This window comes from Elaeis guineensis, chromosome 3 (genome assembly GCF_000442705.2).
Source record: "Elaeis guineensis isolate ETL-2024a chromosome 3, EG11, whole genome shotgun sequence".
Taxonomy (NCBI): domain Eukaryota; kingdom Viridiplantae; phylum Streptophyta; class Magnoliopsida; order Arecales; family Arecaceae; genus Elaeis; species Elaeis guineensis.
In genome coordinates this window covers 89,117,396-89,189,484 of record NC_025995.2, presented here as the reverse complement: position 1 = coordinate 89,189,484, position 72,089 = coordinate 89,117,396, and the positions used below count along the sequence as shown (strand labels likewise).

The 72,089-nt window shown below is 39.4% G+C and overlaps 3 protein-coding genes across 5 annotated transcripts; all 3 read left to right on the top strand.

The window, feature by feature from the left end:
• Positions 1–32,865: 32,865 nt before the first annotated feature.
• Positions 32,866–41,522, top strand: LOC105041851 (UMP-CMP kinase 3). Of its 2 annotated transcripts, none has more exons than XM_010918901.3 (10): positions 32,866–33,065; positions 35,489–35,560; positions 36,165–36,219; positions 38,268–38,385; positions 38,661–38,817; positions 39,009–39,089; positions 39,210–39,317; positions 39,911–39,982; positions 40,301–40,349; positions 41,228–41,522. In XM_010918901.3, exons 2-9 carry the CDS (start codon positions 35,516–35,518, stop codon positions 40,307–40,309), a joined length of 645 nt encoding a protein of 214 aa, XP_010917203.2. In that variant the 5' UTR covers positions 32,866–33,065; positions 35,489–35,515; the 3' UTR covers positions 40,310–40,349; positions 41,228–41,522. The 2 variants fall into 2 exon arrangements, with proteins under 2 accessions (XP_010917203.2, XP_010917205.2); XM_010918903.3 differs by having other exon boundaries at positions 41,217–41,438.
• A 5,619-nt stretch (positions 41,523–47,141) lies between these two features.
• Positions 47,142–56,222, top strand: LOC105041850 (pre-rRNA-processing protein esf1). Its single transcript, XM_010918900.4, is given in 8 exon segments — positions 47,142–47,387; positions 47,390–47,955; positions 48,517–48,633; positions 49,511–49,725; positions 50,924–51,086; positions 52,969–53,097; positions 54,939–55,699; positions 55,822–56,222. Coding segments are annotated over 8 exon segments (2,352 nt in total). The 5' UTR covers positions 47,142–47,230; the 3' UTR covers positions 56,066–56,222.
• Positions 56,223–58,615: 2,393 nt separating this feature from the next.
• Positions 58,616–70,371, top strand: LOC105041849 (fatty-acid-binding protein 2). Of its 2 annotated transcripts, none has more exons than XM_010918898.4 (11): positions 58,616–58,951; positions 60,742–61,332; positions 61,445–61,658; positions 64,354–64,429; positions 64,603–64,705; positions 67,694–67,762; positions 69,177–69,213; positions 69,298–69,372; positions 69,443–69,494; positions 69,574–69,618; positions 69,889–70,371. In XM_010918898.4, the coding sequence occupies exons 2-11, from the start codon at positions 60,809–60,811 to the stop codon at positions 69,984–69,986; spliced, it is 1,293 nt and encodes a 430-aa protein (XP_010917200.1). In that variant the 5' UTR covers positions 58,616–58,951; positions 60,742–60,808; the 3' UTR covers positions 69,987–70,371. The 2 variants fall into 2 exon arrangements, with proteins under 2 accessions (XP_010917200.1, XP_010917201.1); XM_010918899.3 differs by having other exon boundaries at positions 58,618–58,951; positions 61,448–61,658.
• Positions 70,372–72,089: the final 1,718 nt, after the last annotated feature.

Sequence of the window (72,089 nt, the reverse complement as noted above, 5' to 3'; positions counted from 1 at the left end):
GGATTAGTCAGTAATTAGATCGTTGATTAGCTCAATTTAATTGAATATTAAAATCTAGATTAAGTCTAATTGAATTAGATTCAATTAGATCAAATACGATTAGGTTATAGGATGATCTAATCGCTTAGGGAGATTAAGCTCAGATTTGATTAGGACTTGAATCTAATTAATTCTTAATTAAGTTAGGATCAAATAAGATTGGGTTCAATCACTTCTAATTAGATAGAGTTTAATTAAATCAAATATGGTTTAAATTTGAAATCAACTTGAATTTTGAATTCAAGATTAAATTTAAAAATTTGAATGATTGAAGTCCTTGCACCACCTTCCCTTCTCCATGCCATTTTTCATCACACAAAGCTTGTTTGTGCGTGAGATTTCTCTAGCAAATACTCCACTTTATCACCCACTTGGATAGGATTGTGGTTGGTTTTGATTTGAATTTAAAAAGAATTTTGAATTTGATTAAAACCTCATCCTAATCTTTCCACCCACTGGCCACTTTTGATGAGTTCTTTTTATACGACAAAAAGAAGAAGCTCCCGATGTTTTTTCATGCCCATCATATCATGTTCGACACTTCTTTGATTAGAGGATGGATGGGGATAAGGCCTGTTTGGTTTGAGTTTAAATAAGATTTAAATTCAAATTTGAATGGGCACTTATCCTATCCTATCATCCTTTATCGACAACCTTAAAAGGAGCTAATTTTTGTGCGTTGGCTATGAGGTTTTTTCCACCATGAGACATCTAAAGAAGAGAGGGGCTGAACCAAGGGTCTTGGGCATAAGGATATGGGGTGGGCGAATTTGCTTTTGGCATGTGATTAGAAGAGAACTATCTCTTCTTTAGTAAGTGTTCCGCCTTGGTGCTGAGTTATTTTGGAGAGAAAGATCTAGATTAGATCTAAGTAATTGCCTACTATTTTTCCATCTTCCAGCGACCTCCATTGATCCATCTTCATCCTCAAAAGGGTTCGAGGTGATTGGGCAAGAAGATCAAATCAAATCAGCCACCACGAGCAGTTTTCACAAGCTAGTACTTCTGGAAACAGTAAATCGATACGAGAACTTCATGTGGGCGATTCGTAGAGGTCGGACATACTGTGTGGCTGCAAGCAACCAGCGAGGACCTCCAAATCTATATTCACGATCGTGGTGTTTGACTACCCATGTTCAGGTATTGAGTTCAGATCCCTGAAAGTAGTAGATTAGATCTATTGCTTTACTAGTTTTCATGTACATCATGCAGATTTTGTAGTTCAAATTTTTTACATGCACATATATATGCTGTAGATCCATATGTAGGATGTTTTATAATCAGATCATATGCTTATATTATAGATTAAAAAATTTAATCTAAATTCATTTCACTGTAAAATTTTTGAAATGCATGCATGAAATTCCTACAGTTTTCTAACATTCATTCCCTAATGAGCACTCACATTCTTATATTAGTATCCCATACAAATGACTTGTGAAATCAGCCACCCTCTCTATCGAGCATGCATAGAATGTGTCGGTCTAACCAGAACATTGATCGCCAACTCAATGTTCCTACAATCGAGAAGGTTTTAGATTAGGATTTAAGGATTTTAAGTTTCACAGGCATGAACTCTTCATGGCTCTAAAATCATTGCCCTAATCTATGGAATTTATCATCATCTTAAACATAATAAGATGCAGGTATAATGATGAATCAATGTCTTACTTATTTTATAAATAAATAATATAATTTTATGAGTTAAAAAATTATAAAGAAAAATTACATCGCATCACTCATGAGATTGACTTGTAGGACATTATTCTTTCAATCTCCCACTTATACTAAAGCCAATCATCTTTATATCTCAATCATATACAATCGAGATGGTGATCAAATAGCTACTGTGGTATGACCTTAGTGAAATAGGTCTACTATATTATTCTTAGTATCAACTCATTCTATTACTACATCTTGTCTTGCAATAATTTTTTGAATGAGGTGAAAGCATCTGAGGATGTGCTTGAGCTTATGATAAGACCTAAGTTCATTTGCTTGAGCAATAGCCTCAGTGTTATCATAATAAACTAGCACTGACCGTTTTATCTCAGGAACCACATCCAATTTTGTGATGAATTTCTTCATCCAGATAGCTTCCTTGATGGCTTCACTAACAGCAATGTATTCTACTTCTATGGTTGAGATAGTTACAGTTTGCTATTTGAAATTTTTCTAACTCACTGCTCCTCCATTCAGGATAAATACATATCCTGAAATAGACTTACTATCATCTGGGTCAGATTGAAAATTAGTTGATAGTCAAGTCTTGATTGATCGTAACATTGAGATATTATTCTTAATGAGTAGTGTTGGGTATAAAATACCCACAGCCGGAACCCACGGCGGAACCGCCATCAGCAAGTGCAGCTCCGCCCGGACTCCTACGGGAGCCGGGCTCCGACGACATCAGCAAATGCAGCTCCGCCCGGACTCCTACGGGAGCCGGGCTCCGACGACAACAGCAAGTGCAGCTCCGCCCGGACTCCTACGGGAGCCGGGCTCCGACGACATCAGCAAGTGCAGCTCCGCCCGGACTCCTACGGGAGCCGGGCTCCACCGCCATCAGCAAGTGCAGCTCCGCCCGGACTCCTACGGGAGCCGGGCTCCGACGACATCAGCAAATGCAGCTCCGCCCGGACTCCTACGGGAGCCGGGCTCCGACGACATCAGCAAGTGCAGCTCCGCCCGGACTCCTACGGGAGCCGGGCTCCGACGACATCAGCAAGTGCAGCTCCGCCCGGACTCCTACGGGAGCCGGGCTCTGACGACATCAGCAAATGCAGCTCCGCCCGGACTCCTACGGGAGCCGGGCTCCGACGACATCAGCAAGTGCAGCTCCGCCCGGACTCCTACGGGAGCCGGGCTCCACCGCCATCAGCAAGCGCTGCTCCGCCCGGACTCCTACGGGAGCCGGGCTCCGCCGCCGACATCAAAGCAGCTCCGCCCGGACTCCTACGGGAGCCGGGCTCCGCTCTCAATATCAATTGCTGGTAAGCTCAGTCCGGACTCTTACGAGAGCCGGACTTCACCCTTGACTTGTTTGCAGCGCAGCTCCGCCCGGACTCCTACGGGAGCCGGGCTCCACCGACGACATCAGCAAGTGCGGCTCCGCCCGGACTCCTACGGGAGCCGGGCTCCACCGGCATCAGCAAGTGCAGCTCCGCCCGGACTCCTACGGGAGCCGGGCTCCGACGACATCAGCAAGTGCAGCTCCGCCCGGACTCCTACGGGAGCCGGGCTCCACCGCCGTCAGCAAGCGCTGCTCCGCCCGGACTCCTACGGGAGCCGGGCTCCGCCGCCGACATCAAAGCAGCTCCGCCCGGACTCCTACGGGAGCCGGGCTCCGCTCTCAATATCAATTGCTGGTAAGCTCAGTCCGGACTCCTACGAGAGCCGGACTTCACCCTTGACTTTGTTTGCAGCGCAGCTCCGCCCGGACTCCTACGGGAGCCGGGCTCCACCGCCATCAGTAAGCGCTGCTTCGCCCGGACTCCTACGGGAGCCGGACTCCACCGCCGTCAGCAAGCGCTGCTCCGCCCGGACTCCTACGGGAGCCGGGCTCCGCCGCCGACATCAAAGCAGCTCCGCCCGGACTCCTACGGGAGCCGGGCTCCGCTCTCAATATCAATTGCTGGTAAGCTCAGTCCGGACTCCTACGAGAGCCGGACTTCACCCTTGACTTTGTTTGCAGCGCAGCTCCGCCCGGACTCCTACGGGAGCCGGGCTCCACCGCCATCAGTAAGCGCTGCTTCACCCGGACTCCTACGGGAGCCGGACTCCACCGCCGTCAGCAAGCGCTGCTCCGCCCGGACTCCTACGGGAGCCGGACTCCACCGCCGACATCAGAACAGCTCCGCCCGGACTCCTACGGGAGCCGGGCTCCGCTCACGATGGCTCCGACCATTGCCGAGCTTCAATCGACAGATCCACGCCCCCTGACAGGCCCTCAAAACGGCCGCGACCCTGCTCCACCTCCTGTGGCGGACTCCGCACAGCTCCATTATCCCCTTGGCAGGCCACAGTAACGGCCACGAACCTGCTCCACCTCCTGCGACGGATACCATGCGATTCTCCTGACAACGGACGCTGCTCCACCCTTCATAACGGATTCCACGTGGCAAGTCGAGGTGATACCCACGTGTCCGCTCCATTATCTTTCGCAATCAATTCCCCTGACCATGGGCGGCCCACTAACAGGCAGTTATACACGTCGCCATCAGTCCGTTGCCTCCCCCGCCTATAAAAGGGGGGACTCAGATACGTTATTTTTTAAGCTCATTTTTCTTATCTCAAAACTCTGCTAAATTCTCCGTTCGAGCACTCCATTCTTGTTGAGGCAGAGAACTGACTTGAGCGTCGGAGGGTCTTGCCGGAGCAACCCCACCTCCGGTTTAGACTTCCCTTGTAGGTCCCGGCGGCGACCGCGGCCTCCTCAACTCCAGCTTCTCCGGCGCAGGCGGATTTTTGCACCAACAGGATTGGCGCTAGAGGAAGGGGTTTGTATCTTCGCAGCACCCTTGTTCTTGAAGGAGCGCTCAACGGAGCCACCTCCGGCCATCTCTCCGTCATTTACCCCTAATCCTCCCCCGCGAGACCGGCACCCGATGCCTCCGCGCAGGGCGTCCACCCGGCAGTCCACGACCTCCGCGGCAAGATCTCAGGCTCCGGCCTCCCCTCCCGTTTCTCAGCCAGCTCCTCCTCCCCCTCCGACGACGGTGGTCGGCGCGGAGCAGTTTGACTTGCTGGCGCAGCAGGTCAAGGGCCTCGTCGAGGCCGTACAGGCGATGCAGCAGTAGCCGCCGCAGGCGTCAGCGCATCCGGAAGGGGCATCTCCGGAATGCCAGAACCCGGCGGTGGGGCGGGCCACCTGGGCTAGCCGCCCCGTCCTTCCCGAGAAGGCGAATCCAAGGGTGGAGAGCCCTCAGTCGGACCACGACTCCACCCCTGGGAGATCCCTGCCCCCGTTCTGCCAAAGGACCCTCGAGACTCGAAGTCGAGAGGATTTCCTGGACCGGAGGCTCCAGGAGATGAACTGGCGGATCGAAGAACTCCGCCATGCGCCTCCCGCTTACGGTGAGGATATCTGCACTGACCCTCCCTTCTCCCAAATGATTATGCAGGAACCGATCCCGCCGAATTTCAAGCTCCCCCAGTTTGAAAGCTACGACGGGACGTCGGACCCGGTGGACCACCTGGAGGCCTTCCGGACAATGATGCTGCTTCATGGTGCCCCCGACGCCATCTTATGCCGGGCTTTCCCTTCTACTTTGAAGGGAGCGGCAAGAAACTGGTACTCGGCACTGAAGCCGGGTACCATCTTCTCCTTCGACCAAATGAGCCACCAATTCGTGGCCCATTTTGTCAGCAGCCGACGTCCCCGGAAAGGTTCGGAGTCCCTCATCAACATCAAGCAGAGGGAAGGGGAGTCCATACGGGCCTACATCAACCGCTTCAACATCGCGGCGTTGGAGGTCCGGAACTTGGACCAGTCGGTTGCCATGGCCGCCCTGAAAGGTGGCCTTCAGAAGAATGACCTCTTGTACTCTCTGGAGAAGAAGTACCCCAGGGATTTTGCTGATCTGCTGGCTCGGGCTGAAGGATACGCCCGAGCGGAAGAGGCCTTCAAAATGAAGGATGAAGAGACTGCGAGGGAGCGCCAGGTGGGAGATTCTGGCAAGCCCGCAGTTGAGAAGAGGCCAAGGGAAGCCCGGCCTCGCTCCCGATCCCCTCCTGGGCACAAGCGCGCCCATACTCCACCCCGGGCACGCAGGCAGAGAAGGCCGGACAGCAGGTTTCGGTGGGGTTCCCCTCCAGGGAAGTTCCGCAGCTACGCCCCCCTCAACGCCTCGAAGGCCCAAGTACTGATGGAGGTCAGGGAGCTGATCCCTAGGCCGGAGAGGATGCGCACGCACCCCGGGAAGCGCAACCCCAACAAGTTCTGCCTCTACCACCGCGACCACGGCCACGACACCGAAGAGTGCATCCAGCTCCAGGATGAGATCGAGGAGCTCATCCGGCGAGGTCGGCTCGACAGATTCATCCGCCGCAGGCCTGAGGGTAGAGGAGACCGGCCAAGAGCCCTCCCACCGCCCGAACCACAGAAGAGGGAGGAGCAGCCCGGAGACCGGCCTCCTATCGGGACCATCGACTCCATCGCCGGAGGGCCTCAAGGAGGAGCGGGAGAACTGTAAATGTATTGCTTACTGTTTCGTTTTGAATCTACTTTTCTTTCTAGCTAACGCACCCCTCCTGCTTAACGCGGATGTATTATGACTGTATATGACCTCTCCAAAAAACAACGGCCGTGTCAGGAACAGGAGGAGAACCCGTCCTGACATGAGCAAAGTCAAAGGCCCGGTTCTTTTAGACCGGATGGGGGGAGAGGCCTTACAACGCCCTAATGTGCCCCACAGCCCTGTTAGGACAGGAGAAAAACCTCGCCCTAATTTGAGCAAAGTCAAAGGCCCGGTTCTTTTAGACCGGATGGGGGGAGAGGCCTTACAACGCCCTAATGTGCCCCCACAGCCCTGTTAGGGACAGGAAAAAATCTCGCCCTAACTTGAGCAATGTCGAAGGCCCGGTTCTTTTAGACCGGATGGGGGGAGAGGCCTTACAACACCCTAATGTGCCCCCACAGCCCTGTTAGGGACAGGAGGAAAACCTCGTCCTAACTTGAGCAATGTCGAAGGCCCGGTTCTTTTAGACCGGACGGGGGGAGAGGCCTTGCAACGCCCTAATGTGCCCCCATAGCCATGTCAGGAACAGGAGGAGAACCTCGTCCTGACATGAGCAAAGTTGAAGGCCCGGTTCTTTTAGACCGGAGGGGGGAGAGGCCTTACAGCGCCCTAATGCGCCCCCACAAGCCAGGCTGATGACGAGAACCTCGCCACCGGCCCAAGCAAAATGGAAGACCCGGACTCCTACGGGAGCCGGGTTCCGCCGCAAAGGTAGGCTCCACCCGGACTCCTACGGGAGCCGGGTTCCACCGCCAAGGTAGCTTCACCCGGACTCCTACGGGAGCCGGGTTCCGCCGCAAAGGTAGGCTCCACCCGGACTCCTACGGGAGCCGGGTTCCACCGCCAAGGTAAACTTCACCCGGACTCCTACGGGAGCCGGGTCCGCCGCAAAGACTTCACCCGGACTCCTACGGGAGCCGGGTTCCGCCGCCAAGCAAACTTCACCCGGACTCCTACGGGAGCCGGTGCCGCCGCCAAGCAAGACTTCACCCGGACTCCTACGGGAGCCGGGTTCCGCCGCCAAGCAAGACTTCACCCGGACTCCTACGGGAGCCGGGTTCCGCCGCCAAGCAAGACTTCACCCGGACTCCTACGGGAGCCGGGTTCCGCCGCCAAGCAAGACTTCACCCGGACTCCTACGGGAGCCGGGTTCCGCCGCCAAGCAGACTTCACCCGGACTCCTACGGGAGCCGGGTTCCGCCGCCAAGCCAGGCTTCACCCGGACTCCTACGGGAGCCGGGTTCCGTCGCCCGGTAAGACTTCGCCCGGACTCCCACGGGAGCCGGGCTCTCATCGCCACTTCTACGACAGGGGTCAATGATGGTAGCAAGACTCGGCCGCGCAACAAGATCGGATGGAAGGAAGGAGCTCCCCCCCCCATGGCGACATCTACATCAAACAAGCCAAACGACAAGAAAGGTCCAACAATCGACATTATCAGTACTACACGTGAAAAAGGTAACACAAAGCGCTCCTTTTTTCATTTTCAATATATACACTAGAAAGCCAGAGCGGTCAGAAAAAGAAAAACAAAACGACAAAAAGAAAATAGCTACATAAAGACAAAGGGGCTCTAAGGGGGCCCTGCCTCCTCCGACCTTGAGTCGCCACCTGCATCCCTCAACCAGAACGGCCTCAGGCTCTCCGTCGTTTCTTCTAGTTCTTCCTTCTTTCGCAGCATGTCCTGGAGCGCCTAACGAAGTCGCCGGACCTCAGCCTCTGCTTCCCGATGCCACTTCCGCAACACTTCAGACTCCGCCTCTGCGTCCGCGACGGCCTTCCGCTCAAGCCCCAATTGAATTTTTACTTGTTGTAGCTCAGCTGTCTTCTCCCCAAGGGAGACAGAAATCCCTTCGACAGAGCCTCTCAGGGCTTGGAGCTCTTCGTTATCTTGGGCGTTAGCAAGCTGCGCCCTAGTAACCAACTGCCTCTGGAGACGGACTACCTCGTCCGCCGCTCGATGGAATCTCCCCTTGTACTCCTCTACCTGTCGGCGCCAGCTGGCCCGCTGCACATCGTGGCTCATCTCAGCATCTTGAAGCTGCTTCTGGAGGTCGGAAACTTTTTGTGACCATATCTGCTCATCCCGCGCTGTGAGTCGGGGTGAGTTCCCTTCCAGCTGGCCGATCCTCCTCTTGGCAGCCGACAGCTCCACTTTAAGGGCGCTGATCCTGGCCTCTTAAGCCCAAGTTCGGTCACTGGCGCTCTTCTTACATTCCTCAAGCTCTTTTGTGAAGCTCGCCTTCCTCCGACTGTAGTCCATGATCGCCCTCACTTGGATACTCCTGAAGTGGGCGGCCTCGGCAGCGGCCTCGGAGTAGCATTTTTTCGCCTGGCGGAGCTCGCCCTCCGACTTTTTCAACTTCTTCGTCAAGTGGAGGACCTCCTTTTTGAGCCGCTGGATGGTCGACTTCAGCGGGACCCCCAGGGGCAGGGGGAGTGCTTCGGCGGGGCGCTGCCATTGGAAGAGGCAAGCGTCAAAGACCGATTCGTTACAAGAAGAAAGGCCGGAAAGAAGGAGCAGAGGGAGGAAAAAATCATCCACAAAAAGAAATTCGGCTTTATTAATTGATCTTGAAGACAAATGAAAAGGAAGCATGATAACAAAAGAAAGATACAAGGTCGGAGGTCTCAGACCTCGGGAGCGGGGGGTGGAGAGTTTGGCGCGGGGGGTGCAACTGCTGTGGCGACGGGCGAAGGGCCGGCCTCGTCGTCGGACTCCTCCAAGAATTCGAGGCCAAGATCGGGATATCTGCTGGCCACCTTCTCCCGTAAAGCTCAAACCCTTTGGTAAATGCCTCCAGGCCGAACTGGACGTTCAGCTCCCTCATCTCCGCGGAGGCCTTGAACTCCTCCACCGCAAGGGTCCTGGCCTCCGAGACCAGAACCGGAGTTTGCTCGGCCAGCTGGGCGACCTCGGCCTCCGCCTTCCTCACCGACTCCTCCAGGCTCCGTCTCTCCGCCTCCCGGGCTTGTCTCTCCTCCTCCCGGGCTTGTCTTTCCTCTTCCCGGTCCTGTCTCTCTCTCTCCAGGGCCTCCCGGAGGGCGGCCACCTCGGCCGTCTTCGCTTGAAGACGAACAACCTCGTCTTGGCAGCGCTCCTCCGCCCGGAGGAGATCCCTTCTCATGCGGCCCGACGCCTCGACATAGGCGAAGAGCTGGTGCCCGATCTGCAAAGACAGATGGAGAATTACAACAAAGACCGAGGCAACTGTGCAAATAAAAATCCGCTTACCTCAAGAAAGGACCCCAAGGTGTCCCAAGCCCGCTGCTCGGGATCGGTGCGGTCGATCCTCTCCACGACATCGGACAGGATGCAACCATCGAGCAGCCGACGGATTAGAGCCTTGTCGTTGAAGGGATTCTTCGATCCCCCTCGGAGCAGACGGACTCGTCTGCAGCGGCTCGGTGGCTGCTCGGCCTGCGGGCCACCGATTTTCTCCTCCTCCCCGCGGCAGGCGCCTCCGCGGGGCGAACCTCTGGAATTGGGATCCCAGTCGGTGGGCTCCCTGGGGGAGCCCGGGGGGCCGCTGGCTCGGCATCCGAAGGAATGTCGATCGTCGGGGTCGCCTGGACGGGCGCGGCCAGGCTCGTCTCCTCCACCCTGGCCCTCTTCGCCGAGCCGGAAGTCGTCGCGCCCTTCCTTTTCTGGGCTCTCATGGCCTTGGCAAGCATCCGTGTGGCTTCGGCGTCCATTGCTAAAAAAAAAAAAAAAAAAAAAAAAAAGGGGGGGAAGAAAAGAAGAAGGAAAAAGCAGCACCAGTCAGTCCAAAAAAAAAAAAAAAAAAAAAAAAAAAAAAGAGAAAAGAAGAAAGAGGAAAAAGGAGAGAGAAAGGAAGAGAGGGAAGAAGAAGACAAGAAAAGGAAAGATGTATACTTGCTGGATCTTGAGGGCTCAGGCCGATGTTGAAGAGAAGCGGCTCCCTCAGTAGGTTTGGAAGGGAAGGAGCGGGATAGCTCAGGAGCTTCTGGGCGGCCTGAAGGTCGTCCTCTCCTAGGCCAGGAGCCCGACGGACGGAATCCCTCAGAGACCCCCAAGGGGGTAGGCCCAATTCCAGGGTCGGACAGTAAACAAAGAGGAATTTCCCCTTCCAGTTGTGAATCGAAGAAGGGGCGCCCTTCAGCAACCCCTTCTTGCCGAACTGAGGGGAGAAGTACCACCAGTCCTTCGCTGAAGGATGGCGTTTGAAGGTATAGAAATGTCTGAATAAGGAGAGGGATGGCTGGACCTCGGCTATGTGGCAGAGAGAGAGAAACCCTATTAAAAACCTAAAGGAATTCGGGGCAACAGAAGCAAGTGAAATATCTAAAAAGCGAAAGAAGGCGGCGACGAAGTTTGGGAGCGAAAGCCGAAGTCCGGCACGAAAGACCTCCTGATACAGACAAAAGCGGCCGGGAGGGGGAGCACTGGCCCTATCAGAGGGGCCAGGAAGCTCCAGGTCGTACTCCGCAGGGACCCCGTATCGAGCCCTTATCAGGAGAAGTTCGTCCGGAATCGACGAACACGAAATGGCGCCCGGCGCGAAAACTGGGCGAGACCCTGCCCCGAGCGCGGGTTCATCCGCAGAAACGAGGGCCTGGGGGTTCGAAGCAGAAGAACTCCCAGAACTTACGGGGACAGAAGATTCAGAAGACATTTTTTCTCGGGGAAGAACCTAAAGGGCCCTAGAAAGGCAAATTGAGAGGGGAACGAAGCACCAAAGGTCAACCCGGAGGAAGACACGAAGAGAATGAAAAGACGAAAGATCCCTAGGCGGTGAAAAGAAGGTGGGCACTAACCTATCTTGCTCTGAGGACCCGGGGGGCGAGAGACGGAAGGCGCCTACGGCTCGAAAGGGCGTTCGCGAGAGCAGACTCTCGGGGAGATGACGGACGCCAGCAAAAATCAAAAATGGAGTAGGACGCCTGAAGGGGGGAGGACGGGTTTAAATAGACCCTGGGATCCGACGCCATAATGATCTCGAATCCCCCCAGGCCAGTCCGCGCTCGACACGCGTCCCACTCCCCGTGGCAGAAGGCTGAAGGCGGCTGGCGGTTAGCAGGGCCATAATTGCGCCGTACCAAGCCAGCGCACCTGCGGGGTCTTCGAAGCGTCCCCTCGTTCCGCCCCAATTCGAAAAGACTCCGGCACGCGCTCATTTAATGCCAAAATATCTGGGAGCGGCAGGGCGCGGGATTCGAAGGGACGGTTCCGGCTGTACTTCTGTGTACTTCTTTCATTTGAAATTCAAAACTCGGATGTAGGGAGACTGGTGTTGGGTATAAAATACCCACAGCCGGAACCCACGGCGGAACCGCCATCAGCAAGTGCAGCTCCGCCCGGACTCCTACGGGAGCCGGGCTCCGACGACATCAGCAAGTGCAGCTCCGCCCGGACTCCTACGGGAGCCGGGCTCCGACGACATCAGCAAGTGCAGCTCCGCCCGGACTCCTACGGGAGCCGGGCTCCACCGCCATCAGCAAGTGCAGCTCCGCCCGGACTCCTACGGGAGCCGGGCTCCGACGACATCAGCAAATGCAGCTCCGCCCGGACTCCTACGGGAGCCGGGCTCCGACGACATCAGCAAGTGCAGCTCCGCCCGAACTCCTACGGGAGCCGGGCTCCGACGACATCAGCAAGTGCAGCTCCGCCCGGACTCCTACGGGAGCCGGGCTCCACCGCCATCAGCAAGTGCAGCTCCACCCGGACTCCTACGGGAGCCGGGCTCCGACGACATCAGCAAATGCAGCTCCGCCCGGACTCCTACGGGAGCCGGGCTCCGACGATATCAGCAAGTGCAGCTCCGCCCGGACTCCTACGGGAGCCGGGCTCCGACGACATCAGCAAGTGCAGCTCCGCCCGGACTCCTACGGGAGCCGGGCTCCACTGCCATCAGCAAGCGCTGCTCCGCCCGGACTCCTACGGGAGCCGGGCTCCGCCGCCGACATCAAAGCAGCTCCGCCCGGACTCCTACGGGAGCCGGGCTCCGCTCTCAATATCAATTGCTGGTAAGCGAAGTCCGAACTCTTACGAGAGCCGGACTTCACCCTTGACTTGTTTGCAGCGCAGCTCCGCCCGGACTCCTACGGGAGCCGGGCTCCACAGACGACATCAGCAAGTGCGGCTCCGCCCGGACTCCTACGGGAGCCGGGCTCCACCGGCATCAGCAAGTGCAGCTCCGCCCGGACTCCTACGGGAGCCGGGCTCCGACGACATCAGCAAGTGCAGCTCCGCCCGGACTCCTACGGGAGCCGGGCTCCACCGCCGTCAGCAAGCGCTGCTCCGCCCGGACTCCTACGGGAGCCGGGCTCCACCGCCGACATCAAAGCAGCTCCGCCCGGACTCCTTCGGGAGCCGGGCTCCGCTCTCAATATCAATTGCTGGTAAGCTCAGTCCGGACTCCTACGAGAGCCGGACTTCACCCTTGACTTTGTTTGCAGCGCAGCTCCGCCCGGACTCCTACGGGAGCCGGGCTCCACCGCCATCAGTAAGCGCTGCTTCGCCCGGACTCCTACGGGAGCCGGACTCCACCGCCGTCAGCAAGCGCTGCTCCGCCCGGACTCCTACGGGAGCCGGACTCCGCCGCCGACATCAGAACAGCTCCGCCCGGACTCCTACGGGAGCCGGGCTCCGCTCACGACGGCTCCGACCATTGCCGAGCTTCAATCGACAGATCCACGCCCCCTGACAGGCCCTCAAAATGGCTGCGACCCTGCTCCACCTCCTGTGGCGGACTCCGCATAGCTCCATTATCCCCCTGGCAGGCCACAGTAACGGCCACGAACCTGCTCCACCTCCTGCGACGGATACCATGCGATTCCCCTGACGACGGACGCTGCTCCACCCTTCATAACGGATTCCACGTGGCAAGTCGAGGTGATACCCACGTGTCCGCTCCATTATCTTTCGCAATCAATTCTCCTGACCATGGGCGGCCCACTAACAGGCAGTTACACACGTCGCCATCAGTCCGTTGCCTCCCCCGCCTATAAAAGGGGGGACTCAGATACGTTATTTTTTAAGCTCATTTTTCTTATATCAAAACTCTGCTAAATTCTCCGTTCGAGCACTCCATTCTTGTTGAGGCAGAGAACTGACTTGAGCGTCGGAGGGTCTTGTCGGAGCAACCCCACCTCCGGTTTAGACTTCCCTTGCAGGTCCCGGCGGCGACCGCGGCCTCCTCAACTCCAGCTTCTCCGGCGCAGGCGAATTTTTGCACCAACAAGTAGTATATTATCGACATACAGAACTAAGAAGATAATAGCACTCCCACTTATCTTCTTATACACACACAGTTCATCCTTATTTTTGATGAAACTAAACTCTTTAACTATCATATCAAAATAGATATTCTAACTCCTTGAAGCTTGCTTCAATCTATAGATTGATTTCTTCAGTCTGCATACTTGATTTGCTCTTCCACTAGAGATAAACCTCTTTGACTGAGTTAGATAAACCTCTTCTTTTAAATTACTATTGAGAAAAGCAGTTTTGACATCCATCTATCAGATCTCGTAGTCGTAATATGTAGCTATAGCAATCAGAATCTGAATGGACTTGAGTATAGCCATTGGTGAGAAGGTTTCATCATAGTTAATTTTTTGTCTTTGCCTGAAATTCTTTGCCACCAACCTAGCCTTATAGGTTTTAACTTGGCTATCTACTCCAATCTTTCTTCTTAAAGATCTACTTACACCCTATTGGGGTTACACCCTCAGGCACATAAATCAAAGTCTATACTTGATTGATATACATAAAGTCCATCTCAAATTTCATGTCGTCTAGCCATCTGTTAAAATCTCTACTCATAACAGCTTCCAAATAAGTCGATGGACCATCATCCTGAATGATGCTGATCTCATTATCATTCCAATGACAAAACCATATCTTAGAGATGCCTTTCGTACTTTATCTGACCTTCAAAGAGGAGATTTGTATAGTTTGTTGGGAACTTCCCCTCTTAGGTGGTGATCTTGGAACTAGCAATAAGGAGTCATAGAGGTCTTTGATGGCCAACAAATCTCTAAATCAAAACCAGCTTTCAGGATTTTAGCAACTTGCAGAAGATTATTGACAGGATTTCTTCTCTCTTTCAAACCATTTCTCTTCTCGATCTGAAACTCTCCTTTTCAAATCTGAAAGCTTCCTTGATGAAGCCTCTAACTAATAGAGAAAAGGAGAATGAAGATCCCTCTTGAATGTGGAGGCATTGAAACCCAAGGGAGTTGCTACAGAAAATTTTGGATAGCAGCCTTCTTATAGATCCCTTTGATCTTCTTCTCAATCCTTTTAGGATTGCTTAGGGACGCCTATCTCAACTTCTAGAGAAGCAAGGAGATCAGGAGCGGCAATTATTTTGATGGTTTGGGCATCCCAAAGTCTTAGAACAATGAGGGAATCAGGTTGTGGATGATAAGGACCTTCTCCTACTCGAACTACGAGAAGTATAATGGGGCGGCTAGGCTTGGGCTTCCTCCTTCAACCCTAGCTAGATGGCGGCTAGGATTTTTCCACACTAGAAAGGTCAGCAACTAAAGAGAGAGAGAGAGATCGGCAACCATATGCCAGCGCACACCCGATAGACCCAGAGAGGGGTTACCAGCTAGTGGGTAGCTGATGATAGCCGAGGGATGGCTAATAATATGGCAACAAGTCTTGTGGATTGGTAGGGATTAAATGAGACTGACCATCCAGCCTGCCGTATGAGGATGATCTGACTTAATATGCATCAACTCAAGGATGAGGGGTTCTTTGCGGTTAATAAAGACTAACAAACCCCACCTTCCCTTAGATGATTATCTTTTGAAAAGTTGGTTAGGGGCTAAGGTCTAACAACTGGTATCAGAGTGAGGTTGTAGATTCAAAATCCGACAGGCTCCTCGGATGTCGTTGAGAGAGAAGATTGTTGGCCATATATCAGTGCACACCCGATGGGATCCAAGGAGGGATTGCCAGGCTGATGATAGCTGGGAGGTGGCTGATGATGTGGCAATAAGTCTTATAGGTTGGTAGGATTAAATGGGACTGACCATCCAGCCTGCCGCATGAGGTTGATCTGGCTTGATGCGGATCAACGCAGGGATGCGGGGTTCTGTATGGTTAATAAGACAAATAAACCCCATTTTTCTTAAGGCAATTATCTTTTGGGAAGTTGGTTACGGGCTAAGGTCTAACATAACATAGTTGATGTACCTTATCTTTGGATACTTCTGATTGAGGATCTCCTTGTGGTCCAACCATAAATATTTCTGAAATAATTTGTAGATCTTGAACTTCTCCGAGTTCAACATTTCTCCCATTACCTCCTTCTTGGATAATTTTTTTTTTTAAAAAAATGGTATATCTACTAACAAACATCTTTTATTCAGTAGGATGGTAGAAGTAGTATCTTTTAATTTTTTTAAGATATCCTATAAATCTATATTTGTCTGATCTAGAACTTAGCTTATACTCAAAATTATTTTTGATATAAGCAGGACAGCTTCAGATCTTAAGATATTTAAGATTAGGCTTTCTTCCTCTTCATATCTCATATGGAGTGCTAACAACAGACTTTGAAGGTACTTTGTTCAATATATATGTAGCAGTTTCTAAGACATATCCCCAAAAAGATATTGAAAGATTCATGAAGCACATCATAGACCGCACCATATCCAATAGAGTGCGATTCTTCTATTCTGCTACATCATTTAACTGTGATGTATAAGGGGTATCCATTTAGAGAGAATATCTTTATCCTTGAGATGATCGAGAAATTCTCTAGATAAATATTCTTCTCCACGATCAGATCGAAGAATCTTAATATTTTTTTTAATTTATTTTTTGATCATACTCTGATACTCCTTAAACTTAACAAAGATTTTGGATTTATATTTTATCAAGAACATATATCCAAACCTCGATAGATCATCCGTGAAGGTGATAAAGTAGGAGTATCCTCTTCTGACCTGAGTTGTTATCGGCCCATATATATTTAAATATACTAGGGCTAATAGCTCTCTTACCCTCTCTTCATGTCCAGTGAATGGAGTCTTGGTCATTTTATCGATGAGACAAGATTCACAAGTTTTCAATGATTCATAATTATAGGGGTCAAAGAACTCTTTTTTGTACAACTTGTTTGTCCTTGACTCACTAATACGATCAAGACGGTAATACCAAAGATATGTGATATTTACATCTTCTCTTTTTTTTTCATATTTCTATGAATATGAAAAATATTTTTATTGAGTACAAGAATTAGAAGATTATCTACTATATAACCACTACCATAGAATTCATTAGAATGATACATGAAGCAACTAATACCCATTACCTTTATTTCAAAATCTTATTTCAGCAATAAAGATATAGAAATAATATTTCTAATGACCTTAGACATATAGTAGCATTCTTCTAATTTTAGAATCTTGTCTGATAGTAAATTCAACAGGTAAGTTCCTACAACCTCTGCTTAAATGGACTCTCTACTCACGTCGAAAAGCTCAAAGTCATTTCTCTTCAGCCCTTTGATTCTCTGTAGTCCTTGCAACGAATTGTAGATGTGAAAACCACAGACGGTATCCAATATCCAAAAATCATTGGCCGAAGCACTCAATAAAAAGGTAGTATATATCATATACATATTTTTCTATGCAACACTTGCACCTTCAAGCTTGCAAGATAACTTTTACAGTTCTTCTTCCAATGTTCTATCTTGCCACAGTAATAATAGGTGATATGCATAGAGACATCCTTTGCCTTCTTCTTTTTGAAGATGCTATCTTTTCGGCTCTCTTCTCCATATAACTCCTTGAGATTAAAGAGTATGGAGTAAGGATCTATATTATCATGTTGTCTCTATAACTCTTTACTCATTGAGGCTAACATAATACAATGGACAATTGTGCTGTCAAACTGCCACATCTTAGATGTAACTTGTTCTTCTTCAAAAGCATCTTCATTGACCAAATCTGGGTCAGGAGTATCCAGAATATAAAAAATTTTCTCTTGGATAAAAATTATTCTCAAATTTCTCAACCAGTCCATTTAGTTTGAACCAGTCAATTTATTTGTATCTAGGATGCTACGCAATGAGAGTGAAGATGCCATGATGCAGAGTTTTAATCTATATGAATTAAGAATAATAGTATAGACAAATCACTTATGATGATATGTATAACTAGATGATATGTATAACTATATGTATAGCCCTCACCTATGGTAAGCGAGAAACCTTAATCTGATTTCTTAGTGACATTGAGATCCTAATTTCTCAAAGAAATCTTGTGGATAGCACAACAAATTTCAATAACTTCAAAGATAAGAAACTCTTTTTAATTACATCTTATGTAACTTTCAACAAAACTCTTGCCTCTACAACACTCATAGCCTTGTGGATAGCACAACCAACTATAGTGTTTTAGTTAAGTCAGACCCTTCATTTTCATACGATCATATTTCGATTAATGTTGTCCTTGTGGATAGCACAACAAGCAATACATCCAAAATATGTCGTAAGCATCTCTTATGTATCAAGACAACCCCACATCGATCCTCATAGTAAGTCTTGTGGATAGCATAACAAACCTATTATAGTTCATGATAGAGTATTGGCTTAGCATGAAAGAAGGCTGATGTAGTGATCCTAACACTAATCATCTAAGTTCAGACTAATTAACCCAATTAGCCAAGTAAGTATATGATTGGTGGAAAGCTCTCCGTGCTTTTGTAACAGTCCTAATTAAGTAACCACCACTCAAGAATCACTTACCTTAGACATCAATTGATCAATCAATTCTAAACTTGATCAGCTTTTGGTTTTCTCTACAATGACTTAATATAATTTTTTAGGATGACTTTATGGTTTCATGCGCATCCTACTTTGCACATTTCATAATGAGGTATAATCATACTTAAATCATGATAATCATAATTTGAAGTAATGTATTTAAACATATCTCTAAGATTGACTAGAATTTGAATGTTCAATCGAACTCATCTCATGGTCCGTATGGAACCTAATCAAAAAATCCTCAAATCTTAAATCATGCCAACATACTATCCTTTGATTGTATTAATCAAAGTTGCTTTGATATCATTGTATGGTTCTGATGGCATAGCGAAAAGTTCAGGTGTTTAAAATTTTCATTCAAAATACCTAACATACTGAAATCCTAATGCCTAGAATCCTTTGATAATATCAATCAAAGTATAAATTAAATAAATAAGATTAGAAGAATACCTATAACATTTATTCTAATTTTTACTAGATGTTTAAGTATTCATCCTCCAATGATGATCCACATAGAAATCGATCCAAAAACAATGCTCCTTCTTGAATCTTATTTCAAGTATTCTAGTCTCTAGAACTCGAATAGCCTCACATCAGTCAGGTTTCTTCAAGAACCTGACTTTACTTTCTTGATGATACTTTTTTGGACTTCTAAACCTCTCCTTCAAAACTTTCTTTACCTTGTCTGGACTAGAATAAAGCTTTTCTTAAATTTAGAATGCCTTGTCCTAAGACTAGGGAGAGAAAGGAAAGTCTTATCTTACATTAGGAGGGAACTAGGGAAAGATTTTGGAATGGATTGGAATGAATCTAAAATCCAGTGTCATGTGCTATTTAAAGGAGAGATAATGGCATGTGGGGAAGAGTCACATCTCTTCCTCATGGCCCTTTGGTTAGTTGCATGTAAGAGGAAGAGAGCCTTCAAGTAGAAGGACTCTTCCAAGGAATGCGACTCCTTTTCTCACCCGCATGCATGCTGTATTAAGGGATATTTTTGGCATCCTTCCACTTTCCAGATAAGCCAAAGATTTTGTCATGTTTATCCTTATTTGAATAAGGATTCAAATGGCAGGTAAATTAGGTAGGGACCACCTCCATCTACCCCTTGGCAAAAGGACCTTTCATGTGATGAGTCATGTGACTTCTTCCCTTGCATGCGCACCTTCATTCTAGAATTTCTCCATGCCAAAATAAGTTCAAAAAAAATCTATCTCAATCTTTAAGATGTGTGCCAGAGAGTAGAGGGTAATATGGGCTGCTACGTGGACCTTAATCCCAAGGCAGAAGGATTTTAGCCTTCTCCTCGCACCATAGCATGCGCCCACTCTATCCTTGCATGCCAATAGTACATCCTGGTTAAGACTCTTGGTTATGGTGTCTTATGAGGCTATGTGGCATCATCCAATGGCTGCCACACTCATATCTAAATTCAAATTAGCCTATAACTTAATTTGGTTTGATTAAAAGGCAAGATTCAAATTGAATTCGAATCTAATTCAAAGAGCTTAGGTTTCCACACGTGCTAGCATGCTTATCAAAAATTCGATTGGATCCAAAACTCTAATCAACCATATCAAATGGGTTCTTAATCAATTTTTTTATATGTGTGATCCATTGGATTTCATATTTAGTCGGTAGTAGGTTCAAATGTAAGATGATCTAATTTGATTAGAACCCTTCTAATTGATTAAGGTTCAAACTGTACCAACCTGAGTTCAGCAATTATAACTCTTTCTAATTGGAGATTGAATTAAACATTTTAATTCGATCAAACCTATAAGTTAAGATTGACATCTAACAATATATCATGACTATCCAGAAGATATAAAATTTAATAAAAATATCAAATATATCCTTCAGTGGTAAGTTTTCGTACAATTTAATCCTTCGATCATCCATGCATCCCGAATATATTCATGAGTATGAAATTATATCAAACTCAAATAGATATTCATATCGATTCTTCATCAATCAGTGATAACTCTAATGATGAAGTATTAGAAATCTTTTCGAATTTTCATCCTGCTTTGGCCAAAGACTTCTAAAGTCATCTAGAGATGAGAATGCATAGGATGTCATCTCCTCTTACTAGGAATGATTGATTTTTTGTTGACCGACTCACAATCTTCATATACATTCTACTATATCTAAAATATCCTGTATATATTTTTATATCATATTTGGATATAAATCAAAATATGAATTTATGTGCATAAGATTCTATGATGATCTCAGATCTAAGGATCACTTGTATAACTTTCACTTAAAGAACTATCTTTTGACATGCAAATGAGGCTCCATAAGATGTTCGTTGTCAACGAGTCAATTCAGTGAACTCATTTCCTAATAAGTATCCACATTCTTGTATTAGTATCTCACACAAGTGGCTTGTGAAATTAGCCACCCTCTCTATCGAGCATACATAGAATGTATCGATCTAATCGAAACATTGATCTCTGATTCAATATTTCGATGATCGAAAATATTTTAGATTAGAATTTTAAGATTTTAGTTTTCACAAGCATGAACTCTTTATGGTCCTAAAATCATTATCCTAATCTGTGAGATTCATCATAATCTTAAATACAATAAGATGTAGTTATAATGATAAATCAATATCTCATTTATTTCATAAATAAATAATATTATTACATGAGTTGAAAGATTACAAAGAAAAATTTTATCGCATCACTTATGCGATTGGCTTGTAGGATACTATTCTTTCATATTATTAGTTTGTTAGATTACATTTAATTAAATTCAAGATCTCTTAAATCTATTGATTGATAATTTTTTACATTAAAAATTAATAATTGATAAGTAATGGTACATTGATAATTGATAAATAATAAATTAATAATAAGTAAAATATAATATATCAAAAATTATATCATCTGTAATATAAACAAGTAATCAAGCATCATAGCAAATTGTAACAACAAACCAAATCTAAATTATCTAATCATCCATCCATGCAACCAACAAGTTCTCAATATAGTAAACGACATAAATTTAAATAAGAGTTAGTAATCATTTATCAAGATAGAGAAGATAAGCTTTGCTCTAGATTTGGCATAGTATGATGAATGGATGTCTTGTCTTCAATTTTCAAAGCAAACAATGGTACGATAAGGATCAACTAAATAAAATATATATATATACATTAGTGGCAGGTGTAGATAATTTAATAATTTTTACTCAAAATATAATAATAAATAATAAAAAAAATAGATAATTAAAGTACTAATGAGGTTACCTTTTTTAGGCTATTAATCTAGAAAACATCAATAACAACATCCTCTGTACCAATCTTCTCCAAGTCTATAGTTTTTAAATTAAACGATACAAAGTTAGTATGAGAATAAAAAATAAAAAATAAATATTAATAGAAATAACTAACTAACAAAGAAATCCTATAATTATTGGTTACAAAGAAGCAACATAATACCTTTTTCAAATTTGTCGAGTTCTTCCAAATCTTCTTCAATATTAATTGTGTGTGAGATGGTTCGCATCCAATATTATACACATATGAGAGCTTGCACTATTTTTATTTTATAAAAATAAAAAAATAATTTAAGAATACTAAAAAAGTCTATATAAAATATATGATTTTCTGAGTGAAGATAGAAATAATAAGCAATTATATAAATTTAAAAGTAGTCAAATAAAGCTAGAAAGTAAATTTACTTAGCTAGAAAAATACCTTAGGAGTTAAAGAACTCTTGAATTGGTCAAGAGTACATCCTCTAGTACTAAATGCAGACTTCAAAGTAACTATAGAGATTGATATTGCCAACACATCACGTGCTAAATAAGAGAAGATGGTAAATCTCATACTATTGATCTTCCACCCAAATAATAAATCAAAGTTCGGATCACTATCATCTTCAAGTACTTCATTTAAATACCTCTTAAGGTCATTCTTACTGAATGCACTCTCTCCAGTACTGAAAATCCTTTACTACTTCAACTGCTACGACACCATCATTTTCAGATCAAAATTATTTTCTCCATAAGATGAAGAGTTTGAAGCCACCAGTTCACTCCTACCACTTCCACTACACTGTTCAGTGATTAGAGCATACATTTTTTTATACTCCTCAAACAAACTGAATGCAGCTTCCTTTACCAGATACACCAAGTCATTAGCCTTTTCTTCACCACATATTCTCTAGAGAGTTAATGCCAAACTGATTATTTTACGTCTAGGATCAAGAAGAACTGTAATGTATATCAACTTGTTCATCTTATCAATATTCCTCCAATACTTGTCAAACTCAGCCTTCACCCTTTCAGCCATTAATCTGAACTCAAGGTCACTATCTTTTATCATTTGGTTCAAGCAGATTAGAAGTCCTCCAACCACAAAAAAGAACCTGTTGGTAGTGATATATGATGTGTCTGAAACTTGATTGGTCACTAAATAAAAGCACTCTAAGAAAGTCACCAATCATCTCACAACATTCTAATCCTCTTCAACTGGCATCCTAGGATCAAAACTAAGTTCTAACCTAAAGAATGGATCTTCATTAGCAAATCTCTCAAATGCTCTCTCAAACTTCTGAGCAGTGTTCAACATCAGATATGTGAAATTTCATCTAATGCTCACATCAAGAGATAAAATGGCATTACTCTATCTTCTCCTTCTCAACATATTTTTGAATAATCTTGCTATCCAACAGGAGATTGCCACATATATCTCACTACTCTCTGAATACGCTGAACAGACTATCCCACTTCCTTCAAGCCATCTTACACCACCAGATTAACAATATGAGCAATACATCTCACATGTAGATACTTCCTATCATTTACACATAACTCTTCCTCTAGGTAAGTTTCCTCTTAAGGTATCCACAAGCAACATCATTTAAACTTGCATTATCAACTGTCATTATCTTGAGTATAGGATCTAGACCCCACTCCATCAAGCAAGTCTCAACAGCTTTACCTATATCCTCGCCCTTGTGACTAGAAATTGGACAAAAATTTAAGATTTTCTTTTGCAATTTTCAATCATCATCAACATACTAAGCTGTGAAACATATGTAATTAATTCTCTGAATGGAGATCCAAGTATCAGTGGTGATACAAACTCTCTAACAATGGATACTAAAATAATTTTTTAATCTTTTCTACTCATCCATACAAAGATTGTAGCAGTCTCGCACCACAGTGATTCTTGAAAGAATGCGAAACTTGAGACATACAACTGATATGAATTGCTTGAACTCTGGTTCTCCATAAATCTAAATTGGAGCTCATTTACAATAATCATGGCATGTAAAATTTGTCTAACTTCATCTTGATCAAACCTCCAGTAACCCACACTGCCTTCTCTATCCTTCTTAGTAGGTTGAAGATTTAATTTTGTCTGTACTATTTTGAGCTTGTCTTTCTTATTGTGAGGATTCTTTGGACACTTGGATATATATTTCTTCAAATTAGTGGTACCATTTATGATAAGATTAGCTGCATTCTCTACTGGACAGTACTTACACTTTGCCCTAATCTCTCTTTTATCATTCTTTATTTTTTTAAAGTGATTCCAATAATCTACCCCTAGTGCCAGCTTCCTCTTGGTTTTCTTACTTTCTTGCATAGCGACACTACTAGTCTTGGACTCGATTGTGTACTAGGATCAGATTATGTACGTGATTGGATATCAGCTAGACACTCATCCTCCAACTCATCAACATTAGTGAAAGAGAAAAATTCAATTGATTTGTTTGAAAACTCAGACATCTAACAAAAATTCAAACAAATATAACATATGAGCAGTCATATATTTGACTTTACAAATAATCAAATAATTATTATTTTGAATTGATGTTCACATTATTACCAAAAAAAATTGATATACTCACATTGTAAGAGTTTTCGATCGATATGTCCATGGTTGTAGCTCTTTCTATCTGCAATCAATTTAATTGAACAACTTAAACTCAACAACTCTTCGATCAATTGTCCACACCACTAACAAAAAAAAGTTATAGTCAAATAATTTTATCAAGCCACTGTGAGTAAAAAGGTAGACAAGAATAACACAATTATATCTAGTGATACTTACTGATTTTAAAGCAAGCATCATGGGCTTCTACTTTTCATTTATTTTCTCTTTTTGACAAGAATATTTCTAATATTTTTCATATGGCTAACATGTCAAAGCACATTTTCTCTATACAATTGATAAAACATTATGAAGCAGATATCTAGCCAATAACAACTTAATAGATGCATTATATTCAAAAGAGTATTTCAGTTGTTACAACTCTAAGGCAACCATAAAAGTCATATAAATCACTAAACAACTATTCTTAACTATGTCACTCTTAATTTTCATCCCTCAACCATTCAGGTAGTTGCTTATCAATAGGCAAAAAACACACATAAAAAAGAGAGAGGGTGGGGAGAAGCTAGTATGCATATATACGATGGATGCAAGATAGAAGAATTCATAGCATAACATATAGATAATAAGCATAAAATATGTGGTGGGATCGTTCAAGCACCACATACATGTATAATTCTAATATTTGTATCCAATTTTTCTCTATATTTCAAATGTTAGTATATTTAATCAAGAATGAAAAATTCACAGACAATTAAAGCAAGAATCAGAGAGCAAAAAATTATAGGATAAATCAAAAGTCAAAACTTGACACTATCTTCTCATTTAGAGTGTCTCTTTTCTTAAAGGTCTCGTCAAAAGTGATCTTATCCAGCTCACTACACATAGTAGTCTAAGCAATTCGATCAAATTTCTTTATAAACCTTACTATTGGCCTCTCTAAATCATCATGTTCAGCAACATTGAAGACATAGGCAATAGACCCACAGCACAACCATAGCCCATAGCAATCACTGAGTTTCGACTTTCAAATTAGTTGAGTAGAGACTAGAGGTGGCCTGATGGCAATAATCGATGGGCTGTTGTGTTGGTGTCTTGGTGAGGCATGATATGCAAGTATGTGAGAAGCAGAGGTCAGAGGAGGAAGAGGAGCAACTGAGCAATGTCTGTTCTATTTTAGCATTTTAGGTCAATACCAGTCGAACAAAATTAAATTGACTAAAGGGGGAAGTATAAATGGTGTTGTTTTATAAAGTTGACCAAGGTTCACTTCATTTTTAGATTCAATTTTTGAATTTCTCAATTTTTAACCAAACCGAACCGAAATTCTTAAAAATGAAAACTGAATTGAACTATTTTTGGTTTGGTTTTTTGATTCGGTTCGAGCCAATTTTTGGTCAGAAATTGAATTATGAATAGCCCTAAATGGAAGGCAGAGAGGCAGAGGCAGGAGAGAGAGGAGACCGCCATCAGTGAGAGCTGGATGACAAGATTGTGGGGGCGACGGTTGGGGGAGTAGATCAAGAGGAAGTGGAAAGCGATGGGGATGAAGAGGCCAAGGAGGAAGAAGGATCAGAAGACAACGGCATGGGGGGCATCGGATTGGTTGATGCAGAGCCAGTAGAGGCAGGAGCAGAAGCTCTTGAGCTCATCACCAGCGTGGAAGAGGCAACGAATGTATGACGCCTTCTAGAGAAGAAGGGGCTTTCTTGCCTGATCAAACACTTCTCCTCCTTGGGCCAGGCTTGGGCCAACCAGCTTGTCGAGGAAAAGGTGGTGGAGGCCGTAGCGGTGGTGGAAGGTGGAGAGGTAGAGACAGGAGAGGGAGGAGACTACCCCCAGCTTGGGCCAAGTAATATATCAGGTTGGCCCAAATGGATTCGGGCCAGGCTTGAGCCTAGACTCGGGCCTGAGTGGTCCTAAAATTATTAGGCCAAAGTCTAACCTGAAGCTCAAAAATAATTTTTGGACCAGGTTCGGATAGAGGTAGGGCCCGGTCCAGCTCGACCCAATTCCACCCCTAAGTGAGATGGCTGGTTGGGGATGGTCGGTCAGTAGATTTTCTTCATAATTCTTGGCTTGGTGATCTCACTTTGAGTAGATGGCCTACCTTCATCAGTGTGAAAGCTACGGAGTCCTTGCGAGTCTGCAACATGTTCTGCTCAGATGGTAGGGTTGGGATGTGGATAGGATCTTACAATTCTTTGGCATCCTTTTGGTAAAGAGAGTGTTATCCGTAGCGATTCCCTATCATGGAAGCAATGACATTAGGGTTTGGAGTTCTAGATATAGCTCGAGGGTGAAAGTGGCAGATCTCTATGATAGATACTGGGAGGAGCCAGCTAGGTGCTTGAATAGCACATGGGTTTGGAGATCTGAGGGTGAGATTGTTTCTGTGGAAGGTGGCTTGGGATCGCCTCTCTAACAGAACGATCTTAAGGGGCAAAGGTGTTGATCTTCTGCTTATTTATCTGTGATGCTACTTGGAGGAGGTGATAGTGGGGCATGCATTGTTTTTATGCCCTAGAGTGAGGCAGATATGGCGGATGGCAGGGTTTACTCCAGATGGTCCTAGCTTGAGTCGTCGATGGTGGCCTTCTTTGGTTTTCTGAGACAGAACTAACAATTCAAGGTATTTAGGCAAAGTGAGATCTAGGTTGTTTATACTGTCTATCATTTTTTATTATCCTGAAACAATTTGATATTCAATTTGCGAAGAGATCTAACTAGATTTATTTTGTAAAGAGCTTTGAGTCAGGCTGTAGAGTTTAGCCACCTGACATTGATTGATTTGACCATGGGTTATTGGACATTTGGGGCCCCCTTCTGCTCATATAGCATCCCGATAGATCTTCATCACATATGAGCCCCAACTCCTAACCTACCTTAAGATCAATTTTGATGGCATTATGGTTGGTAGTAGTGGTGGAATTGGGTTTGTTATCCATGAATCCAGATTCTAGACTTCTTGTCGTTGGTGATAGTCATCTCTTGGAGCTCATTATCTTAAGAGTGGAGTTGTGGGCGATCTGAGTTGATATCATCTTTGTGAGGTTGACTTTAGATATCAATTTTCTTGTCATCCAAGATGACTCGGCCATGATCATGAGCTGCTTGCAGGATCATCGGAGGGAGGGCCCTATACACCCATTGCTAGCTAATATTTGGAGACTTCCAAAAGGGGCTGCTTTTATGGATATTTCGCATGTCTATAGGGAGATGAACGATGCTGCAAACTGGGTCGCATCCTTTTATACAAAGTATTTTAGTAATATTTTGTGGACTGGCCAAGAGACTGTTTCTGGATCTTTTCATAATATTTTATTTTATCATCTTTTGGATGTATTCACACTAGATTTGTACTCCATCTTAGAAAAAAAATAGATATTATAATTATAAATAAAAATATTAATTTTATAACAATCATTAATATATCTTTATAGGATCAATAATTTATAAGATATTAAATATATTTTATGAAATAGACTAATAATTAATATATTAATAGATATGTTAATATTTTATGTGATTAATAAATATATTTTATGAAAATATCATTGATAGTTTTGGTATTATATGGCTTGTGATTTTAGATTCTCATGGAGTACCAAATAAGTTACTCATCAATATCTCGAAATCTTTAATCCTCGGATCATGGCCTACTAGATGCTATAATTTTAGACTACTACAGATCAAATTACCTCAGTATTCGAATCATCAATGATCGCATAGTGGTGATCACATTTGGATTATCAAATGTCACCAAAAGATATTAAAAAACCTCCAATACCTCTCCTCCACCTCCTTCACCATCCTATTTGTCCTCCTTGATATATTGACGATCAAAATCCTCTCTAATCCCTTACTTTCATGATCATATACCATTAGTAAAATAGTTTCTCCTTATAAAGTAGCTTAACAAGAACAACATCAAAGATGAACATGTCAGAAGTACACAGGATTCTCGTACTGGAAATCACTTCTAATGCATGTATCTCCTCATTCCCATAATCCACGTCACACAAGTCTTCGACTTTCATGGAGGAGAGGCATTTATGATCTCCCTAGCCTCTACCTTCTCAACATTCACCAAAACCTCCCTAACAAGTTTCATAGTGCTAAAGTGGCAAATCTTAATGTAGAAGATGAGCTTAGTGATGATGATGATGGGGCACTTGATATGATCATGGATAGTGCCATAGGATCATAGGTTCTCCAGTGGTGACTAGTGACTACAAAATGGTTCTAGTAGAATAGTGCTAGATGTCCTCTAGCCCTTAGACCATGTCAGTTGTAAACATGATGTGGGAGTTTTAGGAATGAGAGAAGGGAGAAGCTAGGCTTGTAGGGTTTTTGAGGTAGTCGGTGAGGGTGGTGCTTGAGACATACTTGTGGATAAGATAAAAATAGTTGTCAACAAGATAGGTGTTGAGGAGGTGGGGTGATGACCATGTGATGGCTACAATAGAGAGCATAAAGATTGGTGGGGAAAGTAGTAAGATCGCTATAGAAATGATAAATGACAATAGCTCAATGCCATAGCGAGAGGAGGGCCACGTGATGGAGGAGAAGGAGAGGATAGTAGAGAAGATACAAATATACTTTTAGTGGTGACAAGAGTCTTAAAAAATGAGAGGATGAAAATATTATTTTAGAGAGAGAGATGGAGGTCGGTAAGGGAGGCGAAGAAGGAAGCGATGGAGAAGAGGTGAGGTAAGATCATTGCTAGTGATTTTAGTAGCTGTTGAGGATGAGAGGATAATAAAAGAGGGTCGAGAGATGTGGAGTGAAGGTCTAGGTTGGAGTTTGAGTGGAAGATTAGGAACGAAAGCCAAAGCATCTCTTTTATTCTAATTTATCAGCTTATATGAGATGAGGATAAGAATTAAATTAGCATATCGAAGATTGGATTGTTAGAATGGGGGGTAGAGGGAAGGAAGAGGAGAGGAGACCTGGGATTGGAGATATCTTTGAAATGGAAGGATGTGTTGTAGAAAGATTGGTACTATAAGGATATATGTGAATGCAAAGAATATTCTACTATTGGCAGCTTTCCATCACTGAGCATAAGAGGATTTTTCAACATTTATATTTACATGAGATAAATTTAAGCACTTTGGTGATTTTTTTTTTTTGAAAGAACATTATATTATGGTCTAAATTATGCTTGCTATTACTTATAATGTTTGTCATAGCTGTTTTGGAATATATCCATCAGATCATAGATACTACTAATATTTAAATATTATCTATTTTTTCTTCTTTAGATATTAGCTGGTGGCTTCCATACCAAATGAATGATAACAAAAGAAATTTAGGCTTAAAAGAACTTTAAGTTATTATGTGATGGACACATGACATCACTCTTAAGATCATGTTAATGGAGATGAATATGAGATCACATTGGATCAATTTGCTAACTTCAAGTACCTAATTAAATTTTTTTATACCCAAGAGGTGTGAATGGTACCAGGAAAAAACTATATTTTCTAAATATATTACCAACTATATCCAAAAAAAAAGCTAGAATGAGTGAAAAAAGAAAGTAAAATAATGGGCACCTGCATGAAATTATGTATAACTTATATCTATGATAGGGTATTTAGCTTACATATATATCTGATTTAGCTTACATATAGGGTTCAATAATAGTAATCAAGATTAAGGTCAAATCTATTTAAGAATTTAAAAAGCCATGTCATTTTTACAAAAATAATGAAAAATACTTAGATTTATAAAAAAAATAAATTAAAATCTTTTTGCTATATTTCTTTGCTTTATTTCTTGTCTAATATATAAGAGAATATTTGTTTGATTACTTTATACTCATCACCCTTCCAAGGTGGTCAATTTTCATTTAATTACTAATACAATGCAGTAATACCTTTTTTTGTGGTCTTATGTTATGGGAAGGAGCTTCTTTTTTTTATTTTTTATAAGATGGTTCATTCAAATAATTTTTGTATGATGATAATTAAGAGAATTAAAAAATAAAATATCTCAAAGTTGCCTAGGAATGACCCCGACCTCGATCCAAAAAGCTTCTCCAGTATGCTCAACTATAAAGGCTGCCACTCAGCCGGTTGCAATATTCATCCCTCGAAGGACATCCCTAATTGTCAGTGTAATGCATCCTTCCAACAAAATCGAGACATCACGTAGAAGGGAGTGAGTGGCTCCACTGCAGATACAGCTATGAAGCTAGGATACCATCATGGCTGAGTCACCCTTCATAACAAGTTGACCCACTCCAAATATCCATCTAGCAAATACTATCCCCATCCAAGCCACGTGGAGCTCCATCCCAGAAATCGTGGGCTCTAATAAGTGACTCCCCCCAACCACCTCCTACCTGGAGTTAGGTCCATGGATCACAAAACCAACCCCACCATGCTGTCTCTAATACTCCCATCAAAGTTGACTTTTAGGTACAGTTGTGGATCTATACCTCGACCTCAGTTATTACATCCTCGGCTCCAGCTGAGTTATGGGAGATTGATGCTTATCAAATCTTGAGTATGCAACGGATTGAAGATCGCCAGGCATGACCTACTAAGCTCGCAGCAGTTCCTGCTCCCCGGTCCGATCCTGATTTATCTCATCCTTGGATGACCTACTATAGCTCATACATGGCCAACCAATCTCAAACAATCTAGTGTCAATGCGTGCTCCACGGTCTCTAGAACCTCAGCCCTGTACAATCTATTATAGCTTGTCTGTTGCCGAGCTAAGCTCGTTGCTACCAGATCTGTCTCTCTTTTAAATTGAAAAAGTCCAGATAAAATGGAATTCCTCCACGATTGAGTCTTCCGTAAAAAAAAATATCTCGTCTGAATCAATCTATGTGATAAATTTGGAAAACCATCAAAACTCTGAGATAGATACAACTTCAATTCCTCCCCTATAAATAAAGAGCTCCGAGATCCTCAAAGTAAGCTCTCGACTCCCTACTCTCTCTTCTCATTATTCTCCATCTCTAACTTGAGCATCGGAGGGTCTTCATTGGAGAACACCCCGATGAGACTTCTTGCTAGTATTCGAGTGGAGCTCCAGCAGCAATCTCTTCCTCAGCCATCTCCACCTCGATAGCCGACCTCAGATGGAGAGATCAGGAGCAACAGATACAGTGGATGAGGGGGCTCTCAAAAAATGAACACTTGATGGATTGCTACATGAGTAGAGTGGGAGCTCTAAGTCTCTGAGAGCCTGGACATCATATCGATCATCTCTACTATCATAGCCAAGGCTCTCTCAGTAATAAACCTTGCTGAAGATTATCTGAATTTAAATACCAAACTATTCCTAACCAACCAAATGTGGAGGGCCAGATAGGCCCCATAAATACCCGCCATCCTTGGAACGTCACCTCCGGTGCTGTGCTGCAAGAACTCTAGAAAGACTTGACCTAGCATCTAAGGCTGAAACCAGATCGGATACGGATTGAATACCAACATATCCATATCCATATTTATTTTGTCTAACGAATACAGATACAGATACGGATATTATTCGGATGTAGAATTCATATCCATATTTATTTTAAACGGATATGGATACAATTCAGATACTGAAAGTATGGATATAATTACGGATATCACATAAATAATTAAACTTTATGATTATAGAATCAAAATATTATTAAATAGATCATAAATCAAGTTGATAAAATGCTTATTTAGTTCTATATTTTTTTAAAAATTAATAAGTACTATATAAAATTATATAAGATTATATATAGATTTGGATATGGATACGGATCGGATAATTGTCTATTCATATCCATATCCATATTTCTTTGACGGATATGGATATTAGTTGGATTATCAAATTTCTATCAATATCTGGATTGATTCTAATATAAAATAGATCCAAACAAATAATATCCATACAATTTCATCCCTACTAGCATCCCTGTGCTTGATAACTTTCTCCTATACAGCTGAAGAGGTCAGCCATCACAACCCTCAGAGTGTAGGAATGTCTCCAAACCCTGATGTCTGGATTGCTGAAAATGAGAGTCGCAAGGGATGATACGCACTCCCCAAGCTGCTCCCCAAATAAATAGGACATCACTGTCTGATTCCACCTCCTACCATCAGCACAAAGAACATCAGGAACTCTCATGGACTCCATCATCTCAGAACTAATAAAGGTCGGCCATCGATTTAAGGGTCGGTCTCCAATCCACAGATCATGCGGGAGAACAATAGAGTGCCCATCCCTCACTATCCATCTCATCTAGGGGGAGACATCAGGGGCATGGGCATAAATCTCCCTCTATAGGAAGGAGACACTGCGTGTGGGAAGAATCCCACTACTAGCAGGCCACAGACCATATCTAGCCATCATGATCGAGCTCCAAAAGCATCAGGACTAAGCAAAAGCTGGGCAGTATGCCTTGCAATTAGAGCCTTTCTCCTGATCAATAAAGATGGGATGCTCAAGCCATCGTTCCTGAGAGACTGACAAATCACATTCCAAGCAAGCAAATGGACACCTTCCTCTCCTTCCAGACAAGACCTCCATAGAAAACTCCAAAAGAGCTGCTCTAACTTCACCACCAGAGATCTAAGAAGTATCATATTCCAAAATAAGTAAACAGATATGGAGCTGAGAACAAACCTCATTAGGATGATCAGTCCCATCGTGAATAATGTATGGGCTGCCAATCCTCTAGTCACTCTCGAATCGTCCGCTCGACATCCACGTACTCAGCTCTTCTTAGCCTACACCCGATAATAAAAACTTCTATATACTACAAAGTATGTTTGCTCTACGATCCTAAAAATGTTTCTAATTGTGAGTCACAGTTGGACTAACATCCTTGGATTAAATACGACCACAGGTTCAAAGAGATTGACCTTCGGGTCGGATGCCGTGTAATACTCCCCGATATTCTCCGAAAATCTGCCGCAATCCGGGCTGAAGCCCGGCCCGAAAGAGCTTCTTTGAAGCAACGCAATACGCGCGACGGTTGGCCGACCGACTTGCCTACGTACGAATGGCGAGCCGAAGCCCGCGAGCTCTTTCATTCGTTCCACACCCCCCTCTCCGGCTATATAAACGCGGTTCCCCACTCCAAGAGAACAGATTCCTTGCCACGCCATCGCCTCTCTTCTTCCTTAGATCTCGTTTCCTCCCTTCCTCACGTCGCTTTCCTCGCTTGGCCTCTCGTTTCAGGTATTGATCGTGTGTCGCTCTCTTCTCTCTCTGTTTCTCTGGATCTAACGTGTACTTCATGTTCTTGATCACCTTGGATAGTTCGGACTTCTTTCTTTTCTTTTATTGAATAGTGCATAGTTTTGTTCGTTATTGCGTGGATCTGGCAGAGTTTGGACTCTTTCGTTCTTTCGGTGTGAGATCTGATTGAATTTGGATGAATAATGCATGATCTATTGTTGCCGATGGTAAATCGGGTAGTATTTTGATGCCTCTGACGGTACAATAAAATGGTGATTGAGTTTATATGAGTTTATATGGAATTGGTCCCTCTGGTTGCGGGATCTGTTCATTTGATATGATTTTGATTGATTGACCAGAATTTTGATCTGTTCATTTGATTTCTTTTCATTAGTTAAGCAGTAATTCCAGAATTTGCACTTAATTTCTCTCTTGATTAAAACTAGTTAATGTAGTGGAAGAATGTATCTAGAGAGACAGATCTAATTTGTTTGTGAATACTAGATATTAGATGTGCTGACAGATGGGAGCATGTCAGATCTGATACCAGTTTATTTTAGTTGTGCAATTTTGGGTTCGAAAAAATAGAATGCTATCTGTCAGATGCGGCAATTTGGTGTTGGTTATTTTTAGTTCCTGACATGATTTATTCTGCACCATGTAATGGCTGGAACAAGCATTTTCTACTGATTCATTATTTGTTATCAGAACTGATATTTATTGGACTAGGAAAATATTAATTTATTCATGATGGTGAAGGAAAACTTTGTGTTGGATCGACACGTTGCGTATTCTTTTATGATTTGTATTAGTTCTATGAGAAGACAGGCACATCAGATCTCAGCAAGTAGGCAGAAGAGTTCAAACGTGCTGCTTGTGTGAAACATATGCATCTGACTTTGAGTCTTCAGAATATATGTGATTGCAGAGATGAACTGATATTTGAAGAGGTGTAGATTATCTTGATTGACCTGAATAGCTTTGTTGGAAATCTTTGGTGGAACTACCTAAATTATAGTGGATTACTTTAGGCTCTAACATAACTTGTGCATCTTAAAGAGTTTATTTTATAAAATGCATTTTTTTATTACAATTAGGTTTTACAAACACATCCACAAATGTACACTAAGTGAAACTAATAATCTCTTCTGGACCATATAAAGTAATTCCTCTGGTAATCTAATCTAATCTAGTCTAATCTAATATATATATTATAAAGTAGAAACTAAGAGAAAGTTTCTTAGCATTTGAGATTGTCCAAGTAAGCAATTTTTTCTATGCCATGTGTCTCCTCCTACCTAACAATCCTTCAAGCATTAAATTCAAGCCTTGGATTAATAAAAAACTACATTAACTCCTATTTATATGAATTAAATTATGTTATTAATGTATGATATTATTGCATTCTTACAATTAAAGTATATTTATATAGATAGTTGAGAATATGAAATGACACTGAGAATTTGAATGAATATTATTTTATTATTTATATATAATTTTTTTTAAACATGATCAAAAGTAGAACCCATGAGCAATGCACGGGCTCAAAACGAGTTAATTATGATATAAGTGCGGTTTAAAAATGGGCAAGGGTATAATTTATACACTCTCTACCAAAATTATGAAGTAAGAGCATTACCATTTTAGTTAAACTTTCACAATGCAGGATTCTGCCAAGCAAAGATCATAATTGACACTCCACCTCTAGATTAAGAAAAGGGGTGCTACTCATATATGTGCTGTTTCTAATTAATAGCTTAGAATTTAAGCACAAGATCTTTAACATTAAATTGGAAGGAGCAGCCAAGATAAAATGACTATTGAATGGGCACACATACAAAATCTGAAGACATCCATCAAGTGCAATAAAAAAAGGAGACATCCATCAAGAATTTGAAATAGATTTACTTATGAGTATTCAAAGCTAATTTTGTTGGTAACAGCTAAAGTCGGATTTTATGATTGGATTTTGAAAAGGCTAAAATTAAGGCATTGGTCCTACTGTAGGTGCAAAAGTTTTGGCAACTTATACTTCTGAGATAACCGTCTGAAGATGATTTGCTTGTTTGCAATCACGTGTAGTTTAGTCAAAAGCCCTCATAATGGAAATATGTGATTTGGTGGACAGAAGTCCGCTCTTTTCTAATAACACCAGGACACTTTAGTGACTTTAGATAAATAGTGGTTATGGGCACATGCATTGACAGGAAGTAAAGCTGAATATCAAGACTTTGTAAGGTGTCATTTAGACCTGAAGTTTCTAACTTAATATTTTCACTCGTAGTATTCTCAGGCCTCCTTGGATTACCACCTCATTAAAATTCTTTTTCATATTGTTCCTTGGCAGATTTTGTCTATTACACATGGATTGTTGGTTTAGCAGATAAAAATTTGTTTACACAATGCTTTTTGCTTCCTAACAGATTTTAATTTCTTAAAAAATTTCATCAATGGGAACTGTGGTGGATGCTTCTGCAACAACAAATACAAGCAAGGTACTTCATGATCTCAGTGTTATTTTGCAAAATAAGAGCCAGGCATTTCTATCTTGCTTACCTGTTCTTTTCTAGAATGACAAACAGAATTTTACCCCTTTTTTTTGCAGAAAAATGGTAATTATCAAATTTTCTTTGACCATATTACTTGAATCTAGTTCACAGAAACCACAATATAAAATTTTTGATATTAATTTCACAAGCTAGACATGCCAACTCATCAATGCATCTATATTGCAGCATGTAGTGCAACGTATATACAATGGTCACATAAAGTTGAAATGCAAAACATGTTTCCATGCATACTGAAGTGCAGCATGCATGAATACTTTCTAGCAAATTTAGAAGAGAAGAAAAAATATATCCACTTTTCTCAAATTGCAATATTGATTGAAAGGTCTGTCAGAACTTGCTTTCTGCAAACTCATCATTGTAACACAGCTAAGTTATTTCCTAATTTTATAGCCTTCCTGGAGAATATCTAAATCTTTCCAAGCCTGAAGTTCACATTCTTTTATGCATTAATGCTAACTGTATCAATATTTGACCATTGCTTTTCCCATTTTATCTTGTATCAAGTATAACAAGTGCCACTTGGCTGCAGGATGTTTGTCAGAACCACTTGGGTGACAAGAAAGTCACAGTTGTGTTTGTTTTAGGTGAGATACTTGCTTCAGCTATGGTCATATTGGATTCCTTAAACTGAAGTCACCTAATTTTGGCCTTCCAATATATGTGCACTGTCTTGCATAAATATTATAAGATTTTCTTAGCATCGTACTTCATCAATCATGCATTTTTCCTTTAGCATCTGGGGTGTATCATTGTTGTTTACTTGTTTTTTTTGGTATTATTACTAGTCTTGTTTACTAGTTAACCTTCAGTTATAAGTAAAGTGTAATCCCATGAAGCTTTTCCCTTTTCTGAATACTGATATTGAAAAGACAACAAAGCCTGTTCCTTTCTCAGAGACAACGTTTTCTTCAACGATCTCTTGTAGTCATTTTGGACATTTATGACTTCTGATCAGGTATGCCTTTTTTGTATGCATCTTAACCAAAACATGCCAATTATGGCTGCCTGTTGGAATGGATGAATTCTGCCTTTGATTGGAAGACTGCCAGGTGAAATTTTTTGTAGGATCTCAGGATGAGTGTCAATTTATTCTTAATGATATTATGGTGTCTATATTCCTTAAGGATTGTTAGATTTGGATGCTCTTTTTTTCTTTTTTAATTACTGGCTATCAACCTATGTTAGTTTCCTCGTTGGCTTATTTTGCATTGACATTTTCAGTGGGCAGCAGAGTTTATAGTGATCATGCTTTGGCTAGTTTTTATATGAGCTATGTGCATAGAACTAGCATAAATATGAGACAGACATTAGTTCCTCAAGAAGTAAAGTCTTACGACTTCAAATACAAGTTTCTCTAGGTATTCAATTTTTGAAAAACTTTTCTGTCAGTTTACAGACTTGTAATATTGTTCGTTGTCACCATTTTTTCTTGGGTTCTCTTTTCCAAGTTAAATAATGATTCTGCTGTGTTGAGCATTTTGGAACAACTTTTTGATAGCTTAATTACAAATATATCTTGGCTTTCCTTCATCTTCAAGTCCAATATTGATAGAAACTGAAAGTGCAAAATCATATAAAGACCAAATGCTGATCATGACATGGTCTGCCTTGGAAATAGAAATGACCTTTTTTTTTTCTTTTGTGAAATGAGGCTCAAAATTTTATTTAACTTGCTTAAACTTATGTTTAACTTGCTGGGAATATTTTGCCCTATACATTCTTTTGGGCTGCTTATAAATGCTACAAACTGTAATGAATATGCTCTTTTGTATGCTGTATCAAGTAGTTGGTGAATATGTGCACTACTTGTTTAATTCCCTTAGAGAGAAAAGTGCATTTGGAATCTGCAAATTCATCCCTCAAACTCGTTATTTTATGCTATTAAGTATATATTCCATTGTTAATAAAGAACAAGGTTAAGCAATTATTGCAACATCTGATGTGCATCTCAGGCGAGAAACAAAAGTTGGAAACAGCTGTAATTTATTTCTATAAACTATTTATCTGTAAAGAAGACGGTCGTTTCTCTGTCACTGTTATGGTGCCTGATTTTCTAATTTGATTTTCTCATGTATTGCAAGTTGTCTTTTACCATTCAAGTAAGATGTATGATATGGTTGATATCCATATGGATGATATATTGCAGCATGGACACATCTGACATTGCAAATACCCGAAATCTTTGCATTTGAGTTTTTTTTTTTTTTGGTTAGGATGGGTGGTGGCGGGTGGGAGGAAGGGGGCACATAATATACATGATTATGCATACGTATTTACAAAAAGTATATCTGTAAGCATATACATGCCTTATAGTCTCTCTATAGCCGAAACATTGTAGATGTGTGTATGGCACTTTAACGTGGACATGCAGATCCACCATGATTTAGTGAAAATATATTTTTTTTTCTTGTTGGAACCATAGTGTATACAGTGAATTACTATTTATAATATTTGCAAGCTTGTCAAAGATACAGAATATATGGAATCAATGCACAAAAGAACAGAATTCTTGCCTTTATTTTCATCCTTGCTTTTCTTTCCTTCTCTTGCCCCAACTTCTTATTGTTTTCTATAAATAAAGAGTATTATCAGCATGATGGGAGACATATAAATTTTTACCTAATATTTACAGGCGGTCCTGGCAGTGGCAAGGGTACACAGTGTGCCAACATCGTTGAGCATTTCGGGTTCACTCATCTTAGTGCTGGTGATCTTTTGCGTGCAGAAATTAAATCTGGTTCTGAAAATGGGTATTTTCACTGACCATTGTTTTCATAGAAGTCCATTTATTTAACTGTTTGCATTAAACCAAAAGTTTCATTCTTTTTATTGCAATCTATGAGCATAATTGTATTGATGATATTTGGACTTCAGAATTTCTTATACCGTTTCTCACTTTTATTTATATGACAAAATTACTGAATTCTTTTTTGAAAATGAAAATGTGAATTGCAAGTGAATAATTCCACTCTGTTCTCAGCATTGCTTTGATAAATTTAAGACTTATCCACCTTTGCTTTTACAGCACCATGATTCAGAACATGATAAAGGAGGGAAAGATTGTCCCTTCTGAGGTAACCATTAAGCTTTTACAAAGGGCCATGCTTGAAAGTGAAAACAACAAATTTCTGATTGATGGCTTCCCGCGGAATGAAGAGAACCGTGCTGCATTTGAGGAAGTTGTAAGACTGCATTTTTTTTCCTTATAAATTACTCAAAAATGTTTTCTCGAACCCAGCTTTATATATATATATATATATATATTTTATTTTTTTTTTATATATATATATCAATAATTCTATTTTGTTTTTTTTTTCATGTTAATTTGGGTTTAAGAGTATTTAAGATGCTTAACTTTTTCTTGCTGTCACAGACAAAGATAGTTCCCGAGTTTGTATTGTTTTTTGATTGTTCAGAGGAAGAAATGGAGAAGCGTCTTTTGAATCGTAACCAGGTTGCCAAAACATTTTTTTTTTTCTAAAATAATTTGGTCATATTATACATCATTCTTTTAAAGGTTTGCTGCTTTTATGTTTCCTTATTTCTAACATCTCCTTTTTCTTGGGCATTATAGGGGAGAGAAGATGATAATATTGATACCATAAGGAAACGTTTTAAAGTTTTTGGGGAATCCAGCTTACCTGTAGTTGAGCATTACAATTCAAAGGGCAAGGTTAAGAAGGTAATATTTCTTTTTTAGAAAAATATTACTGAATAAAATTTCAATATCATTCTCAACTCATGCAGATTTACCAAAGCACTGCTATTTTGAGATTGCATCATATAGTTTCTCCTGAGTATAATGATATAATAGCGTTCTGCGTACTCTCTTTCCCCACTTTATGTTGGTTTATCTTTTCTCGTGAGCTGTCAATGTTTCTTTATTCAGTGGTCGATGATAAGTCAATCTCAATATATTGCTGTTTATTCCTTGTCAGTTCTTTTATGTCTCAAATTTACCTATATTACAACCTGGCACACTGGTATCTCACTTGCGAAAATATTTCTTAACATAGGGCTACGTCTTTTCCATTTATTCATGATTGTGTTCTAGCTGGGAGAATGTTACAGAAATGCATCTAATTCTACAATCAACGTGTTTTTGTCAACCAGTCAATGGGGGTTGGGTTTGTTGGTACTCATCTCCTCAGCATGTGCTGGGGAGAGGTTCCAGATTTGAATCTGGCAGATGGCATTCCCACTGTATATTTCTTCAGGGGGGGGGAAGATGCTTTTGTTAACTTTGTGTGCTAACCTCTGTATGTTTATGCGCAGATTGATGCTGGAAAGCCTATTAATGAGGTCTTTGAGGATGTTAAAGGCATTTTCTCCTTGTTGCATGAAAAGGTAAGAAACTTCTCTGCTTCTTACACGAGACATTTGAAGGAAATGTCTTTGTGTACAAGTGCATTTTTGTATTTTTGTTTTCATCAAGTTTAGTCAGATTTGAAAGTATTTAATGGCTCAAACCAATCAACTGGCCTACTGGTGCTGACCTTAGTGAAGGTGATGAATGTTTTCGTGGTGAAAATTCAGACTAGCTCTATATTCAGTGTTTGATCCATTCTGCAATGATGTCTGGACTAAGTATAGCAGTAATATGCTACCATCTGCTGCTGATTCACCTGCACACTGAATCTACCTTACTTGTTTGTGGTTTGACAGGCAACCTAGAGCTGCAGGGAGGATAATAACATCATCAACATAATAAAAGGTAACAGTCTTCTGGTGGATTTGGGTGTGCGTATTCGAGGACATGCTCAGCTTTATGTTCCTCATAATTTGTAATGTTTACTCGTATCCATAAATTTCATCATTTCATATTTCTCCTAGTATAGCAAGAGTGCCAACAAAACTGATATTCCAAACAAATCAGGAATTTTCTCTACTAGATTGCCCGTCAGAGGAAATACAAAAATGTTCTAATAGACCCCCAAAATATGTGGTTTTAGTTTTTTTTTAATGACTTGTACACAAATACTATATTGAAGTTCCCTTGATTTTGTAATTAGAAATATAAATAGATTGTGGTAATAACACAAATATTAGAATTATGTTTATTTCGTTTTTATAGTTCATATATATTTATCAGTTCCCAAGTTTAATACTAAAGTTCAGATAGAACTTAGAAGAAGGTACTAATTACTAAAATTATTCAGTATTATTGTGGGGTCATGCTAGATATCTGCACCACATCGCTAAATTAAAACCATCAAAATTTTGAATTGGATACTAATTTTGTTCAGTATTATTGTGAGCTCGTGCTAGATATCTACACCACATTGCTAAATTAAAACAATCAAACTTTGAATTGGATATGGAATGAAAATGCCCATATGCAATCTCCATCAACTAAACCTGGATGGATAATGTGAGAAGAGGGCAATTCTGATGGGCAGTTCTTGTTATTTTCGTGTGATTATCTGAACCTGTATCCTGTGCTTGCGCAGTTGGATATAGAATTCTTAACATGCACTATGCTGGTCTGAATCACAATTTCACCTTCAAATGTAGAACTGTTTTTATCAAAAAATGTTCATGAATGCAAATGCCTCCTGCTGAATTCATAATGGATTTACAGCTATTTTGCAGGTACCTCTGTAGAGTGCTGCCTAATACAGTTTTAGCACGGATGAGTTCATATAGAAGAAATTCATTGCTCATCTGAATTGTGTCTTTGCATCATCATACAAGCTTTATTTTTTGGGGAGTGCTCAATAATGTCTCAAGGTTGTTTACAGTAGTCCCTAGAAGAGATACTTTATTAATTTTTGCTAAGATCTATGAGACTTATAGTTGGGGATTTCTTTGATGTTGTACCAGATATATTTTTCTTCATCATCCTCCTTCCATTGAATTAATATAAACCCTTTTCCTTATTTTATTATATCTTAGTTACATCTTTTCATCTTATTTGTATGACTGTATCTTTGATATTTGCACTGCTATAATTTATGTTGAAGTTGCATTCAGCTACTTGCTTTGGCTTGCGCAAGTTTGAGGCCTAGCATGTGGATTTGACATTCCTCTTCAGATTTTAGGGAGCCTAGGTGGCGTATTCATGCTAACCTGATCCCCTGTAATACTAACTACTTTCACATGCATGTGGGATGTAATTTGAGGATGCTCGGTGAACCTTGTTCATTTCTTATGTATTTGCAATTTGGTTGTATGGTGTACCTGGAAAGCACTTCATAATATTCAGTGAACAGAGGCATCAAATTTCTGAGAATTGATTACTGTTTCCATTCACTTTGGAATGTCAAATAATTTCAGCAAGAGGGAAACAACTGATACTTTCTAATATTCAAACTTTTCTGTTTTACCAAGATAGGTTGGCACAAGGTGTGCGTGTTCTGTTGCAAATAATCAATCTTGCTGTCTTTTGCCAATGTTGCAAGTTAGGGCACCTGTTCCGGGCACTCCATATTGTAAACATTCGTGACCAAGGTTGTTGACAAGTCAGACGTGATCTTGTTTGCAAGCATAGGAGTTGGGTTCATGTTGATTCCAATTCAAGATCGTTTATCATGAACTCAGGTCACGAATAGATTAGGTTGCAGTATGCTAGTAACCAACATGCATGGTGCACATATTCTGTAACCAACATACGCACGTCGTCTTAGCAGATTTGTATTGCTTTTTCAACATGCTACCACTCTGTTAGCATTTTTTTAAGCTTACATGTGCTGTACTTCAAAAGGTTGCTAGCCCCACTTTTTTGACGAGAAATGATGCTGCAGTTACCCAGTATATACTTTTATCTTATCAGCAAGTTTTAAGCCGTCAGACATCAATATTAGTTATGGAGGTGTATGTTGCATCTCAAGTCCATATTACCAACCCTCCTGGAAGCCAACATCCTAACCACTGAACTATTCGAAGCACGACTTGGACTCAGAAGCATTAATAATGGTCTTCCTTGATCAGTTTGATTGCTTGGGCACTCTCTGCTGTTGACTCTGAATCTGAACTCAGAGTGGTGCTTGGTGTTAAACCAAACCAGGGTACAGCATATTTACACCACGATGAATTAATGCAATATACATACATACATATGGACACATATATGCGTGCATATATGTGTATGTGCATGCGCATATATATATATATAGAAGGAGGGAGGGAGGGAGGGGTGAGAGAGAGAGAGAGAGAATAAGATTGATCAGATTTGGACTCAGATCTGATTAGATCAAAATTCTACAATGAGAGTCTTACATCAATAATTCAAGTTATTAAATGTGATTTATTATCTCAAATTTATTGTACACAAAAAAATCATATGATTTGGAGATTTCTAACTTATGTATCAATTAGTCAAAAAATTGGATAGATTAAATAAATTTAAATTAAATATATTATTTTGATCATTTGATGTATAGACTAATAAAGGTCTTCAGATCATGTATTTTTTATATGCAAGTAGTTTTAAGATAATAGATCATATCCAATGTTTAGATCATCAATATAAGACTCTTATTATTTAGTTTTGATTTGATTGGATCTGAGCTCAAATCTGACCAATCTTATCCAGACCTGTCCCTATACACACACAACTAATCCAACTTAGCTATCTGCCCTAGCACACATTAGCTAGTAATTTGCCCGACATCCGACCTTTTCTTGTGAAATCATCATCCCCATTACTATAATGAAAAATCACTTTCTTTATGGTCATCAAGTGCTAATGTATGCCAAATGTTGCTATAGTTTCATCCCTATGGTGCCCCGTGTGTACTCTAATCTTATTAAAATACCAATGCTCAAGAGTGCAACTCCATTCCTGAGAATCAATTTCACTTTGTCTCACTAGCAAAGATTTTATGGGGTTCAACAATGTCTCAGTAAGGCTTTGAGATATTAATCCTGCATCTCACGTGAAATGTCATTGCACTTGTTGGGTATTATTCAATTGCACTAGGAGAAAAAAAAAAAGAAAAGAGGAACTTATTAGCTAGAAGGAGAGAAAAATAAGAATGCCCATATGCTAAAAATGACATCATTTTTAAAGATCTCTAGAGGCTAACCGCTATCCGTAGGTTGTGAGGTTTGTTTTTGAGAGGGCCCTTATCCAGGCCTCCGAGTTTGTTAACACTCTGTCATCTAGTCTGTCCTTGGGGACTTGGGACATCTAAGACTTCCATCAAGCTCAGGTTGCGCACTATTAGGTCTTTACAACTTGAGAGCCTCCATCCTTGAGTTACCTCAAGGTCAACTTTGATAATAGTTTTATCAACATCAATAGTGGCATAGATTTCATAATTTGGGATCCGAATTCTAGGCTTATTGCGGTTGGTAGGATCCGGCTTATCAGGACCTCTGTTTTTGAGATGGAGCTTTAGATTGCTTGGGAGGGCATCATTTATGTAAGGTTATCCTTTTGAGTTAACTGGCTTGTCATTGAGGGAGATTCAGTCATGATGGTTAGTTGACTGCAAAGACAGATGGGGGCCACTTCAATTCACCCATTGACTTGTGACAACTGTTAGAGGGGTGCGCCGCTATAGATGCTCAGTATATATACCGTGAGGTGAACAGCACTGCAAACTTGGTTATCAGCTATGTTGTCCATCATTTTGGTGGAGCCTTTTGGTTTGACCTTTTAGGTTTGCCTCCTTCCTTCCAAGACTTATTTTTTTCTGATCTTTTTGGTTGTATTCATACTAGACTTGTATAAGTATTTATTCCCATCAAAAAAAAAAAAAAGAAGAAGACTTGGTAAGGCTTTGAGATGTTCATGCTCATCTCAAGTAATATGCACATGGTACTTATTGGGTGCTAGCCACTTGTAGGATCGAAGAAATAATAGGAATTTATTAGCTAATATTGAAGAGAGAAATTAACAATCACTCATTTGCTAAAAATTAACTTTATTTTTTGAAAAAAAAAAAAGATAAGCAAGGGCCTAGGACTTGGATAAGTCAAAGTAAAACTATAGTTCTATTACACATGTTGATGTAGAAGCCATTATTCCAAATCAAACATTGCCTTTCGTGGCATAAGAGGGGTTCGAATTTCAAGGATACTTGTGTTTAACTTACGCTTCGGAGCGGGATTTAGCAGAAATTAAAGATAAAATTCAAAATATTTCTTTAACATATAAATTTTTTGTCCAATATAATATATAATATTTTCACCAACCAACGAACTAATATTCATGCTAATCTTCATCTTCTATTACCTCTTCATTTAAATTTGAAATACAAATACCAAAAAATTATTAGAGTACTACTGAAACTGAGAAGGTTCTATAATAAAATATAAATCAAAATGATTGAAGAAATAAATCGTAATATTTAAAATTAAATTATCTCTAATAAAAAAAAAATAATGATTAAGCCATGTTACAAGTTGTCTTTCACGATTTTTTAGGAGATATATTTTTTTTTAAAAAATCAATATGAATTAGTTTTTAGCAATTGAAACAATAAATTTTTGTTGAACTTGAAGAAAATTCAAAGCTAGAATTTTTTGGCAAATTATTAAGCCCAAATTCACTTGTTGAAATTTTGTAAACCAAATATAATCTGGAATATGTAAATGCTATGAAGGATATTTCTTATAAAAACTGATAGATTAAATCTGTTACATTTGTGTCTATTGCAAGATTAAATGTTGGGACACCAAGATCTTGCTGAGCTAATTTTTCAAAAATTAGAAAGATTATTGTACCTATTTCATCTTTAACAATATTTAATTTATATCTTAAGACAATAGATACATTAATTTTTTTTAATAAAAATATATTTATTTTTAGCAAATAAAATATGATGTTAAAAAATAATTACAACTTTACTATGGTACAAGGGGATGATTGTTTTTATTTTATTGATTACACCAAAAGAATATCATTATGAAATTTTACTATAGCCTTGCAATTGTAACATGCTTTACGTCACCAGCCATATGAGATGCCAATTAGGAATGATAATTTTAATTAACCCATCGAGTATTTGATTCAATCCGACTAGAATGAGACAGGCTTTATTCGATCCGATTACAATCCAAGATGGGTATGGGTTCTAGAAAAAATATCCGAAATGAGTTCGAGTCGGATATGGATAATGGTATCCTCGAACACGATTCGAAATAATCTTAATCTAAATTTTTCTTTTAAATTTATAAGTATTTTCTAATATTCACATGATAAGTTTCATACTCAACTCGATATATCTATCCAACCCACATTTCTACTTGATCCGATCTGACCTGACGTAAGTTTGGGATGATATAAAAATATAATTTTTAATTGTGGGGTCAATACATTGGTCGATCTGATCTATATCTGCTATCCCTAGTATCAATTGATTTTAAACTTGTCTTGTAAGTAAATTTTACCTCTTAAAAAATTCTTAAATAATTTAGAAGTTTTTTACGTATGTAACTTATTGGACACAATAAAGTATCATCCTGTACTTAAAATATTATCAATCCAACCCTAATTGAACCAACAATATATCTAAATCAAATTTAAAAAAATAAATAAACTTCATATTTTAATCCAACCTTGGTCACTAATTTTTCGAGCCAAAGCTCTACTATAACAGTAAATCGATCAAGCCTAACAAATCTCAAACATACTTAAACCCATAAATAGATTATTTATTATTAAATTTTAAATTTTAAAATCAATCAATAAATATAATCCATAATTTTAAATTTATTTTTTCTAAATATCAATTTTAAAGCCAAATATGTGCGCATGTGTGTGTATATATATTATAAATTTATACAAATAAAAACTATCCACTTTATTTATGTTGATATTTGGATGTTTTTCGAACCATAGATAATGAATTTAAATAATTTTATATGTTTGAATATAAAATCCGAAACTTTATTTGTACCGATCTTTGGATATTTTTTAGACTATATATAATAAATTTAAATATTTCTATATGATTTCAAAATTTCTCTTAATTTTTTTTAAAAAAATAGTGTCTTCCAATGAATACAATCACATTTATTTTTTTAATTTTTTAATAAAATTATATTTATTTTTAAATTAATTAATAATATATTTAAATTTTTTAGACTCTTACATATAAATATCCAACACAAAATCCTAGCAACTGTCCAAAGCTTCCCTATCTGTCCGACCGCCTCAAGCCTCCCACTCAATTGAAACATTCAAGGATGGAAAAAATAGTGAAAAAATTGATGAAAAATATTGTAGAAATCAACGAAAACAAAAAAAAGATAGAAAATTTTTTTTTTTTTTTTTTTTGCTTCTTTTTCTTTTCGTTTCATTCTCCTTCTCGGTGATACGTGGGGAGTGAGAGAGATCGGAGGGGTCCCTAAGGTTCTGATAGGGATTTGGTGATGTGCTCCAACCTAGATGGGGATGGATGTAGGGAGCAGGCACATGCATAGCTGTCCATGCCACCGTGCATCGCACGTGTCCACAGCTACTGAACCATGGTCCATAGGCACCCGGGCAGACTCGCGGTTCAATGTTTAAAGAGTCATGCAATCGAACCGCCCGGGTCTGGTCTCACTCCGCCCCAGCGGAAACCCTATATCATCATCAACCGTGGCCGAAGAGAGAACTCTATTGAGCCCCATCTCCACCGCCACCTTCGTAAATTTGCCGCCATGGCGTCCACGGCGAACGGCGACAAGAAGAGGAAGAAGGAGAAGAAGAACAAGAATCTCCGAGAGCATCCCGAGAACGACGAATTCGAAGACATCAAGAAAAAGAAAAAGAACAATAAGAAGAAGCAAAGGCTTCAACCCCACGCGGATCCGCCGCCGCGGAGATAGAAGATAAGGTCATGGAGAAGCATGGTAAGAAGCAGAACAAGAAGAAGGATAAGACGAAGGAGAGGAACCGACAGGATGGCCGCGAACTTGAGAGCGCCGCCGATATCGGAGAGGAGAAGAAGAAGAGGAATAGTCGCATCACGGACCCTCGATTCTCGTCTGCGCATTTCGATCCGCGGTTCCAGCGTATGCCGAAGCGCGAATCGAAGGTCGTCATTGATTCCCGCTTCTCCCGGATGTTCTCCGAGAAGAATTTTTCCACGTCCTCTGCGCCCATCGATAAGAGAGGGAAGGCGAGGAAGGAAAAAGGTGTGAATCCTCTACTCCATTACTATCTTCACCAAGACGAAGAGGGGGACGGGGAGACGGAGACGAAGGAAGAAGAAACCGATGAGCTGAGAGAAGGGAGCCCCGAGTTGCCGAGGAAAGCGAGCAAAAGTGCATACGAGCTGGAAGTGTCGGAAGAGGAGAAGGGAGAGAAGGAAGAGGATTTCGCTGCCTCAGAAAGTGACGAGAGTACTTCGACTAGTGAGGAAGATGATTATGACGATGATGAAGTAATTATTCTATTGCCTTTTATCTGTTTTAATGCAGCTATGTATCAAAAATCTTTTATTTTTCACTTTCTTCTTCATAAAGTTGGTGGCTTCTTGATTTTAGGAAGTTGGTTATATTGAAAAGTTTGCGTCGTTTTCCGTTACTCTTTTTAGTTGGAGTTAAGTTTCGTGGTATTTTGAGCTCACATGTTTTCTTGCACTTTGTCTATTATTCTAGTTTTCAAGTGCTTTGATTCATTCCCAAGATTTTAAAATTAAAAATGTTGTTTTCACCAATTGATTTCTTGAAATGTTTGTACCTTTTGTTTGGTCAGCTGTTATACATTTTTGGTTTAATTATTTTCATTTCAAGTGTCAATTCCTTTTCCTTTTTGTTCAGTTCAATGTTTCTTATGTGATCATTATGATTTGTCTTACTATATACTAGCTGCATATTTTTTCCTCAAAATAACTAAATAGTATGAGCATTTCTTGATACTTGGCTTTCACAAAAGCCCAATGCTTCCCCCTCCATGGGGATCTGATGGTGCAAATGCCTTACTTGACCATCTTTGTTTGCAGTACTCGGTCGGTAGTGATATTTGTCAGTATTTGATGGCTGACCATAAGGATACACCAATGACAGACAAAGTGACTTACAGACTTGCAGTTGTTAATATGGACTGGGAACATATTAAGGTATGGAAACATATCCTTTATTGATGGAGTGCTTGTCCTTTTTTTTTCTTTTTCCCTGCTTTTGTTACTGCCAAAAAAATCTCCGAGGAACTGTGTTTAGTTTATTGCTGGTGTATACTTGTATTCCACATGTTTTAGTTAAATTTACAATTTATGCTTATTATCATATTCTAGTACTAAATCTCGATGTTCAGATCTATAGCATGCAGTACTTTGTCTGTTTTCGTGGCTATGTTTCTTTGTTCCATTATAGAACACTTTGAAAGATGGGGAGGGGTCTATCATATAAATTACACGGAATTTTCTTGACATGAGTTGATTTTTCAAAGTATAAAACAACTTCTTTGGAGTAGAATCGTAACATGAAATTTTGGAATGATGATTCACATTGTGGAATGTCAACTTCAAGTTCAACCCATCAAAAATCTCATGCGAATAAATGTTCTTATCTTCAGTTTATGTTGGTATTTTATTATTCCTAGGTTAGTTTTACTTTCTATGTAATATAAACTTTGAAGAGTCTAATCACATTAAATGTCCTGACTCTATTTTGGTTTTCCATTGGTCCTTAAAATTTCCTTGATGAATTTTAAAAATGATAAGACTCATTGCTAGAGAAATTATCCATTTTGTTTTTCATGTTTAAGACCTTGACTTGCCTTAGCTAATAAGTTGTGCACTTTCACTACTACTGTCACATTTTGTTCTCTATGCTCTCCTACTTGAGCTATGGTGTGCTATTCAACTTTATCTGGGAAATGGTGCTTCTGGTCAAATTTATGAGGCTAGCAATTTCTTATTTGAGCTAATATGTTGCTGATTTTTCTTTCCTTTTTTTATTATATATAAGCTGAATTTTCTTTCCCTATATCTGTAGGCTGTTGATCTTTATGTGGTGATGAGTTCGTGTCTCCCAAAAGGTGGGCAAGTTTTATCAGTGGCTGTTTACCCATCTGAATTTGGATTCAAATGCATGGAAATTGAAGCAGCTCATGGACCATCTGGATTGCTTGATGGCAACGAAGAACGCAGTGATGATGATTCAGATATTTACAATGAAAAATTGCGTACTTATGAGTTGAACAAACTAAGGTGATTGGCTAAGAAACTTATTTTTTAGTCCTGCATTAGTTTTGTTAATTTGAAGATGCTAGCATTGAGCATGTGATGCAAATGAGGTGGGATATTAATGGCTGTGTCTGTGTGCCTTCTGGATTTCATATTATTATTGTTGTTGGTGTTGTTGTTGTTATTTTCACTCTCCAGTTATAGTTTCTAGATGTTGCATACACACATATGCACAGACATACATAATATAAGAAACAAATTAAATTTTTACCATAATTAATTTTAATAAACATGGTCACATTCATCTGGTAATAATTGTGTTAAACCTTCATATAAAACTTGTTGAAATCCTTTAGGCCTCAAATTGGCTGATCTTGCTGTAGCATTTGCAACTCAAAAGCATAAAGAACTTAGAGATTGGAGAACAGGGGGTGATATTTTCTTTTTTTCTTTCGGTAAAGATGAAACCTTTTTTTTCCCCCTCAACTAAACTTGGATTTGAGCCATTTGATAATAATGAGCTGACCTTTTTCCAAGACAACTTAAATCTTTAGGCTTCAAATAGGCCAATCCAGAGTGTAATTCGTATTCATGAAATATAAAAAGTGGATCTATTAGAGAGTCCAACGGACTCTCCTCTCTTTTCTGGATGAGCACCCAGTGAATGCATTCCTTTTTTATAGTCCTGATAGTCTCTCCTCTGAAACATAAAAAAGTAATACTTAGAGATGAATGGACAGCCAAGATGGTTATGAAGGTAGTTTTCTAGTGTATAAAAGTGGAGTCCAATGTTGTGGGTCGAGCTGAACCTGGAGCATGCACATTATATTAGTAGATAATGTGCTAGAAATTCATCATCAGCGTGTATGAAATTTTCTTATTCTGAACATGCTATCGCCACTTGGCCTCCTTCTGCATTTATACGGTTTTACTTGTACTGGAAATGCTATTTAACTCTCCTTCTGTCTTTTCCAAATTCATCTTATGTTTATGTGTATGTCTGGAAGTTTGATTTGTTGGCTACCGTGGATCCATTTTTAACACTACTAATATTTATTTATTATACTAAACGACTAATGCTTGGGTAGATTTTTCATTTTCACCAGCTTAAACCTATTTATCGGTCATCTGTGAGAAAATGATTTAGTGTAGCTGATTTTCCTTCTTATGATTCTTGAGAAAACTTCATCCTCATTTTCTTTCCTTTTGTAACATCTTTCAGGTATTATTATGCTGTTGTGGTATGTGATTCAAGTGCAACTGCAGATCATATATATACAACTCTTGATGGTACCGAGTTTTTAAAAACATCAAATGTGTTCGATTTGCAATTCATTCCTGACACCATGGAGTTCAAATATCCTCCTCGTGACATCACAACAGAGGTACTCATTTTGAACACAATGGTGCCATTTTGACTGTTTTAATTTGATAACAAACTGATAAAGAAACAAAGGAGGAAGTATGGCTTCCACTACAGAAAAGGAGGGTAACATTATCCTTTGTTTTATCTTGGTGAACAGGTCTTGTTTTTCTCAACTCCTTGCTTGCTTCTTTTGGCTGGATAGTACATTAAAGGTTTTTTCGTCTGTTGTGGGTAAATATTGGCATTAGAGAGCATTGTATTGTTTTATAACGTCTATGATAAAAAGAATGATAAATGAAGGCAAAAAAATTAGGTTGGCTCTAGAAGTGGTTACAAAATCACTTTTAGCTGCTCAAGAAAAAACCTCTCGAGAAATCCCTATAATCATCTGTAATGGGTTTTTTATTTATTTGTACATAGTTTAAATAACTGCTCAAGTTGGAAACTACCCCCACCATTTCATTTTACATATATCGGTCGTATATTTAAGTTTACCAGATTATGAACTGTCAACTTTCAGTTATTGCAGGCCAAAATTATTCAAATTCACTGCATTAAAAATTGTGTTTTGAATGACATCTCAGTGATTAACTGACAAAACAATAATAAACCATCAGAATGACCTCATGAATGCAGTCAATTACATCTCGTGTAAGCATCTGGATGTCCACGACAAAAGTTACTGAATGCTGCTTGCTGCATTGCAAGGATGGGAGTCAGGGGGTGAGCTTGAAACTGGTTATTCCATGCTGATCAACAGTACCCCAAAAGGATGTAAACATGTTCCAATAAATGGCTGCATGTTGTCCAAAAAAAGAAATTTCTTTATAGCTGGTCCCACTGCTACTTTCTACACATCAATTGTTTTGCTCCTTGTTACAATGTTAGGGTGTATATGACCTTGTTACACATGCACTGCATGCTTGCACACCAGGCAAACCAGCACCTGCCCAGCCATGCATGTGGACCAACTTTTGCCGAGGTCAGATTAAGTTATCATTGATGCATTGCTTTAAACAAAAAAGGTCTATGTAAGAAAATGGCATAGTTCCCATGCAGACAGTGGCGGAGCCTGCATCAAATGTTGGGAGGGCAAAGTAATAATTTATTAATAATTTTTTAAATAAAATATTTTATAATAAATAATAAAATAAAGATATATATAATCAAAATATTACAAAAATATCAATAAATATTTAATTTTATGTATAAACAAAGATAAGTAAAAAATATTATCTTATGCCATCTGCAAAATGATTTTGATTGTGCAAAAATCTCAATAATTTTTTCACATTAAAGGTTGAAGAATAAATAAAGATTTAAATAATAAATAAATAATTATTTTTTCTTTAAAAAATTATTATTTTCAATAAAAAATTAATATATAGATTAATTATATGGTCTATTCTCAAATGATGGACTCGTAATGTATGTAAGATTAAAATATTGGGAGGGCTACCATATATATAAATATATAGGTAATAAGTATTTTAAATTTTTTTTTGGGGGGGGGTGGGGGGTGGCCCCTCTGGTCTCTCTTACGCTCCGCCACTATATGCAGAGGTTAGTTGGTCGGGAGTAGCCAAGCTGAGATTATAATCAGTTGAATTTTTTCTCCACTTTATGCCTCTTTGTTCACAAGCAAACAAATTTGGCGATCTTTAGCAAATGCTTAACTTTGCCACTGATTTAACGACCATGAAAAATGCATACATTGCTACTAATGTTTTGTATTTGGTTTGATCTTGCACACAAAAGATGTCAAAGGACCTTAAACAAATGCCTACTTTGCTACTATTTTGATGACAATGAACTAATTATTTTTGTGATACATATATTTTGATAATTTTACTTTATGTGACTTTTAGCAAGCATAGATTTATCCTCTCCCTCCATTTCAGGCGCCCACTAGCTACAAGGAACCGGACTTCCATACTCGTGCTTTGCAGCACAGCAAAGTTAAACTAAGCTGGGAAGAAGATGAACCAGAACGTACAAAAATCTTAAGACGAAAGTTCAATCCCAACCAGGTCAGTGGATGTCACTTTATGTCAACTTTGGTACCTAGTTTACATTGAGTTAGTCGATGAGATTAGTATGATCATAAAGAGGGTATTCAAGCAAGGGTTTTTTTTTTTTTTACGCCAGCTTACAATGTAGATGTGTGAAAATGTTTGCGGGCTTCTTGGCTAATGCTTTTTCTGTTTTCTATGACATAATCAGATGTCATGCTTGCAACTTTTATATAAATAGAAGGGATGCAAATTTCTGATAATATATGCAGTACTTTCATTTAATTACCTTTATATATATCATGAAATGGTTATCTGGGATTTTATGCTTGACATTTCATGCGTAGTCTTTGATGGTCTTGACTCTCTCTCTCTCTCTGTGGAACAATATAATTGGCTTGAAAAAAAAAAGACTTCCATGAGGGGACTGAAGAAGCTGTTTGTGCAGATGATAAACATAAGATGTTTGATCCTTCATGTATATAGTTTTCTTTATTTGAGGACATAGAGCACTATTAGGAGGAAGGAACAAGGTGAGGTTTCTGTTTGCTAGTTAGTTCAAAGAAACATATGTTTGAATAAAACCATTTGCATTTACCTATAGATACTTGGTTGCTTCAGTTTTTCTCTGAATTCTCTGCATGTGTTAACTCTTGCAGGAGCTGTCCTTTTTTTTTTTTTTTTTTTTTTTTTTTTTGTAGTTGTGAAGGATTGTGTAGATTATTTGAAAAATCTCATGATTTAAGGCAAGGGTTCTGCTCTTCTCAACCTCTTTACTCATTATTGTGTGGCTTATAGCAGGTTGCTTGAGAAGGTGTAGTACCTTAGATGAAGTTATTTTGTTATGGTAATAAATAGGCTTAAATTCTCACATTGTTCTGGATAACTTATTCTCAATGAGAACAAAAGGCAGATCGATGATCTCTTGCACTGTTCCTCATAGCTTTAAAGGCATTGTTTTGGAGAAGGGTGAGCATCAGGGACAGATTAGTGTAGGCCTTTCTTCTTTGAATTTTCTGGCTATATCCCCATCTTTGCAATGTCTAGGCCTTCTGCTGTGAACCTCATCTTCACCTTATAGTTGAAGTGATCTCATTGCCAAGAGAAATAATCTTTAAGTCCATGATTCAACTCTACTGATGGTTATATGTTTCTTACTGGAATAGAGTCTGTAAGGGTATTGGATGCCAATCGGACATTTTTAGTGGGGATCTAAAAGAGGTCTACAAACTACTAGTGAATTACGGAAGTGTTTTGACTGCAATCTAATAATGGTGGAAGCTTAAATATTCGTACGTAATAGACTTGCAGCTGTTGTTCTCTCTCATGGAATTTTTCTTGCAAGGGAAATTGCCTGGAAAACTTCACTGTCTAGAAAATCTAATTTTCTTTTAGTTTATTTTAACTGGAAATTGATAAATTTGTAAAGACCATTTTTAGGGAAGTATGGCGAGGATAAGGGATGACCCGTCATTAATAATACAGACACATCATTTCCACCATTTTGAAGAACTACATGAGCCTGAATCAGGATCCAATTTGGAAGTGCTTCTTTGGGTGCAGAAGCAAGAAAGAATGCTGAAAAAGGTTCTAGGATGTGGAAGCACTTAGGAAATGCTTGTGTGAAATATTATTAAATAAAAATGATTAAATCACATGCACACATATCTTCAAGTATCAAGAAAACAATATATTGTAAGCTTACTTGAATGCTAACAAAGATCGTTTCACTTGGCTTCATGATTGTTAGCATAGGTACTATTTTAAATATTGTCGTTATCTTTTCACCTGATATTGATATTATATTCACCTGATTTTTCTTCTATTGCTAACACTAGTCTTTTCTCTATCTCCTACAGCTAGACGAGTTGAATGAATATTTGGCATCCAGTGGAGACAGTGATGAAGGTGATGACAATGATGGAGAAAATGGTTTTGAGAGTGATGATGCAGCAGCTTCACCCAATGGTGAAGAGAAAAGGCGCATAGCGAGAGAAAAGTTACGAGCTCTTTTACAGTCTGGAGATGATTCTGATGCAGATCGCAATGATGACAAGGACATGGAAATCACTTTTAATACCGAGCTTGAGGATTTGGGCAAGCGGATTCTTGAGAAAAAGGATAAGAAGTCTGAAACAGTCTGGGAAGCAGTTCTCAGAAAAAGGAGTGAGAAGAAGAAAGCAAGGAAGAGGAGATCTAAGTATTCCTCAGAGGATGATAGTAGTGATTATGATGTCCGAGAGGCACCTGACCAACCTGATGATTTCTTTGCTGAAGAACCGTCAGCCACTGATACCAAGGTTAGCAAGAAGTGCAGCAAGGAGTTGTCAAAGACTAAGGTTAAAGGTAATAGGAAAGTGAGAGATCTATCTCCAGATATGGAGAAGGAACAAGAGGCAAGTAGAGCAGAGTTGGAACTATTGCTTGCCGATGCCCAGGATGCAGAACATGGTCCTAAAGGCTATAACTTGAAACCTAAAAAGGTTAAAGGGAAGAAGGGGAAGGAAAAGCCTTCTGATGACAAGCTACCTGATGTAAATATTGCTGATGATTCAAGGTTCTCTGCCCTCTTCTCTTCTCATCACTTTGCCGTGGACCCAACAGATCCGCAGTTCAAAAGGTATTTACATCGCTAATTGCAGTCATGAATGAAGTTTGTTGGCCATTTAGATGAAACATTTTGCCAAACATATATCTATAGAAAAACATTTTGTTGAAATTGTGTTTGTTGTCTCTCAACAGGAGTGCAGCCTATATTCGTCAGCGACAACGGAAACAGCAATCTGGTGCTAGAGAGGAAGCAACAATGGAAGAAGCTGTGAATTCCACTGAGCAAGTTCCAGCTGATGATACAATTCCAGCTAAAGATGATTCCTTGGATCCTACCGGGGAGTCATTGGAGAGAGAGAAAAATGAGTTCTCCTCCACAGTCTGGTCACTTAAAAGAAACTTGAGCACACTAAAAATTAAATCCAAGGGTAGATGATGTTTTCTGCTCTGCCCGTTCCAGGGAATTGTGAAGGCTGATAAAATTTTGTAACTTAAATATTATATCTTCTAGCATCTGAGAGACATTATGAACTTAGGGGAAGATTAGAGCAGTATTTTATGAAAGATGAGAACTTCGTTTTTTATCCTTGCAAGATGCTGGGAAGCTATTTGTCGGAAACTGCGGTTTGCAATCGATGCACGTACAACTAGCGAGAGTGACTCCAAATTCTCATTTCTGATTTAATAATATAATGTTGGAGATGTCGTTGATTATTAACTAATTCGCAAATTTCTTTTTCTACCACACTTCTTTTTCTACCACACGTAATCTTTCCGCTGCAGGGAGGGTGAGACGAAGTTCCCGCGTTCCTGCGAAGCCTATGATTTCTTATTGAACGGGGACAGGATGGTTCTCTCTTTTGTAAACTTAGTTCTTTTTTTTCTTTTCCTTTTGTTTTTTTGGTTGGGTTTAAGATTTATTAGTTTATTTTAAAGGCCTATCAGTGCACATATTGGATTAAAAAAGTTACTGGTAAATAACAAATCGCCGCTTGATGCTGGTTGGGTCATAGTAGTCTTCGTTCTTAATTTGCCATTCTGACTTGCATAGGCTTAAAAGAGAATAAAATTTAAAGGAACAACTGATACAGTAAATATGTAATCCTAAGCGCTTGGATCTGCTGATGCGTGATCACCATCCATTACATTGCTTCTCCGGCTCAGGAGATGTGGATTGCATTATTTGCTTGTGTTAAGCCAACATCAGAATTCAGTTGAGTTGAATCAATTACATGCTTCGTGCGTACTAATTTGTGGAAAAAAAAAACATGACTCCCTCTGAATTCATCATGTGCTCTTAACTCCATATGCATCACATGTGCTAAATGCTGATACTTGATTTAATCAATTCATATCAAATAAAAACAAAAAAAGCCAAATTCTTTCTTCTCTAAAAGGTCAATCAAAAAATTAATAGATCCATTTTTTTCCCCCCATTTTGCATGGAAGTATGCAAGTCATGTCGAGTTATGATAATCATTATGCGTTAATCATTATCAACATTGCGAAGCATACCACCATCTGATCATATGGAGATGCAATGGGAATGTTGATTCCAGTGATATCTCATGTAATTTTACGTCCGACACGAGTAGATCTTGCGTGCACGTGACATTGTTTTTTCAGCATCACGTCGGCATCTTTCCCCATGGAGACTTTATTTGCCGGGTCCAACCAATATTTTCCTCCCCATTTTCCTGGTAATCACATGTGTGGGCCCACACTGTTCGCCGCCCATGTAGATGTGGTTCCAAGAAAGCCCATTCATCCACGCCGACACTCAATGATCACGTGCTACAGTGTTCTGTCCTCATATACGGGCCTACGGACCGAAAAGGTCAGATTCAGTTGGTCCACCTGATCGACGGTAGTGATTTTTCCACTTCCGCCTTCCACGCTTACTTTACCTGAAAAGTTCGGTTTCGTTAGACCAGCTTGAAAAGGGCCCCGTCCGTGAGCCACAAACCTTCAGGGATTCGTGTAAAGTAATCTTTATGCGTGGAAATAAAGTAGTTTTTATTAACGCCTGATTTCTTTTCCAGTATTTGGTTCTGTGATTGTTTATTCATATTTTGCTTCGTAACTTTTATTAACGAAGAAAAGGTGTGATGCTGGATATATTATGGGCCAGCGGCACAGTGAAAACTCTATCTCATTGAGCTCAATTGAAATGGTGCTTGTGGAAGGGAAGAAATTATGCAACTCTAAAGGAGAAACAGCTAGAGCATCTACAAACAAAAATATCCAAGAAGGAACTAGGTAAGTGAATGCAGGATTCCAATAAAATGGGGTTGGACTGGTGACCTACGAAACTAGCAGCGTTTCCTTCCTTGAGCCACTCTAGCTGCATTTTTTTAAAAAAAAAAATATTTTTATAGTGCAAGGGGGCCCAAGTCTGATTGCATAATGAGGAAAGCAAATGCCCATATTCCCAAATTGAACCGGATTTACATGCTAGTATCTAATCATGTCTTTATGATCACACTGCATGACGTTTAGAATTTGTTGGACTATAGAGTTTGAAGGCTTCTTACATTCTTCGAGAAGGAAATGGAGTTACCGACTAATTAGTTGGAGAAGTGATTAGTACTTGGTAGCATTACATAGTGTAAATGTCAATTTGTAGCATTACATGTTGTAAAGTTATTCTTTTTCAATATAGATAAATAAAAGTATAAACAGAGTTTCCACTTGGTAGAATAACTAAACCATGTTCAATGGAAATGATAGCTATACTTATTATTTCAATTGATATACTGTAGACAATATTTCTCCTATAAGACAACAATTGTAAATGCAAATAATGTGTCAGGACGGCCTACGAGCCGCTATGACGGGTCAAGTTCCAGCATCTTGGATCTCTTCCGCACAGAAATCTCTATGAGGTCGTCCAGAGGAGTTTGGCCGTAGTAATGTCCACGACCAAAAAGGAGGCAAATAGAAATCTTTCCACCCGTTTCTTTCCATGATATCGCTGTTGGCGTTGTGAACGACAAGGAGAAAAAAACGCCTTCCATTTAAGAACGCGTTCTCTTCCTCCGTCAAACACTCAAAATATAAGCGAGAGAAGATTCCTTCCTTTTCGCATTGCCACTTGGTCCTTCGACGCCTTCGTCCTTCCACCACCTTCCAATCGAAACGCCAAGAAAGAAAGAACGAACGAGCGAGCGAAACCCTAGCTTTCTCCTCCTCGATTTCCTTTCTTTCCCTTTTCTCCTCCCAATTCTCTACTCGATCAATTCCGTTGGGTTCAGCTGCTGTTGATGCCCGGAGCTTCTTGATCTCGCCATGCGGTGTTAGCATCCCGTTCCTCCATCTCCAGGTTTAACTTCTCGATTCATCTCCTCCTCCTCTTCGTTTCTTTTGATTTTTTTGTCCGTTGATGATGGGTGAGAAGATGCGATTTGATGCTAATGCGGTGTGGGCCGCGCTTTGATTTGATTTGATTTCTTGCATTACATGGGGATTGTTGGAATTGTTAATCGGAGGCTCGAGGGATTTGGGATTGATGTTAGTTATGGTTCAAGTGCTAACAGGTCTTTTTGCTTGCTGACATGTTTTATTATGAATCTAATGCTTATGAGATGGATGAAATGCCTGTTTTGTTACTTAAGGGTACTATCAATAACACAACTGATTTTCTTAATATTATGAATTGGTTGTCAAATACGCGGCAATTCATAATCTAGGTTGTTCTTGTGTTTGGGTGATTCAACATTGTCATGCCAAAACGTGAACTTTCTCATGACCATCTTCAGGAGGCATTTTTGACATCTTAACAATTTGATATGGGAATCTCCTAGCAGAAATCTTGTTTCTAATGTCATTTATGTTCTTAAAGATGCCACTTTGGCATGACTTATTTGTTAAATATACACTCTTCTGCATCCAAAATCATTAAATATGCTTCTCAAAGGGTGACCATCACTTTCCATAAGGAAAAACAAGTAAAGAGTGATATGGTGTCCAATTGTTGTTGACACCATTCCTGTGAGCAATATCTTGCCATTACTCCTGGTCTCCAATAACACTTGGTGATTTCCAATAACACTTGGTGATTTTCAACTAAAGGATCCAGGACTTTGCCACAATCATCTTGGTACAGAAGCAACTTGATTTTCAAAAAGTTAAACAAGTTATGAAAGGGAGATATTCCTTATAGGCTTGCATGCTCCATCGCGATAAGTTGACCTGTTTGTTGATTCTTATTTAAGATTATGCTCAATGATTTTTCACTATCTAAGGTGTCACTCTTTGTTATATTATGGCTGGACTTCTGCAATAGCTACACGTGACTTGAGGGTAAAATTGCAGCAATGATGTACAGTGGGTACATAATTGTGTCTAAGAGCAATAACCGTATGACATATAAGGCATTCGGTGGCTGCATTATAAGTGCGAAGAAAAGCAATAAGAATCTACAACCATCAAATACTCCATATTATATGTTTTTCATGTCCATCCTATTGACATTTTATGTTAATTTTCCACCATATCTTAGAACTCATTGGAGACATGATGGTTGAGACATTCCCTAAAAGCCATGACTTAATGGCAACAAAAAAAAGATGGATGCGCCATTCTTGCTTAAAAACCTAACAAATAACAATAATGTTGAACTGGTTACAAAATTTATTAAAATATAATAGAGTGAAGATATTTGAGGGGCCTTCTGTTTTGGAAAGAATTGTAAGGATGTGTATAATGATACCTGAATGTCATAAAATATATATTGTCGTTTCAGTCTGCTGCCATATTCCCAAAATCTAGTTGTGTAAGTTTAGTGTACATTTGTGTATACACGATCCAACTACTTGGTGGCAAGGAATGATCTCTACTTAGTTTAGAGGGCATTCTTCCTCTCTCTAAATTATATATTTAACTGCATCTAGTTTAGAGTACATTTCATCTGACTAGCGCATCAGCTGTTTTCCATTCATTTTGACATCATGGATCCTTACTTCTTATGCTGCCTAATACTATCAAATACAAATGCTTCAAGATTGATGCTCATGTTCTGTTGCGTCCTTTTGGCACAGAATTTTGCTGAAAGGTTAATAACTGCACTGACCTTTAAGATTTTCAATCCCTTGGTTTTTTTGCTTTTCACAGGAATACTTTAGGCTTCTTCTGAGCAGAGGGTTTCTGTTCATTGTGCTCCTTAGCACCATATTTTAGCATGAAGAATAGTTGGTTGTTTTTTACAAATCTGGATATTGATGGTGAACGCCCATACATCTTTCCGACAGAGTTCCAATTATCTCAAGGCTTTGGGCTACATATATTGTCACAGTTTGGTTCATTAGTGGACAGTTCTTTTCATCGTTCCAACCAAATTTATGTTTCTGGAAGTTTAGCCCTTCAAGAAGCATTTAGTTGCATGTCTAAGTTTGCTGGAGCGTTATTTGTCTGGATTTCTACTGGGTCAAATTCCAATTTACTTCGTAAACTTTCAGGCAATGCATATGGCTCAAGTTCTATATTTAACCAGTCTTGCACACAAATTAAACATTTTACTTGTTCTAGTCGGAACCTTGCCGGGTTGCATTCTGGTTCTGGATCAAATAACGAACTTGTTATACCAGTGCTCCTTGCAAAGTTTGTGAATTCCACCATAGGACGCATGTGGAAGGAAGTTGAACAATGTCGTGCTTTCTCTGTTTTATCATTAGCTGCAGCTCTTATACCACCATTTGACCATATGTGAGTTTCCTTTTCTGACTTTAAATACTTATTTTCTCTCTTATGTTTACATATGTTATTCAGATTTCTATTTGATCTTCTTGCTTCGATTTCCTTTTGCTTTCAATCATAGAAGATCCTCAAAGGTACTAGCTGAGTCCATTCCGCTGGAAAGCACTGATGAACGGATCAGTGGACTTATGGATCGATCATGCAGTGAGGATGACTATCGAGGCTGCTCTAGTCTTTCTATGTCAAACATAACCTGGAAAAGAGGTGCAGTTGAACCAAAAACTGGCATCAAGTTCCCCACATTTTTGGAAGATAATTCCAGTCCGACTGCTGAGGTATTTTACTTTTTGATTTTTCTTTTATCATATCCCATTTGCTTGTCCATGGCATACCACTTATCACTGTATGAAGGGTTGATATTAAAGCACAATCTAGATGCAAAATGCATCTTTGTGAGAGCTAGTAATGCACCTAATTTTTTAAGAGACCTCTTTATTTTGTATATTCATTTAGAACTAAGACTTTCTGATAGTTTGAAACTGAATTGATGCATATGCAATGCTTTTATATGAAGTGCAAATTAATGATAGTTTGGGATCTAAAAATTAGATAAATATCAGAGCATAAAACAAATTACTGCAAAATGTTCCTTTTAGTTGTTTTTTTCCATTCTTTTGTATGCTTATTGGTGTACACAAACTCATATTTGTATGATATATCTTGATTTTGTACTTATGCGCTTTCATTAAGCATAAAGACACCTGTATAATTTTTTCCTGTGGAAAATGAATTTTAGTTGCCTCTAAAAGTAACCTTTATATGGGGACATTTTGGTAATTTGATAAGTTGATATCTTCTGAGAATTTCAAGAAACCTTATCATCAAATTGTCAGATCTCATTCATACCCTCCGCTTCTCTTGTCTATTTCCTCCAAATCTTCCTATCCATTCACCTTCTTCCTCCACTGCTCACAAGCCATCCTTGTTTCTTCCTTCTCTGCCTTTCTACTACCAGTATTATAAAACCCTCTGCTACTCCAGTCTCTGGTATGCTGACACTATGGCAATGGGACTACCATCTCATCTAGATGTGCTGCCTAACCCAATGGCCCTAACGTCTTGACTATCACTGGCCTCAACATCAAACCTGCTGCATCCCAAGTTTTACATTGATTTAGATGTGAATGGTTTCTGAGGCCAAATTCCCCTCTTCAAAGGTCCTCAGCCCACCTGCACATGCTCCTTTATTGGAACTATTTCGGTATCTATTGCTGTCTCCTGCTATATGATGCTTCATCATGAAGACCGGAATCTTGGCAGCAAGCTCCTCCTTTATGGTTATTAATCTCCTTTCTCAGGCAAATATCAAGTGTTCAAGACATTAGAGGATGCTCGAACTCCCATAATAATTTTGTATTTTCCTACCATCCAAATCTAAATTAGGAAAGACCTAAATTATTGTCTTGCTGATGTTCTCTTTGTTGCAGTCCTATGCAAGCTGAGTTCATGATGAAATAATATACTGTGCCAACTTCATTGCCTTGACTCTTGAGTTCATTTTTCATAAAGCTGATGTTTTTGGGCTACAATTATCTCAGTACTAGTTCATAGCATTGTTGACGAGAGCAGCAACCACTCCTGTAATTCCAGAAGTACTCACCGTACGGCAATTCAAATTATGAGATTGGGAAAAGAATGAGGATGAATTAGATATGGTGGCAGGCAATATAGGAGTGCATATAAGGTGGATTTGTGAGTGAACTGGCCCTTCGTTTGTTAACTAAACATAGAAAAACCAATTTATATATAGAACACAAGAAAACACAAACTGTATATCCGTGTAAGGCAAACATAGAAATTTTTCTGTGGATTTTAAACATTTTTATTAAATAATGGAAATTAGCAAGATTCCATTTTACTTGCAATAAATATTCACGTTTTTTAAATTCATCTAATACAATGGATTCACAACTGTTGGAAAGCCATCTTTTGAATGCAGAGGTTTTTAATGGTGGTAACTGGTAAGAAAAGGGAAGAGGAGAAATAGCAGTTGGAAGAAGGGCGGGATATCCATCGGCTGTGGAGAAAGAGTGATGAGAGAGGAGAAAGAAGGATGGGTTATAGGCAGGGGGGGTGTTACTTTTGCAGGGCAGTGCAAGTCATTGCCCACAAGGAACAACCAGACTGGTTGGTCCTAGGGAACAAATAAGCCACTCCCTGTATATACACACATAAGCCTATATTAAATATGATAATATTTGTTTAAAAATTTTGAGGTATGTATATTATATTATCCTATATATGTTCTTGTATTGGAAACACACTTAACACAAAATGTTTTGAGTGTGCTTTAATTTCTGTTTTCATTCTGCATTTTTATATGATAATAACAGAATTATTTTTTTATTAAAAACTTGGAGAGAAGACAGCATCATAACTATGATCGAGGATTATTCAGGTTAAAGCTAATAAGTTACTGAATTTATTCATGAGTTTGTGTAGCATGAACTGGCCAAAGGGTGTGTGGATCAATGTTACTGTGCAAAAAATGCATCTAAAAAGGGAAACTGGTTTCATTACTAATTCATAATTCACTGATTAAATGACCGAATACCTTATGGTCTTTTAATTGAATGAGAGTAAAGCCAGAAGGTCCATTGGTCATTTTGTTGCTAGCTATAAACACTCAATAGAATAAACTGTACAATCTGGTATTTCGATTATAGCTGTATAAATTTGTTCTTAAAATTTATGTAGTGATTCTCTTTTCCTCTGTTTTGTTCCCATATAGATGCAGATAGGATGACTTGCAGGAATGCATGACAGCTTTTTCTGAGAGTCAGCATGACCTTCGATTTCAATTTTCTTTAAAAGATTATTTATGTTTTATCTTTCTTCATTTGCATTTTGTAGGGCTCTTGCATGTTTTGGTAAATTTACTATTTATTTATATTCATAAACCAAAGTTGGCCCCTGGAGAGTTATATTCTACATTCATTTCAATACAGTAAGTCTTCTTACATGTTTCAGGTGCTTGTAGGGACTGGCTCCAGAAGTATGAGAATAATAAGGCTAAAGTCTATGAATATCTATGCATTTGGTTTATGTGAGTGATTCTATATGTTACATCTGTAATTCTTGTTATCTATTCATATGCCTTAGTACGTGCTCATATGAGCTTACAGAAGTTTGCTGCTGATTTAATCTGCAACCTCAACATATCGTGATATATTCCTTCTTTTGGATACATTACTGTAAATTATATATTTCTTCTTATAGATGTCCAACCTGATTCTGTTTGTGAGAAACTGGGTCCCAAGTATTCTTCTGTGCCTGTCGGCGAACTGCAGAATTGCACAGATTTTTTTGAAGATCTTCTCAGGTACCTCATTGTTTTCCTGGAAATGTCATATGGTGACCTTTAGGTCTCTGTTTCCCAATAGTGCTTCCACTATATCTACACCTAAATTTTAAATGATTAAAGTCTTGTAAATTTACTACACTGCTACTACTTTTGTTCAGTAATTCTTACATATTCTGTCTGCTTTTGAGAGAGGAGGTATAGAACTTTATAGAGAAGTAATATTAATAGAAACTCTGACAAACTTTTGAAGTTGTTGAAAACTTAAGTAGATATTTGATGCTTGCATGCTTGATGCTTTGTATTTGAAAGTGTACTGCTCCACCAGATCAAATAGAATTGTGTGGAGCACATCTGGAATGAAATTTGAGTAACAAAATTGGGAGGCAGGTTGCTTAAGGATTAGGGAAAAAGAAGTGATATAGAGAATTTTGTGGCAAAAATGCTTAGATATAGAATTCAGGGATTGGGAAAGACAAGTTACTAGGAGAGGACCGGTTGAATTTTCAATTTTATATTCCTTTCTAATATGTGAGGAATAAAGATCCATAAAGCTGGCATCAAATATTTGAGACTAGGATGGATGACTTTGGTTATTGTCAATATAACTTCCAGAGATCTAAATTGCCAAACATGGTTGTAGCTGAATTTTGACCTGTAGAGTGTGCTTATTATTAAGATACCTCTTGATTATTCACCGGTTCACTGAGCTAACAAATTAATCAAATGTGTCTATTTCTTTCTGATTGCAATGATGAATAGTGTTGGACTGTTTTTAAGTGCTTTGTCAAGAGAGGATACGAATTTTGCTATTTCTGCATAAACTTTGCTTTTCTTTTTCTTTTTTTCTTGTTTTATTTCTTTTTTTTTTTTTTTTAAGGCCAGTTTTGATGTTTGTAATGGAAAAATTATTGAACCAGATTGTTCTCTGCGCTGTCTTTCTCTGTAGCTTATTCTAAGTAGATGAAAAGAATGACAAGAGGAGAAAGTGGCTATAGATCAAGGGATTTGAGTGTCAACCATCTTGTACCATGCCAAAAAGGTGTTCACGTTGTTGTGGATGTATGCTACAATATGTAACCATCTCAGCCTGTGTGAAATTGATATGCTTGCTATTGGGCCATTTTTCTTTTTAGGTCCTTCTCTTTGTTTTGGCCTGGCATGGAACAGCATAGTATGGCTTGGTTTGTGCTGGATAATGGCCAGCATGTCTACTATTGCCAGCAACCATCTATTTTGTTGGAAAAGTAAGACAAAATCCAAGTTCTAGTTGCTTATGATCTGGAGCCATACTTTTTGGACTAAGATAACCATATAATCTGTCTTTGACCTCGGAATAAGATAACCATCTTGGCTTCATATTGAATATATTTTGTTGAAGTGATGGTCCATGTCAGTTGTGACATCTCTGACCAGCAATATTGTAGGATGTGGATTTTCCAAGTGGTCTTTAGAAAATGATCCTACTTTAAGAGGCAGTAGAAACAAACAACACTGAAAATTCAGACAGATGTGAAAATTCTGAGGAAGATTTGTAAGTGCTAATATGGTCAAGTCTGGGGTGGTTGCTCTATGTTGTGTTATTTTGAGATGGAGAGAAGGTACAAAGAATATCTGAAATTTAACATATATGAGAAAGAGGATAACTTAATGCAGAAATCTTTTTTGATGTGTTGAAAGCATATGATGGAGTTTGAAGGCATTTAATTTTTCAGGTTAGAGAAGCACGGAAAAGGGTGTATTAAAGCTTCATATTAGCATAGTTAAGGCATATGTATGGCTTCCAACCAATACGCAGTTGATTGACAATCATATATGCAATTATGAGATTGTCAGTTTGAACATACCTTTCTCAGTAAAAGAAGAGAGAATGTGAAGATAATTCCAGTATTCAGAAGCTTGAGGAGTATTTGTGGCTCTAAATGTGTTGGAACACACCAATTTGGTTGGCTCTATTGTTGTAGTTTTTTGGTGGATGCTATTTGTCAGTGTAGTGTTGATTGTGGAATTGAATTTACAGGTGAAATTATTTGGAAAAATGTTTAGGGAAGTCAAGGAGAATAAGGGATTTAAATCTGCTGTAAATATCTCATATGGAGTTTCAGTTTATATGGAGAAAATTGGAAGAAGGCTGCAGTATTGATGGCCAATAGCTGCCTCTCTGAGATTTCTTTTATAACAGATCGGTTAGGTTGACAGCATTTCAAAAGAATTAGAGTGGAAGGACAAAGGGAGCTATGCTTTGATAATGTCATCTAATTACAGCATTATGTCACATGAGGGAGTGTTCATATGGAAGTAATGCTGTCCACATTGTGTAGGTCTGAATCTTGAGAGGCAAATAATGTGGAAGCAGCAAAAACTAGTTTGGTAGACATGTGAATGGATGTGCAATAAATGCAAAGAATCGATAAATAATTGTTAGAAGGAATTTTTTTTGCAGAGATTAAGATGATTAAAAAAAAAAAATCAAGGCACGTGTAGTTTGAAAATATCTGAATAGTGTTAGATGCCTAAGAAATCTTGGATAGGAATTGTGCACAAGTAATGAGACCTGCTTTGACAGAATATCAGCCCTTGATAGATATGTACAACAAAGAACTACTTAACATTTAGCAAAGAAAAAAAAAGAAGTATTTCAAAAGTCTTCCAGGACAAGGTTTGTTCATCAAAAACTTACGCAATGTTCTAGCAATGATCTATGTAATGTTCTCCAGGAAATTCCATTAGATTAGAGAGGAAAAGTAGAGCATACAATAGGCAGAGTATTCTTGGTAATTTTTTATGTTGTAGAACAGCTTCTACTTGTTTGTTTAATTAATTGAGATTCTTATTTTCGAAAATCAGGAGTCGCCATCAGTCTATTTTCACCTATTTTGCTTGTTTTAGCAGAAGATGAGTTAACAAGTTCAAGAACTGTAGAATAACCACATTGCTTTGTTTTTAGATTTTCTCTTCATTTTTGACTTATGAATGCCATGAGATAATTTTTTTTCGTGATTGATGCAGGGAGGATATCCATATGACTGTTAGGCTGGTTGTTAATTGCAACGGACTTAAAATTAATACTGTGCGAGAGTAAGTAACTAATTTATTTTAGACTTCTTTAATTGGCTTTCTGTAATTTTTTGATTAATTCTAATAAAAATTGGGGATGCCTGGCGCCATGTTAAATATCAGAATCAGTGCCCCTACTTTACTTGGAAAGTTCTAACTTTTCATTGGGTTTTAGTTTTCTATTTCTGTTATGGATGACCTAAATATGTACATTTTAGAAGTAAGATACCTTAGTTTCTTGAAGTTATATAAGATGTCTCTATATTTAATTTACTATTTAATATCATGAGTTCATGACATACTTGATTCTTGATCATATCACAGTTTGCTATGTGTATAGTGTTGTTTTGTGGCATTAGAAACACATCCTTATGTCAGTGGTATTCCGCTGCCTAGTTTCACTTCATTTGCTTTTTGCTACTTAGCTCCCTGTCCTTGTTGTGGACACTTACTTAGCTCCCTGTCCTTGTTGTGGACACTCAAATGATGCTGCAAGATTTCGCACGCATGCCTAAAGTTGTATGTCAAACTCTGTTTCGCATAGGACTGAGATATGACCAAAGCTTTTCAACAGAAGGTGGCCAGTTTGGATATAATGTGCTGCCATGGAACTAAGTTGAAGCACCTAAGAGTGCATGTATTAAATATATTTACTCGATTTACCATTTATGTGTAAAGCAATATTGAGGAGGAGAGAACTTTTAAAAGGGTCATGGATCCATGGTATCTCTGATCGAGGCGCATCTTTATACATAACATAGTTCCCAAAATTCTAAAAATAACCGATCCATAGTCTCACTGACCCCTTTCCTCTTTTGTTTGCTCCCCTCTTTATCTGATTTGAAGGTTTCAGCTTATATTTCCCACCCATGGAGGCTTAAAGATCCAGGCAACCAAACACCATCAAAATCTTCGATGTTTTTATGTCCTGGCATGAATTACTCCAGTTTTATCTGATTGTTTGTTCTAAATTTCTAACATGGAACATGCATTAAGTATAGAGTTAGCAGTTGGGAACTTCTCTTTGACTCCATGAAAGAACACCAATATATCACTATGGAAGAGTATTTTCTTAAGGCAGTGTAAGAAGGCTCTCAGTAGAATGTAGCATTGATAAACTGATAAAAATGATATCTGGGGAGTGATGGTTTATATTGACCAGCTTCAGGATGACTTCTCTATTCAATTATGGTTAAGGCCATAATTTCTCCTGCTGAGCAGTTTGGTCTGCTTATGCTGATTTTCTTCACCTCAACATTTTTTTGAAAACATACTGGGAGCTTATGGTTTAAACCTGAATTTTAACTAGGTTAATCTTGCATGACTCTTTAAGTGTAACAGATTGTCAACAATTTCTAGATATAATCCAAATTTTCCTTGATCTGACTGAAATACTGATTACATAAATTTCTTTTTCTCTGTTTATTTATTGCAGTGCATTTGAGAAATCCCTTCGCACACGTTTGCTAAAGGTATTGATTGTTGTGGCTAGCAGGCAGACTCCTTCCCAAGTTTAAACTAAACCTGGACTGATTTTATGTTTTTTCCTTGTTAAGATGAATCCTGATACAGATTATCATTGCCTGAGAGCATTTGGTTCTTATTTCACGCAAGATATTCCACTACCTATGGTAAGACGCGTTTTGCATAAAATTCTTGTTCCCGTTTGACTTCAAGTTCCATAACAAGTATAATTTGCAGGGTACTACAATTAACTTTAGACAAACAACAGATGGTCGACTGATAACAGAAAGTGAGTAGCGGCTGGTTCTGTGTAAAATAGTACTTTGGCATTTATGTGACCATATTCTGATGGAATGATTTATATGCAGTTGGTGATAAACATATTGGTGCTGTCCACAGCAAAGATCTGTGCAGTAAGTTGATCTCCTTCTTCTTTTATCAACAATCATGTTTTGGCTTTTACTTATAGCCCCATACAATTGTAGCTTAAGAAATATATTACCAATAGTAGTATTTCCATCCCCAAAGAGTACAAGGTGTCTTCTGTGCCAGCTCACGCTGGACCGCTTAGAATCAAGGTCATGGACCAGGCTGGCCTTATAGTGAACCTGAAGCATTTTAGTGTTGTTGTCATGAATGCTAAGTGTTGTGCTTATTGACTAATGAAGATTTTCCCTCGACAGGGGCCTTCTTCGATATGTACATTGGTGACGTGCCTGTATCCGTGCAGGCCAAACAGGAGATTGCTCAAAATGTTGCAGACCTTATAAGAAGATGTTAAGGCAAGAAATTGGATTTGGAGAAGAAAATTTGGCTAAGGAGATCATTTGATTCTGTTGTACTAATATTGATTGGCTAGAATAGAGCAGCCAGATAAAAGAGATGAAAATCAAGTGGAGAGATTAGGTGCTTGCAAAAACAAAGCAGCAATGTATTAGAGGGAAAAAGGGAGAGAGTTTATGTGAATTTTTTTTTTTGTCTTCATAGTTTTGATTTGATAGTCTTCGCTTAATGTTGCTGCATTTGAAGTAAGATTTTGATACAATGAGAGATTAACAATGAAATTGAGGGGAGGGTAATTTTACCTTATTGGGTTATTTTCTGTATTTTTTCTTTTCCAGTTGCGATCATGTAGAATGGAATCAGAATATGTTGTTGGATGCAAATCTTTTTAGCTGGGGTGGTTCAAGCACTTATCATGCAGTTGACTGAACTTCTCTAGAAAATCAAATTGGAGACTGTTTAACACCATCCTATAATCGTATTATCAATGTTTTGAGAGTTCCTCCTCTTTCGTCATCCTCTGTGAGGAAAGGCAGGCAAGCACCGGGACGCCTGGGTACCTGACAAAATCAAATAGCGTTGAAATGTTTAGCAATCAACCACTTAAAAAGAAGGTTTTATTGGCTTAACAGACGAATTCTTTGGGCCGTTGAAGAGTTTTTTTTTTTTTTTTTTTTGGGGGATGTTACATTGAAGAGCTTAAGTCACTATCTTGAAGGCGGGTTTAGACTGGATCTGAATCCAGCTAGGTTGGTCCCGTTTCAAAACCCCCCCCCCAACCCCTTTTTTTGAACATCCCTTAGCGTTGGGCAGTTTCCCAAAAAAATAAAGAGGTAAAACGGGTAAATTATCAAGTTTAGAGAAATGACCATCTTTCTTTTTTGAAAAATTGGATAAAATATTTTGTTGGATTGACTGGTTCTTGCAGGCCCTCTCAGCATTTCCTTTTAAGCTCTTTTAAGTCTAAAAGCAATAAGCGATCATGTTCCTATGTCTAAAGTTCGTTGATCTTGATAGATCTTTATCTTATACTAACCCTCTTTCTTGCTTCAATTAGTTTTAGATTGGTCAGTACAAACTCTATCTTATTCTCAATTGATCAATTGCACTTTGATTTGAACCTAATTACTCCCAATTGCATTAATTAACCCATTTCCCCCAATTTCAAACTCCAATTCACCCATTCCAATCTACTTTCTCCATTCCCCACTTTTCTTGACCTAATTCATAATTTCCCACCTAATTCCATCTTCAATGACAAACTACAAGTTTACTCTTCCAAATTTTACCTGTTAACCTGAATGGGTTAAGTGTAATTTCACCCAATCTAGTCCAATTCACTAACTTGATCTAATTTTCTTTAAATTATCCATCAATCCATTTTATTTTTATTGAAAATTAATATTTGAGGTTTAGATTAGACCTTCACATGCTCAATACTATTAACCTCCGCACATGCAAGTCAAATAGATTCAACTCGGTTCATTTTTGAGCTTAAATTTGATAATTTTGAAACCTAGTTAAACCCGCTCATATCATACTAAGATTCGATCCATGATCTTTCTTGATAATTTAATAATCATTTAAAACTTTAAATTTTTTGGTCATCTCTACCCTCACTAAAGTTGTCATAATTGCTTTATCATCATTATATATGTGACCACGAGAATTTCATGCATTAAAAGAGAATTTTATGATTTTGTCCCTTCTATCACAGCCATTATCCCATTACCACTATTTATCAGTACATTATTAAAAAAAGAGGATGAAAAGGAAGACATGATAAATTTGATATGGTTGTTACTTGTCTGTGTTTTGCTTAAAAAATTTAAACAAAAAAGAATATTAGAATGAAGCATATGAGTATGTTTTTCTAGTTATTGCATGCCTTCACCAACATATACTTCATCATTGAAATGAGATAGAGGGAGAGAGAGAGATGCACAGAATGATGGTTGACGCACATATTGACATTGTCCATATACATATAAGATAAGTCATGCATAAAAATAAATTAGTCGATACACATATCAATAATATGATATGATACTATAAAAGGCAATGCCGTATATTTTAACATGCGATGTATTTGTTGACAACA

What these genes read in the sequence shown, in the direction of transcription:
- LOC105041851 (XM_010918901.3), top strand. Translation starts at nt 35,516, where the DNA reads ATGGGAACTGTGGTGGATGCTTCTGCAACAACAAATACAAGCAAG. An exon ending in CAACAACAAATACAAGCAAG is followed by an intron (nt 35,561 to 36,164) that starts GTACTTCATGAT and finishes ACTTGGCTGCAG; the next exon opens with GATGTTTGTCAGAACCACTT. An exon ending in CAAAGGGCAAGGTTAAGAAG is followed by an intron (nt 39,318 to 39,910) that starts GTAATATTTCTT and finishes GTTTATGCGCAG; the next exon opens with ATTGATGCTGGAAAGCCTAT.
- LOC105041849 (XM_010918898.4), top strand. Translation starts at nt 60,809, where the DNA reads ATGAAGAATAGTTGGTTGTTTTTTACAAATCTGGATATTGATGGTGAA. An exon ending in ATACCACCATTTGACCATAT is followed by an intron (nt 61,333 to 61,444) that starts GTGAGTTTCCTT and finishes TTTCAATCATAG; the next exon opens with AAGATCCTCAAAGGTACTAG. An exon ending in AAAATTAATACTGTGCGAGA is followed by an intron (nt 67,763 to 69,176) that starts GTAAGTAACTAA and finishes TATTTATTGCAG; the next exon opens with TGCATTTGAGAAATCCCTTC.